Source organism: Saccopteryx leptura, chromosome 5 (genome assembly GCF_036850995.1).
Source record: "Saccopteryx leptura isolate mSacLep1 chromosome 5, mSacLep1_pri_phased_curated, whole genome shotgun sequence".
Classification (NCBI taxonomy): domain Eukaryota; kingdom Metazoa; phylum Chordata; class Mammalia; order Chiroptera; family Emballonuridae; genus Saccopteryx; species Saccopteryx leptura.
In genome coordinates this window covers 105,760,610-105,832,698 of record NC_089507.1, presented here as the reverse complement: position 1 = coordinate 105,832,698, position 72,089 = coordinate 105,760,610, and positions in this window count along the sequence as shown.

Here is a 72,089-nt window from a genome sequence, read left to right as displayed (position 1 = left end):
GTATGTCCTCTTTGGAGAAGTGTCTATTTAGTTCCTTTGCCCATTTTTAATTGGATTGTTTACCTTCCTGGTGTTGAGTTTTAGAAGTTCTCTATAAATTTTGTTTATTAACTTTTATCAGATGTATTGACAAATATATGTTCTCCCATTGTGTGTTGTCTTTTTATTTTGTTCATGGTGTCCTTTGCTGTGCAAAAGCTTTTCAGATTGATATCGCCTGATTGGTTTACTTTGTCTTTTATTTCACTTCCCCATGGAGATAAATCATCAAAAATACTGCTTAAAGAAATATCAGAGTTTATTGCCTATGTTTTCTTCCAAGATGTTTATAGTTTTGCAACTTTCATTTAAATCTTTTATCAATTTGAGTTTATTTTTGTGACTAGTGTAAGTTAGTGGTCTAGTTTCATTTTTTTGCATGTACCTGTCCAATTTCCCAACACCATTTATTAAAGAGACTATCTTTACTCCAATGTATGCTCTTACCTCCTTTGTCAAATATCATTTGACTATAAAGGCATGGGTTTATTTCTGGATTCCCTGTTCTGTTTTTTTTATCTGTATGCCTGTTCTTATGCCAGTACAAAGCTCTTTTGATTACTATGGCTTTGTAGTACAACTTGATATCAGGAAATGTGATACCTCTCAATTTATTATTTGTTTTCAAGATTGCTAAGGCTATTCTTTTTGGTTCCATATACATTTTTGGAATATTTGTTCTATATCTTTGAAGTATGCCATTGGTATTTTAATAGGAATTGCATTGACTTTATAGATTATGTTGGGTAGTATAGACATTTTAATGATGTTTATTCTTCCTATTCATGAACATGGTATATGTTTCCACTTGTTTGTATCTTTCTTGGTTTCTTTTTTTCAATGTTGTATAATTTTCCAAGTACAAGTCTCTTACCTCATTGGTTAAATTTATTCTTAGGGACTTTATTATTATTATTTGCAATAGTGAAGAAGATTGTTTCCTTAATTTCTTTTTCAAACAGTGTATTGTTGGTGTATAAAATGCCATTGATTTCTAAGTATTATTTTTATATCCTGCCACCATGCCAAATTTATTTATCAGGTTTTGTAGTTTTTTGACAGAGACTTTAGAGTTTTCTATATATAGTATCATGTCATCAGCAAATAATGACAGTTTTACTTCTTTTCCAATTTGGATGCCTTTTATTTCTTCTTCTTGTCTGATTGCTGTGGCTGGGATTTCCAGAACTATGTTGAATAAGAGTGGTGAAAGAGGGCACCCCTGCCTTGTTCCTGATCTTATGGGGATTTCTTTTAATTTTTTCCCATTGAGTATGATGTTGGCTATAGGTTTGTCATAGATGGGCTTTATTATGTTGAGGTATGTTCCCTGTATTCCCACTTTGCTGACAGCTTTGATCATAAGTGGGTGCTGGATTTTATCAAATGCTTTTTCTGCATCTTTTGAAATTATCAAGTGGTTTTTCTCCTTCCTATTGTTTATGTGCTGAATCACATTGATTGATTTGTGAATATTGTACCAGCCTTGCCTCCCCAGAATAAATCCCACTTGATCATGATGTTCGATTTTTTTCATGTATTGCTGGATCCGGTTTGCTAATATTTTGTTGAGGATTTTAGCATTTAAATTCATCAGGGATATTGGCCTATAATTTTCTTTTTTTGTATTGTCTTTGCCTGGTTTTGGAATCAGAATTATGCTCACCTCATAAAAGGAGCTTGGAAGTCTTCCTTCCTCTTGAATTTTTTGAAATAGCTTGAGAAGGATAAGAGTTAGTTCTTCTTTGAATATTTGGTAGAATTCACCTGTGAAGCCAGGGCTTTTGTTTGTTGGGAGTTTTTTGATAACTGTTTCAATCTCATTTGTTGTAATCAGTCTGTTTAGGTTTTCTGATTCTTCCAGATTCATTTTTGAAAGATTATATGTTTCTAGGGTTAGGGTTAGGGTTAAAAAAAAGAAAAGAAAAAAAAAGAAAGATTATATGTTTCAAGGAATTTGTCCGTTTCACCTAGGTTGTCTAATTTTTTAGCACACAGTTCTTCATAGTATTTTCTTACAATATTTTGTATTTCTGTTGTGTCAGTCGTTATTTCTCCACTTTTATTTCTAATTTTATTTGAGTCCTCTTCCCCTTTTTCTGGGTGAGTCTGGTTAAAGGTTCATTGATCTTGTTTACCTTTTCAAAGAAGCCACTCTTGGTTTCATTGATCCTCTGCATTGTTTTTTTTAGCCTCTGTGTCATTTATTTCTAGTCTGATCTTTATTATTTTCTTCCTTCTATTACCTCTGGGCTTTACTTGCTGGTTTTGTTTTTTTTAGTTTTTTTAGATGCTGGGTTAAGTTGTTTATTTGAGCTTTTTCTAGCTTCTTAAGGTATGCCTGTAATGCTAGGACCTTCTCTCTTAGTACTACTTTTGCTAAGTTTCATAAATTTTGAGTTGTTGTATGCTCATTATCATTCATTTCTAGGAATTTTAAAATTTCTTCTTTGATCTCACTGTTAACCCATTTGTTATTTAATAACGTGCTATTTAGTTTCCAAGTGTTTGAGTACTTTTCAGTTTTTCTGTTGTGGTTGATTTCTAGTTTCATGCCATTGTGAACAGAGAAAATGTTTGATATGATTTCAATCTTTTTAAATTTGTTGAGATCCCTTTTGTGCTCTAACATGTGGTCTATCCTAGAGAATGTACCATGAGCACTTGAAAAGAATGTATATTCTGCTGCTTTATGGTGAAAGATTCTGAAGATATCTATTAAATCCAGTTGATCTAGTTTGTTTTTTAAGTCTGCTGTTTCTTTGTTAATGTTCTTTCTTGAAGATCTATCTAGTCATATTAATTGGGTATTGAAATCCCCTAGTATTATAGTATTGCTGTGGATCTCGCCCTTTATATTTATCAAAGTCTGCTTTATCTATTTAGGTGCTCCTATATTAGGTGCATAGATATTTATAATGGTTATATCTTCCTGTTGGATTGCTCCCTTTATCATTATGTAGTGGCCTTCTTTATCTCTTACTTTGTTTTAAAGTCTATTTTGTCAGATATAAGTATTGCTACCCCAGATTATTTTTTTCATTTCCACTTGCATGAAATATTTTTTCTTCCAATCTTTTACTTTCAGTCTATGTGTATCTTGTGTTTTGAGATGTGTCTCTTGTAGACAGCATATGTATAGATCCTGTTTTCTTATCCATGCAGCTACCTTATGTCTTTTGATTGGAGCATTTTATCCATTACATTTAAGGTTATTATTGATATGTAGTTGTTTATTGCCCCTTAACATTTCTTGCAGCATTGGTTGGTTGTAATGAATTCCTTGAAGGTTTTTTGTTTGTTTGTTTTTTGGTCTGAGAAGCTTTTTATTTCTCCTTCAATTTTAAACAATAGCCTTGCTGGATAAAGAGATCTTGGTTGTAGGCTCTTGTTCTGCATTACTTTGAATATTTCTTGCCATTCCCTCTGGCCTTGAGTGTTTCTTTTGAGAAGTTGGATGTCATCCTTATGGGGGCCCCTTTGTAGGTGATTGACTTTCTTTCTCTAGCAGCTTTTATATTTTTTCTTTATCTCTTAGCTTTGGTATTTTAATTATGATGTGCCTTGGTGTAGATTTCTTTGGGCTTCTTTTTAATGGAATTCTCTGTGCTTCTTGAACTTGTGTGATTTTTTTCTTGCGTCAATTTAGGAAAGTTTTCAGCTATGATTTCTTTGAACAAGGTCTCTATCCCTTGTTCTTTCTCTTTTTCTTCAGTAATCCTTATGCTGCAGATGTTGTTTCTCTTTAGGTTGTCACAGTGTTCTCTTAGAGTTTCCTCAGACTTTTTGAGCCTGTTTTTTTTTTTCTGCTTTGCTTCCATGTTTTTGTTTATCGCTGATTTGATCCTCCACTTCATCCATCCTGCTTTTAATTGCTTCTGGTGTAGTCTTCATTTCTGATATTGTATTTGTAATTTCTGACTGGTTCTTCTTTATTATTTCAATGTCCTTTTTGATGCTTGTTATCTCTTTATTTATGTGCTCATTGTGTCTATCCATTGTTGCTCTAAGATCTTTAAGCATTCTTATAATCATTATTTTAAACTCTGCATCTGCTAGTTTATTTCCATCTCACTCAGTTCATTTTCTGGGGGTTTCCCTTGTTGATTCATTTGGAGTGCACGTCTCTGTCTTCCCATTTTTTCTGTGTATACACTCCTCATTTGGGTGTGTTGTTTGTAGAGCTAGCTAAGTCTAGGGTTGGTATTGTCTGCCTCCAATTTTCAGTTGTGTTATTTCTAGATCTTTTTGGGTTGGCATAAGCTGTTGTTTGTAATCCACTGTGGGCCACTTATTTGCTATCACTGTTTTCTTTGCTGTTTGTGTCAAAGTTTTCTATGTCTTAGCTGGGTCAGGTGTGAAGAGTCCTTTATTAAGCTTCCACTCTAACAAGGGTTTTTAGGTCCTGAACTGGTGCTTTCTGTATCTGGCCACTGAATGTGCCTACCCTGGATCTTCCTGACTGGGACTTGGTGCAGATCAGTGGGGGTCACTGCCTATGACTGGCTCTTATCAACCTTTTGGGAGCTACAGGATGTCTAGATCTTGTGGCTGCCTCTGCTGGGTCCAAGTGCCATTGTAAATATCAGCTGCACTCCTAGGCTTGCTTTTATCTACTCTTGGCCTGAGGGAAGTTCCTTTAAAAGTTCAAGTTCCCCTAAGATCCTCTTTCTCTTGCCTCTGATGCCTGGCTATTTGTTGGGCTCAGTACTGTAATTCAGTGATTAGGTACAGCGTTGGATGTTGCCTACTCCTTAGCCTCAGGTGTCATTCTATCCAGACTTTTTATTTATTTTATTTTATTTTATTTTATTTTTTTCTTCTTTTTCAGCACTTAATAGAGTGCAGTCACAGGGGTCCAGTGGGTGTGGCCCCTGTGCTCCCATTGTGTGGCCTGTCCACCAGGCTACCACCAGTGTTTCTGCTTGAGGCATTTGGGCTCAGGTGCTGCTGGTGTCAGCTCGCCTCCACAGCTGCCGCTTCCCTGGGCTGGCTTGCATGTGCCTGTGTGTGCCTGTTTGGACTGTTTCTGTGGCCGCCTCAGCCTCTGCTGCCATTGAGGGCCGGCCTGCACCACGAGCACTTTTGCTCACAGGCTTGGGCCTCTGCAGCATCTGCCCTGGCTTTCAGCCCCATGGGTGGGCAAGTACATGCCCGTTCGGACCACTTCCAGGGCTGCCTCGGCCTCCGCTCCTGTGGAGGGCTGGTCTGTCTGCATTGCCAGGGTCTATGCGTCAGCTCAGACCTCAGCAGCCGCTGTGTGGGGACCTGTGTGCACCCGCTTGGATAACCCCCGAGGTCGCCCAGCTTCCAGTGCTGCTGAGGGCACACCTGCACCACGGGCAGGTTTGTGTGCCAGCCTGGATCTCCACAGCAGCCGCCTCGCGACTTCTGCCCTTGCTGGTAGACTCGCATGTGCCCCCCACGTACCCCCTCTGCTGTCACTTGGGCCTCCACCCCTGCCAAGGGTGGGCCCCGGAAGCAAGCAGGACTGTTTGTGAGCCTGGACCTCTGCAGTGGCAGCAGTGGTTCCTGCCTCCATGAGCCGGCCTGTGTGCACTTGCTCAAACTGCCCACTTCCACAGCCACACCCTGCCACCTCCGGCCCACCAGCCTCTGGCGAGCACTTAGCAGTGCAGGGTGGGGGGTGCTGTAGCTTAGAGCTCTGCACTCCCTATTTGTGTCTCTAACGTGCTGCCTAGCTCTAAGTGCCTTTGTTCTAACTGGGGCAGGTGAGCCTCTGGTTGATGGAGTAATTTCTTCCCTTTGCTGGTGATGCTGTTCCCAGGAAAAATGTTCACTTTAGATTTGGGGAGTGACTCAGCCCAGGGATTAGGGTGTCCATCCCTCAGAGTGTCTCCTCCTATTCAAACTGGGATAACGGGTCTTAGGGATCCTGTAATCTGAAAGCCAGTCATTTTCCTGGCAGATGCCTGGGCCACCAGCTTCCCCTGCTTTTTCAGCAGCTGGAACCTCTGTTCTGACTCAAGCTTCCCCCAAAGCTCTAACATGACTCTATTAGAGGCCCTGACCAGTTGGCTCAGTGGTAGAGTATCAGCCCAGTGTGTGGAAGTCCCAGGTTCAATTCCCAGCCAGGGCACACAGGAGAAGCGCCCATCTGCTTCTCTACCCTTTCCCCTGTCCTTTCTCTCTCTCTTTCTTCCCCTCCTGCAGCCAAGACTCCATTGGAGCAAAGTTGGCCCGGGCGCTGAGGATGGCCCATGGTCTCTGCCTCAGGTGCTAAAATAGCTCCAATTGCAGTGGAGCAACACTCCAGAGGGGCCAAGCATCACCCCCTAGTGGGTATGCTGGGTGGATCCCACTCAGGTGCATGTTGAAGTCTATCTGCTTCTCACTTCGGAAAAATACAAAAAAAAAAAAAAAGACTTTATTAGGCTTGCCATCTAATTTCTCTCTACTTGCTCTGGCCACAATCAAATCTACCCACATCTGTGTTTGGATAACTTTCGCAGTCCCATTTCTCTTGTTAGTCAAGGGGGCAGCATGGGCAGCAGCCCTCACAGCCTTACAGTCCATCTCTGTTGTGAAGACCATGATGCCATCCAGCCTATGTCCTGCAGCTGCACAGAGCAGGCTGACAGGGGCTCAGTATATCACTGCCTGAATATCACTCCAATTCCATCAGCTCTGCCCGGGTGCAGGGCCAGACCACAGAGTGCTCCACTACCTGGGGAGGAGGCTGTGGCTGCCCCTGAGAGACTCTTGGCTGCTGGGTTTTTACCGTCTTGGCGACTACCAGCCAGGTTCTGAGTCTGTGGATGGCAGTTGCAGCCCAAGCCTCCCACTTAGAAGCGGAGGAGTCAGAAACGCCTGCTCCTGCTGACTCAGAGCACTCTGCTGGCATGAATGCAGCTCCATCTTCTGTGCCCACTTTGGCTCCTGTGGCTGCCGGCTCTCAAATGGAAGCTGACTCTTGAGCTCCTGAACCCGCAGTTGTTTCTCTAACAGTCTGCACTGTCAACGTTCAGCTTCCAGGGCAAACTGCAGCTCGTGAACATGTAACTCTTTGTCCAGAGACTGCTCCAGTTCCAGGCGCCGTTGGCACTCAGCCTGTACCTCAAGCTGCAGCTTTCAGACCAAATCAGCCTCCTCTCCAGTGCTGGCTTCAGTTCACGTTGTCATTGCCACTCAGTATGCAGCTCATCCTGGAATTTTTCAATCTTGCTCAGCTTCTCGCACAGAGCTCTTGGTTTCTTCTTGAAGGATTGCAGAAAACACCCAGCCCATGGTCCCCACCAGGAGAGCCCCTAGGAACAGCCACTCATCTATGCCACCTTTCAAGGGTGTCAGTGGCTCCATGCCAATCTGCTCCAAACCCACTATGCCAGATGCAATGCCGGTGGCCGAGGTCCAGGAGGTTCACCTTGGATTCAGGCAGATGGTAGAAAAACTGTGGAGCTGGAAAGCACTGGGTCATTCTGTTTAATAAAGTCTCACAATGGAGGACAAGTACACAGATAGGGGAAAATGCCTCTCAGGCAAAGAAACTGTAAAATGGCCCCTCACAGTGGTTGGCAGACAGTCCACGCATCTGCAATCCACTTGAGCTCAAGCGCCCATAGCCTTATACAGGCCATACATACGTGGTGCTGCCACCTGCTCACGTACCAATCAGGCGAAGTCTTTGCAGCTGGTACCAGCAAGTAGGCCAAACACAGCTGCCTCACATCCTTTAGGACAAAGCCTACAGCTCTGAGAGCTCTGTCTCTTTCTTGCAGACAGAAACCCCGGCTCTTTTCACTGGTAAATGCTGTTTGGGTGCCTCTTCTAGGCTTTGGGACTCTAGGCTGGGGCTGGGACTTAGGACCCACACCTTTCAGGGAAACCTACCACACAGTGAGATTCCCTTTGGACCCTCTGCCACCACTCGCTCCTGGGAGCGGGGCAGCCCTTTCTGCATCTCCACCCTTTCTACCAGTCTAAGTGTGGCTTCTTTTGTGATCCTTGGTTATAGACTTCATTTAGTCCAAAGTTGTTTTTCAAGATGATTATTCTTGAATTATTTGTAATCCAATTTTGTCCTGCAAGGTGTTAGTGGAACATCTGCCTACTTTGTCACCATCTTGGACCCTTCAACATCTTTTTTATTTTTCCCTTTTCTCAAGTTTTGTTCATATATAGTTGCTCAAATTATTCCCCCACCCTTTTTATTGTTAAGGAAATAACAAAAAGACTGTACTTGATATTCCAGTTTTAAACATTTAGTTTTTCTTCCCTTTGATGGAATGGTATATTCAGAAGTAAGTCCTGGGTTTGTACAGTTTATACATGGCAAGAAATTATGTGTCATGCTTACATACTGACATAAAAAAAATAGTCCTCTACTTAAGGCAGTTTGATTAAGCATTAAGTTTCCATAGACTCAGTAGACAAAAAGGACTTGATTGAATGAAAGTTTCTAAATGAACTGTTGGTTTAAAACTTATTATGTTTTATACTACTTTCCACTTTGCCTCACAATAGTAAACACAAATATCTCATTAAAAAAAGCAAACATTACCCCTTGGATTAGTAGTTCTTTCTTATCTATTTCAAAGCTGTTGATGGTGGGCAGGGGAGATATTGTTTGGCTACGGCCCCCTAATTTATAAGAAGTGAGGTTCCTTTTTTAATTTTATATATAAAATTAAATTTAATGGGGTGATATTGATCGATAAGAGTACATAGGTTTCAGGTAAACATTTCTATAGCATTTGAATTATGTTGTATGCCCAACACCCAAATCAAATCATTTTCCATCTTCGTATATTTGTCCCTCATTATTCTCCTCTTAACTTCCCCACACAACCCCCCGTAATCACTTTACTTTTATGTACATCCATGAGTCTCAATTTTATATCCCACCTATGTGTGTAATCATATAGTTCTTAGCTTTTTCTGATTTACTTACTTTACTCAGTATAATGAATGTTCTCAAGGTCCATCCATGTTATAGTAGTAAATGGTACTATGTCATCATTTCTTATATCTGAGTAGTATTCCATTGTATATATGTACCACATCTTCTTTATCCAATCCTCTATCAAAGGGCACTTTGGTTGTTTCCATGTCTTGGTCACTGTGAATAATGCTTCAATGAACATGGAAGTGCATGTGTCTTATGTACCAATGTTTTTGAGTTTTGGGGGTAGAAACCCAAGAGAAGGATTGCTGGGTGATATGATAGTTCTAGTCTTAATTTTTTGAGGAACTGCCATACTTTCTTCCTTGATGGCTGTACCAGTTTACATTCCCACCACCAGTGAATGAGGGTTCCTTTTTCTCCACAGCCTCTCCAATACTTATTACCTGTCTTGTTGATCACAGCTAACCTAACAGGTGTGAGGTGGTATCTCATTGTAGTTTTAATTTGCATTTCTCTAATAGCTAGTGAAGATGAGTATCTTTTCATATGTCTGTTGGCCATTTTTATGTTTTCATGGGAGAAGTGTCTGTTCAGGACCTCTATTTTTTTTTTTTTTTTTTTTTTTGTATTTTTCCCAAGTTAGAAGCGGGAAGCAGTCAGACAGACTCCGCATGTGCCCGACCAGGATCCACCCAGCATGCCCACCAGGGGGTGATGCTCTGCCCATCTGGGGTGGTTCTCTGTTGTGGCCGGAGCCATTCTAGTGCCTGGGCCAACTTTTGCTCCAATGGAGCCTTGATTGTGGGAGGAGAAGAGAGAGACAGAGAGGAAGGAGAGGGGGAGGGGTGGAGAAGCAGATGGGCACTTCTCCTGTGTGCCTTGGCCGGAAATCGAACCCAGGACTTCCACATGCCAGGCCAATGCTCTACCACTGAGCCAACTGGCTAGGGCCCCTCTTTCTATTTTTAATAGATTATTTGCTTCTTTGTGTGGAGCTTTGTGAGTTCTTTATATATTTTAGATATTAACCCCTATCGAAGCTGTTGTTTGCAAATATTATCTTCTATTTGGTGGACCACCTTTTTGTTTTATTGTCAGTTGCTTTTGCTATACATAGGCATTTTAGATTGAAAAAGTATTTAGTTTTGCCTTTACTTTCCTTTTATTTGGGGTCAAATTCGTAAATTGCTCTCTATGGCCAAGGTGCATGCATTTAGTACCTGTGTTTTCTTCTATGTAATTTATTGTTTCATATCTTATATTTAGGTTTTTGATTAGTTTTGAGTTAATTTTTGTGCAGGGGGACAAACTGTTGTCAAGTTTCATTCTTTTGCATATGGCTTTCCAATTTTCCCAGCACCATTTATTGAAGAGGCTTTCTTTTCTCCTTTGTGTGTTTTTGGCTTCTGTTTTAAAAATTATTTGTCCATATATATGTGGTTTTATTTCTGGGCTCTCAGTCCTGTTTCATTGGTCTGTATGTCTGTCTTTCTGCCAATACCATACTGTTTTGATTACCATGGCTCTGTAGTATAATTTGAAGTCAGGTAGTCTAATAACTCTGGCCCCATTCTTTTTTCTCAGGGCTTCCTTGGCTATTTAGGGTCTTTTATAATTTCCTACAAACCTGGTGATTTTTTTTGTTCTATTTCTTTAAAAAATGAGAATGGGATTTTGATGGAGATTACATTAAATTTATATATAGCTTTGGGTAATATGGCCATTTTAACTATATTGATTCTTCCAATCCATGAATATGGAATATTTCTCTATTTTATTGTGTATTTTTCAATTTCTTTCAATATGCTTTGTAGTTTTCAGTATATAGGTCCTTCACATCCTTTGTTAAGTTTGTTCCTAGGTATTTTATTTTCTAGCAATTGTAAAAGGAATTATTTCTTGAGTCATTTTCTGTAGTTTCATTATTGACATATAGAAGCACTGTAGACTTTTATATATTGATTTTGTATCTTGAGACTTTATTGTACTGGTTTATTGCTTCCAGTAGTATTTTTGGTAAAGTCTTTGGGGTTTTCTATATACAGGATTGTGTCATATGCAAAAGCTGATACCTTTACTTTTTTCTTCCTGATATGGATGCTTTTTATCCCCTCCCCCCCCCGATTTCTCTGGCTAAGACTTCCACAACTATATTGAATAAGAGGTAAGAGAGTGGGCAACCTTGTCTTATCTTTTATTTTAGAGGAAAAGCCTTCAGTTTTTCACCATTTAGTATAATATTGGCTGGTGGTCTATCATATATAGCCTTTATTATGTTGAGGTACTTCCTTCTATACCCATTTTATTGAGTGTTTTAAACGTAAATGAATATTGTGTCTTATTGAAAGCCTTTTCTACATCTATTGATAGGATCATATGATTTTTGTCCTCTGTTTTGTTGATGTTGTGTATTACATTGATTAATTTGAATATACTGAACCATCCTTGTACTTGTGGAATGAATCCCACTTGATTGTGGTGTATTATTTTTTAAATTTATTGTTGTATTGGATTTGCTAATATTTTGTTTAGGATTTTTGCATTTTGGTTTTCTCTCTCTGTGCCAAGTGCAAGCTGCTGGCAGACCTCCAGAACACTGGCTGTGATCCCTTGTCCTGCCACCGATTTGTTTTAGTATCTTTCCCACAGCCCCTCAATCTCACCACTCCTCCCAGCAGAAGAAGACCCAGTTACTCCTGGTTCCTCCTCCTTTTGGAGCCTTGGTGGACAAAACCCAGCCAGTCTGGGTTTCTCTTCTCTCCAGAACAGACTGCAAGTGTGTCTTATCTTTCACCCCTTTTCTAAATTCTTCTCACATTTAGTTCATTCAGGTACACAGATCTTTAGGCAATCTGACAAGGCTAGCTGGGGTTACTTTGCCATGTTATAGCTGTTCAATAACTTGAAATTTCAAAGGGAGAATTCAAGGGTATCTCTGATGTCATCAGCACACTATATCGAGAAGTAAGGTTCTTAATGTAGTCTTCTGGAATTCTAGTTTCTGGTTTTACTACTGAGATATAATGATTACTTGAACATACTGTCAAATAAATTTTGGCCCTCACTTTCATCTGCTTTAAAATGTTGGGATTGACTAGATTAAAGCGTACACAGCAATCTATAAATTGAGGATGATCTTGGTTTACATATATTTGTTATTTAATATGCAAAAATTTTTTTAATTAAAAATTTCTTTAAAGTATTCACTTCACAGATTTTGGTTGCTTCCATGATCACTGTATACATTTGAGATCTGGCTCCAGGATTGACTGATTCTTAATGTCTGTTTGGTTTTTAATTCAACAGTTCTCTATGCATGTGACGTGCTTATCTTTTCAGTAAACTAACTTTTGTATTACCTAGACATGGCCTAGCATATAATAACTGGTAATCTCTTTGGGAGTTCCTATTATAAATTATAGAAGTGGACACAAAATCCATCCTTAATGCCTTTCTGAGGAAGCATGAGAGATGCCATGTGCCACTTTCTGCCATGCATTCTTAAGAACAGACCACACAAAAGTTGTGCAATATATTTCTTTTCTAAATGAGAGGAGCAGAAATAGACTGCTGTATGCACCCCAACCAGTATCTACCCAGCAAACCTGGTCTAGGGCTGATGCTCTAATCAACCAAGCTATTTTCAGCACCTGAGGATGACACTCAGACCAATTGAGCCATCCTCAGTGCCTGCAGCCAACTCTCGAACCATTTGAGCCACTGGCTGTGGGAGCAGAAGAGGGAGAAAAGGGCAAGAAAAGCAGATGGTTGCTTCTCTTGTGTGCCCTGACTGGGAATCAAATCCAGGACGTCCATACACTGGTGATGCTCTATCCACTGAGACAACTGGCCAGGGTTGGCTAAGTTATACAGTATCTTAACAGAGTCAATAAATCAAAGCGACAACATTTTAGAAGACAGAGCTATGCCATGTCATGTTTTATAAGAATATTTTTATTTTCACATAGGTTGTGAGTGAATGGCATGCATAATCTAAAAAATGAAAGTGGTTATTAATTTTCTAATTGATGCTTCTCTTATTGGCTATAAAAGGCTATTAATAAAGATGTTTGTGGAAAAATGTGATGGGAATTGTCTCTATAAAATATTTCATAATTCTGAAAATATCCCTTGTAGTATTAATTTGACTGTGATGGCCATTATTGTAAGGTGGCAAACTACCATCTATAGCCATGCATTCATGTGTGTGTGTGTGTGTGTGTGTGTGTGTGTGTGTGTGTATTTTCACTAATAAGAGATAAGCAAAATTAAATAAAAAAAACCCACACCATGCCAAAGCATGTGACCATTGATACTATGGTCTTGTTTCCATCATAGAGAGAAAGAAAAAGCTTGTTTTAATAATAAAATACATTTCCTAAGGGTCTTGTTAAATTGCTAAATGTAAATTGCAATTGGAATTGACTATTAAAGATCTTGGTAGAGTAGGTTAAACATCTGTTCAGTTTATTACGATTTTATTTGTACTTCAGCTGTAACTGGGGCAATTAAGCCAATCAGAGCAAGCAAATCAAATCTAATTTACACTCTAATGGGATAAAAGTGAATGAATAAACACTGCATTACTAGATCTGAATGATTAAACATGCCTCTCAGGATACTTTTTGTCTATTCCAGTATACAAAATTATGGTGTTTGTACTATAATTAGCCACTTAAGAATAATGTAAACACATTTGCACATCTCTTTGTTTTTTCACATTTTTTATAAAATAGCTGAATATTATTCAATAATAAACAAATGAATCTTTTTAAAGTTAGATTTACTTATAAATTCATTCACTAAACTCATGTTTATGGTTTACCTGAAAGCTAGAATTTAAATGGGACATATTGCACTCATTTTTTAAACCTGTGGTTTTCTAGATTCACTTTTTTTTTTGCCTTAGCTGTAGATTGCAATGAGAAAGATAAATAATGGATTTAGTATTGTGTGTTTAGACACTATTGATCTTCATAGGGTTCCTACACTTTAGAAACAACACTTGACAATAAAGAAATGTAATGTTCAGCATAGCCTGTAGGTATTGCAAGCTAACATTCATCTTATTAGGAGCTCAGGGTCAAGGAAGCTGCCTGTGTGTGAAGGAACTATGCACAGGAGCATGCATCCAAAATACCCGGTGAGTGATGCGAAGTGGACAGTGTGTTTGAGTGGAGATCCAGGCTGACCTTACATTAATGTTCTGGGAGCTAGTATCATTTACATTCAGCAAATACCGAACAAAATACCATTATGTCAACATAAGAAATGTCCAATCCTGTAGAAAAATTTTATGAGTTTATTTGAGGCAAATTGATGACATGGAAAGAAGCAAGGTCTTAAATCAAAACTGTCAAAGAATGACAGTTTTATAGGCTTTTTTTTTTACACATTTTAAAATTAAGGTGCAGGTATAAGAAAGATTATAATTATAATCATAATTATGAAGGTGAGAGAAATCAGAGTACAGTATAGTTAACAATATTATGTCCTCCCTTGAGGGAAATTATACCTCCCAGGGGTCTATAAAAAGGGATTGTTCTGGCATTTTTAAGGTGTGTTAGCCTAGATGCGTAAAAACAACGAACACGGCTTGCTTAAGAAAAAGATACACCTGTTTATAGGCCTGGAGAGTGACTACCCATCATGACCTTCCTAGTGAAGAATTTATGATTTTATCACTTCACAGGGTTAAACGTTCAGTCAGATTTATTACAGAGCCCCTTTATTATCCACAATTATAAAACATGAACCAGACTGAATACTGATTAAATAATTATCACGTAATAATATACTAGGCAATGAATTAGGCTCTTTAAAATATAATTTATCTTATTTAGTGAGCTAAAATTTTCTCTATATGGGCCCTGGCCCAGTAGCTCCACTGGTTAAAACATTGCCCTGAGACACCAAGGGTGTGGGTTCAATCCCCGGTCAAAGCATACAAAAGAAACAACCAAAGAATGCATAATAAATGGAACAACATATCAATGTCTTTCTCTCTCTCCTCCTAAAGTAAAAAAAATAAAAATTTTCTTACTTGGGAAAATAACTATAGTGTAAATATCATATTTTGTCTAATTTTTAGAAGGTATATCTTTTAACACTCTTGAACTGTCTCCTCAAGTGTGCTCACTCATAGCATTTGAATGATTTAATTGGGGATCTGAGGACTTGGCAGAGTCCATGTAGTCCCTCCTTTTGTTTCCAATGTCTGATGAAAGCAAGATCAGCAAAATCTATCTCTTCAAAGGAAAGGTCTTCCAACTTTGAAGACCTCTTCCAATTGTCTTAGAACACATTCACTCTGGCTCATCTATACTAAACTCCACCAAATCAAGAAAAGCCACATTCAGCCCAGACCTCCACTGATGCACTGCAGAGGTGCAGTTCTCTTCTTTTAGATATGCCCTTTTCTGTACACAAGAAGCCATTTCCTACTATACTCACCACTTTCCTCTGTAAATAAATCTTTGCTAACTCCTTTTAAGCAATAATTACTTATGAAGAAGAACTACAAACAGAGGCATGGTCTCTCTTCCTGCCTGCCTGTCCCTATCTGTCTCTCTCTCTGTCACAGATCAAACAAAAAACAACAAACAAACAAACAGAGGCATAGGCTGGATCCCATCCATTCAGAGAATATATTGTATATTACACAATATAGAATATTATGTCTGGTGAATTTCTTCTCCCACGCACCTTCTGTTTCTACCCTCCCTCCCTCCATCACATGTCCCTCTTGACCCTCTCTCCTTCCTTCCTTCCTTCCTTCCTTCCTTCCTTCCTTCCTTCCTTCCTTCCTTCCTTCCTTCCTTCCTCCCTCCCTCCCTCCCTCCCTCCCTTCTTTCCTTCCTTCCTTCTTCTTTCTTCTCTACTTTCTCAAATATTTTGAGGTACTACTAAGTGCCATGTGCTAGGAAGACCCTAAGAATATAATTCTAAACACAAAAGACATGTTCTCTGACCTTATGAAGCTAGTGAGGATGAAAGAAGGAAGCATTGATCAAATATGTATACAATGGATGCGATAATAAAACCTTGATAACAATTAGACAGGTGAGGTCAGTATACAAAGAAAACAGAATGTAATAAAAGATTTTGCCTTGTTAGGTTAGGGAGGGCTCTGATGAAGTATCTATTGAGCTGAGATTTTAAGATTGAATCAGAGTTAAATAAGTGAAGAGAGGAAAAAAGAGGATTTCAGATAGAAGAGATAGGCATGTACAAAAATTTTGAAACTGGGTGGAGTATGATACTTGAGAGCCTGAGAAAAGACAGGGCTGAGAAAGACTGTGACAGAGGTAGTTGCTGAAGCTTCTCAGAGAGGCAGGGAAAGGCTGAAATTTATAGAGCTAGTAAGCTGTGTTAAGAAAGGTTGCCGTAGTATATATGTACCAAAGCTCTTTAATCCACTCAAGTGAAATAAGGAAATCAGAAAAACCTAAGAACTATATGAATCCATACATAGATGGACATAAAAATAAGACTCAGAGACATGGACAAGAATGTGATGGTAATGGAGGGGGGGGAGAAGAAGAAGAGAAAAAGGGTTGGGGAGGGGAGGGGCACGGCACAAAGAAAACCAGATAGAAGGTGACAGAAGACAATTTGACTTTGGGTGATGGGTATGCAACATAATCAAATGTCAAAATAATCTGGAGATGTTTTCTCTGAACATATGTACCCTGATTTATCAATGTTACCGCATTAAAATTAATAAATTTAAAAAAAAGAAAGGTTGCGTTTATTTTAAAAAATCACTGAAGACTATTCAAGAGATTTATGCAGAAGGTAAAGTATCACTTGGCCTGAAGAGAGAAGAATGAATTAATTGAAGCAGAACAAGAGCAGTTGAACCAGTGGCTGAGCTGGTTGGGAGAAGACTGGAATCCAGTTCTGAGATGTTAGCTTATGTTAGGATAATGGCAGTTTTTAAGATAAGTGGACAGCCTGAACAGGCAGTGGCACGGTGATTAGAACATCAACCTGGGCTGCTGAGGTCCCAAGTTCAAAACCCCAAGGTCACCGGCTTGAGTGTGGGCTCACCAACTTGATCTCAGGGTTGCTGCCTTGAGTGTGTGATCATTGATATAACCCTATAGTTGCTGGCTTGAGGCCAAAGGTTGCTGAATTGAAGCCCAAGGTCACTGGCTTGAGCAAGGAAGGGGTCATTGTCTCAGCTAGAGCCCCCCCATCAAGGGACATATAAGAAGAAGAAGAAATCAAAGAACAATGAAAGTGCTGCAACTACAAATTGATGCTTCTCATCTCCCTTCCTTTCTCTATGTCTGTCTGTCTCTCTCAATCTTGCTAAAAAAAAAAAAAAAAAAAAAAAAAAGACAAGTAGAGAGATTTGAGAGGACTAAAGATATATGTTAGTTTTGTGTTAGTCTTTGTTCCAGGTATTATATTTCCTGTTTACTCTTTATTTTTAACCTATTCTCAATAAATGATGAACTTCTTAAACCCAGCTTTTCCTTTCTTCCTTTTTCACTCTCTCTAGCTTACCTTCACTTACTTTCTACACAGTGGAACTCAATTTAACTTGGAGAAAACAACAACAACAAAAAGAAAAAGAAAAAAACCCGAGCCAAACCTTTCAAGTATGTTGTGGAATGGTCCTTTTTACTTCCTCCTGGGGTTGATGAAACAACTATGGGACAGTGAGAGGAAGAAGGGTGAGGACTTGAACGTTTTTGGAACATGACCAAGACAACTTTACCTTTATGGAGTCCTGATGAAATTCTGGCTATTATAAATCCTAATTGAGTCTCATGATGCTTTCCAAGCAAATGGGACCACTTTGTAAAAAGCAAAAGCATCTTCTCACCAGGAAAGGGGCCATGTGTAAGAGGAGGAGGTGTAAATGGACAGGAGCCACCAGCCCTTCAGAAAGCTACATGATGTAACAGCCTTGCTACACTGCCTCATTTGTGCTGGAAAATTTTAAATAGAAATAATCCTGTCCTATTAACATAGCAACAAGTATGTTCTCAGCATAATAAACCTGGTTCCTGGGTGGCATTGGGCTCCATTTTGCATGCCCTTCTGTCTCACCTTTCATTGCCAATGCCGTTGAAGTCCTAGCGAAAAGACAGCCTTTGAAAGAACCCTGCTGGCTTCTTGGCTGCCTGTTGGCAACAGAGGAGACAAGGAGGATGGAAATATATACTTGTAAAGTTCCACTTGCTTATCTTACTTAAGGACAGCATTTTATCCTTTATGCTCCTCTCCTAGCCTCTTAATTAGGTTTTCCAGAAACAGTCTTGCAGTTATCTTGACTCACAATAGCATTTTGATAAGCTTGGACACTTACCAGTTCATTCATCTGGCAAGACATTGCAGCAGACTCAAAGATTTCACTGTATCTTGGTAGATACCATTAGTTCCAAGAAGGGAAATAGAAATATTTTTTATAACAATAAGCAAAGACATTATTCAAGAGTAGGATTATGGTGTCAAAACTTCTGTCTTCAATCCTACAACAAATCTTGTGTTGAGTCATTTACTTACGGAGGCATGCATGAGAAGAGTTCTTTCATTGGTGAGCAGGCAAGGGAAAAGATAATCAGAAAGAGGGAGTATGATGAAGATAGGTGAATAGACAAAGGGAATGGAGAAGAAAGGCCAGAGCACAACCAATGTCTTGAGTTGTAAGTGTCCAAGGTTCAGGTTTTTAGTATGCAGCTCTTTTACAATGTGATGGGGTATATGGTCTAGCTGATATTGTGACTATTATGAGCTCATCCCAATTGAGATCAGTGGTTTTGCTGTCAGATCAAAAGTTTCTGTACCAAGGTCTTCTATAATGAGGGAACCCTGAATTTAACAGCACCAGAATGGTCTGCAGCCAGGTCATCAGGGGCCTTTTCCATTAGGTGGAGTAAAGATGTTTAACAGGGCTTCGAGTAATAATGGATGTTCCATTCTCTGTTCTCAAAGCACTTGAAATGTAGTTAGTATAACTGAGGAATAGATTTCTTTTTTAATTTTTAAATTTTAATTAAATGACATGAGGCTGGTGTCTACTATGTTGGACAATGCAGTGGGGGGTTGTGGTTATTTACTATAGATGTTTGTATAACATCATATCCTAAGAGAGAAAAAATATTACCACGTCTCCCCAACCCAAGATGAGAGGAAGATGATTTTGAAGTCATGTACTCAACCCTCTAAAAGGAGCCTCAGACACTCAAGTGGGAGAGAAATGTATCTGAGGGACAGACCAGTGGCTAAAGCCATGCCCTTACTCTTTAGATCTTTACTGCATTTCTTTTTCTAAATCTGGTCATTGAAAATATTTCTAACATCACTGCAGAAGGGAATAATTTCTGCTCTGTGATTTGGAGGACTGAGCCTCTAGTTCAAGATGCTTACTAAATAGATTCAATGTATATTCTAAAAGAGAGTCTTCAAATTTTCTTAAATTATTACTATATCTATCGATCTATATCTATCTATCATTTATCTATCTTTCATTTATTTATTAGTGAGAGAGAGAGAGAGAGAGAGAGAGAGAGAAGAAGAAGAAGAAGAAGACAGGGACAGACTAGAAGGGAGAGAGATGAGAAGCATCAATTCTTTAGTTGTGGCACCTTAGTTGTTCATTGATTGCTTTCTCATATGTGCCTTGGCCAGGGGACTCCAGCAGACTGAGTGACCCCTTGCTCAGGCCAGTGACATTGGGCTCAAGCCAGTGACGATGGGATCATGTCTATGAGCCTGCTCTCAAGCCAGCGACCTTACTGTTTCTAGCCTGGGTCCTGTCCCTCCCAGGCCAATGCTCTATTCACTGAGCCCCTGCCTAGTCAGGCAAATTAGGATTACTTTTATTATGAGATATGATTCCTATGCTGAGAGCAGAGAAAAAAACATCTTCCCCCTTTAGTTGTAATTGTGTGATTGCTTTTAATAACCCTTTTGCTTGTAAGTAAGATCATTCATTTAAGCCATAAGCAGGGTTATATATGGTTGGTCTTCAGAAAACTTTTGATTGACTTTTACTGTTGTCATTGACTCATTGAAGCATTAATGAATAGATATTCTGAACAGCTTTTGCCCCCCTCCCCAGTACTCATGCTCTGCCTGTGTATATCAGTAAAAGTGGCATGTAGGCAAAAAAGGGAGGCAGCATTTGGCCCAGTAATCCCACTACAGCTGCTAAAACAGAGATGCCAAGGCAAAGCGAACACTAATTGGAAATGGAATAAGTGAAAGAAATCTTGGTTCAAGTGGCAGCTATATTTTTTAAAGAGAAGATTTCAGTTGAAATGCCAGAGGAGAGAGTTAGCCAAAACATTTGTCTATGGAAATTTCTCTTCTCAATTTTCTTCAGATTTACAGCTGGGTGCTAAGTGAAGCATTCCTTGAGAACACATGTCATGGATAAACCAAGATGTTTATTTTCCTAAGGAGCAGATCAGATTGAACTCACAACAAATAGTCCAATTAGCATAATGGCTAATAGGCTGATTAATGCAGGCTACAATAAATGAAACAGGGTTTGTTGGAACTGAGCTCCTAGGAAGGCCGTATCAACAGCAAGGTCATTAGCTGAGTGAGTCAGCTGCGGTAGGTTGTCAGTTTTTATGGAACATTAGGGTGAGAAAGTGTCAGATCAAGAACGTGCCTGCATGTTCTATAAAACTGCTACTTAATACACTGCATGATATTGTTTCATGGCTCTTATACAAAGACTTGTGAGCTAAGTTCTACACTCTGAATTTCGTTTCCAGAGAACGCTTGGTCCTCCTGGTAAGCTTATACAATTTCTTATATGGGGCAAGAAAACTACAATTCTCATTTTTGTGTCCCTTTTACCTTGGATTTCTGACAACTCAGAGTTGAATTCAGTTACATTATTGACCTAGATTCCCATACCCCCCCCACCAACCTGGTGAAGAGGAAGCGCTGAAGGTATTGGTAGTCAGCAGGAACTCTAGCTATCTCCTTTCTGAGTGATCCTGAACAAATCTTTTCTTTCTGAATAATGGGGTAATAATTGTTATTTTTACAGGTGTTTTGCTATAGTAATGGTTCATAAGCAAACACTCAAAAATGCTAATTACTGAATTTTAAATCATTTTTTTGGTCTATACCTTATCTTAATTATTAATCATGTTTGAAAGCAAGTATGACATTAATAAGACAATAAACATATGGTTTTAATGTAATTATTTCAAAAGCTGAACCTAAATGGGTACATTGACATGGATTTCTCTTTTTCTTCTTTTATTTTTTTATGGTTTCTTCTAAAGGTAATATCTATATACAGTAAAATGTACAAATCATAAGTGTATAATTCAATGAATTTTGATAAATGTATATACTTATGTAACCCTTATTAAGACAGAGAATATTTCTATCACCCAAGAAATTTTCCATGAGCCAATCAACCCATCCTCACTCACAAAACTTTTCTGAATCATTTCACTATAGAGTCCTTTTGTCTGTTTTAAAACACTATATAAATGAAATTCTATAGGGCACACTGTTTTGTGTCTGGCTTCTTTCATTCAACACATATGTTGAGATTCATTCATGTTGTTGAGGATATAAATTGTTTACTTCCTTTTAATGCTAAATATCTTCTGTTTTATGAAGATGCCACATGTTTATTTTCCTATCTATGGACATTTGACTGTTTTAAACTTTTTTTTTGTGTGGGAGAGACAGAGAGAGTCAGAGAGAGGGACAGATAGGGACAGACAGACAGGAAGGGAGAGAGATGCAACATCAATTCTTCATTGCAGTTCCTTAGTTGTTCATTGATTGGTTTCTCGTATGTGCCTTGACCGGGGGGCTACAGCATACCGAATGACCCCTTGCTTGAGCCAGCAACCTTGGGCTCAAGCTGGTGAGCCTTGCTCAAACCAGATGAGCTTGCGCTCAAGCTGGTGACAGGGACTCGAACTTAGGTCCTTCACATCCCAGCCCAACTCTCTATCCACTGCGCCACCACCTGATCAGGCTCTTTTCAACTTTTGACTTTTATAAATAATAGTTCTATGAATATTCTTGTACAGGCATTTTTGGAGTTGTATGTTTTCATCACTTCTAGAAAAAATACATGAGTGGAATCACTGGATCAAGTACCATATTTCATTTTTACCAGCGAGATAAATGCTGGTCTAAGAGAATATATTAAGAAGTGTTCCCCCTGCTTCTATTTTCTGAAAAATATTGTGCAGAATTAGTATACTTTCTATTATAAATACTTGGTAGAATTCACCAGTGTATCCATTTGGGCCCAGTCCTTCTTTTTTTAAAGGTTAAAATGTATTGATTTAATTTCCTTAGATATTCATGTTATTTCTTTCTCCTTACGTGCTTTGGTAGTTTGCATGGGTCACAGAATTGGTCCATTTCATCTAAATTATCAAGTTTGTGGTCATAATTTTCTGTGGTAAAAATTTAGTTTATTGATTTTATTTATTTATTTTTACTTTTTTTAGCTTATTGATTTTAGATAGTTCTTTTCTAATAAATGTTTTTAATGTTATACATTTCTTCTAAGCACTGGTTTTTTGTAGAAAATAGCATCCCACAAATTTAGTAATTTGCATTTATTTCAAAATATTTTAAAATTACATTTGAGCCTTAAGTCCATGTCTTATTTTAAAGTATATTCTTTAATTTCCAAATATTTGGAAAATTTTCAGCTATCTTTCTGTTATTGGTTGACAGTTTAATTACATTGTGATCTAAGAACATATTGTACCATTCTAGCTTTTAAATTTGTGAAGATGTTTTCTATGGCCCAGAATGTGGTCTGTCTAGGTGATTGGTCCATGAGAACTTAAGAAGAAATGTTAATTCTGCCCCCCGCCTCCATATTTTTGGAGTTTGCTTACTCTTTATTATTTATTTATTTCATTGAGATATATTTGACACACAACATTATTAGTTTCAGGTATACAAAAAAATGATTTTATATATATATATATATATATATATATATATATATATATATATATATATATATAGTTAAATTATTACCACAATAAGTCTAGTTGCTTTTACTGAAAAGAGAATTTTAACTTGTCAGTTTAAATTGATTGATAGTTTTATTCAGGTCAACTATAACTTCATATGGTTTTCTCCCTTTTTAGTCTATCAGTTACTGAGAGGAGGTGTTGAAGTCTCCCACTATAGTGAATATGTCTTTTTCTTCTTTCAGTTCTATTAGTTTTTGTTCATTTATTTTGATGTTCTATTGTTATGTGTATGTACATTAGGATTGTCACATTTACTTTGTGTGAAATTAATATAGTTACTCCAGCTTTCTTTTCATTACTGATAACATGATATATCTTTCTCTTTCTGTGTTTTTAACCTGTCTATATTTAAAGTTGATTTATTTAAAAAATACCATAGAGTTATGCCTTGTCCTTATTTTTTTAATTAAACAACCCTGACAATCTTTTTTATTCAGTCTATTTATACTATTCATATTTAAAATGATTATTGATATATTGAATTAAAAGCAATCATGTTTGTAATTATTTTGTATTCATTGCCAGAGGATTCTTTTGCTGTCTTTTCTGGTTTTATATGAGCTTTTTATATGGTATTAATTATGGCATCATTTTATCTACTCTTTGAGCATACCAATCACATTAACAATGTTTCAATCATTTCCCTAGTGTTTAAGATATTTAATTTGATCTAATGTAAGATCTCCCTCAAATGATACTGTTCTGCTGCTTCAAGTAGGTACCTTATAAGAAAGCATTCCTAATTCCTCTCTTCTGTTTCTTGTGACATTTCTGTCATTTATTTTACTTAGCAATATAATATAATAACATAACACATCATTACTTTTATTGCTTTATACAGCTACAGTAGTCAGCCCTTATTATCACTTTCACTTTCTACAGTTTGTTACGTATAGCCATCGACAGTCCAAAAAATATTAAATTGAAAATTTGAGAAATAAGTGATTCCTAAGTTTTCAATTGCACTCTGTTCTGCATAGTGAATGTCTTTACTATCTGTGGGAATTCCGGAAGTAAAAGCTCAGGAAATGTGGTTGTTTCTCTTAGACTGCCCCTCCCAGGAGTTTCTCACACTTAAGCTAGTCAAACTTCACCTTCAGCAATTCATCCCAATGGCATTTAAGTGTTCCTACCAGTTTAAAGCTTCATTGGTTTCATTTCCAATTAAGACTTAGTATCTCAGTTATGCATATGTTACATCTTTTGAAACATCTTCTGATTCTGGATTCACCCGTCTTTTCAGATTTGTATGTATCAGTTTGCCCTGCAAACTCAGTTCTCTGATGAATCAAAGAAAAGTCACTAAATTTTAGTTTCTCCAACTTTTTCTTGTAAGGATGGGAATAATGAACTTCTAAAATCTTTATATATTGGAGTTGAAACCAGGAGTCCTAGTTGTATTTTAACTCACTCCATCTACTGAGAATTAAAAATTAAATTCAAAACTACAACCATTTTTATGTTGATGGGCATTTAGGGAGTTTTCCATTGCTCACAAATATGAATAATATTGTAATTAATATTATTCACAAGTCTTCTGGTACACAGTTGTTAGAGCTTTTTAGGTTTTGTACCAAGAAGAAGCGTTCCTTATAATAGACATGGTAACCTTCAACAGCAATATTGTTAAGGAGCTAGTCCTTACACAGTTCTTAATATGTGCTAGACACTATTCTATACACTTAACTTATACAAACTCATCTAACCTCTCAGAATAACTCTATAAAGTATATACTGTTTATTATTCACATTTTAGAATGAGGAAAACAAGAAAACCACGTCTAGGTTTTGCTTTTAATTCTAGGGATATTTGAGAACAAAACAATACAACTTTAAATAATTGTTGTCAAACTTTATTCAACATACTGGTATTTTTCAGTTGTATATCTTATCAGAAGATTTAAACAATTAAATGGCAGGAATGACTGTCTTGTCTTACCAATTTTTATGTATTTAAACTATTTTTTAATAAATAAATTTTTATTAATTTTAATGGAGTAATATCAATAAATCAGGATACATATATTCAAAGAAAACATCTCTAGGTTATCTTGTCATTCAATTCTGTTGTATACCCATCACCCAAAGTCAGATTGTCCTCCGTCACCTTCTTCTATCTAGTTTTCTTTGTGCCCCTCTCCCTCCTTCCTCCCCTCCTCCCCCGTAACCACCGCACTCTTGTCCGTGTCTCTTAGTCTCGTTTTTATGTCCCACCAATGTATAGAAACATGCAGTTCTTGTTTTTTTCTGATTTACTTAGTTCACTCCGTGTAATGTTATCAAGATCTCACCATTTTGTTGTAAGTGATCCGATGTCATTATTTCTTATGGCTGAATAGTATACCATGATCTATATGTGCCACATCTTCTTTACCCAGTCTTCTATTTTTTTTTACAGTGATTAAAGCCTTTAAGCAAACTCTTGGCCAATACAGCAAGAATCCATAAAAGAGTAGTGTCCTTAACATGTTCACCAAGTCCAAGTTGGCCCCAACACCATGCCAAATCCCTGAAAAATGCAACCCAACCCCAGTTCAGTCTGTTAGGAGCTGTCATAAGGAGCAGGAGTCCAGGAAAAGTCCACATCCAAGAAAAGTCCGCATGGCACTGGAATTGTTGTCACCATTCTATACTTTGCAGCTCACATCCAAGTCCCAATGACCGCTGCTTCTAGCTGGTAATGATTCAGGTAGACTGGAAAAGCCATCTGCAGCATGTGTGGAGATGGAGCTTCTGTTCTCCTCTGCCTGGAGAGATGAGACCAGGGTGCTTTTCCCTGGAGCTCTGCAACTGTGTCATGGTAAAGAGAACTTTGGTATACACTAAGCTGGGTGGCAAAGGTAAATTCATAATAGAAGTTGGCAAAAGGGGGAAAGAGAGCTCTAAATTAGGAGTAGGTCCCAGCCTGAAATGAGTGGGGCATTGAGGTAGGAGGAATAAAGGAACACTATATATTAAACAAAGCAGCAGAAAATAGGACTATCAACACCCACAACAGAGAGCTTCGAGGGAAGAATTAAAAAACCTGACTTTTCAGGCAAGACATAGTTAAGTGGCCCTTGTGCAAATGAGATCAGTTTACCTGCTTCTTGGAATAAATACCCTAGGCTCGTCCACAGTGTGGTAGATGGGGCCCATGGCCCTTGTATTTAAACTTTTAGCCGTGGTTCTTTTTTTTTTTTTCTCCAAAGGTATGTTTTTTAAAAATTTATTTTAGAGAAGAATGAGAGAGAGAGAAAAATCAACTTGTTGTTTCACTTATCTATACATTCATTGGTTAACTCTTGTATGTACCTTGATCAGGGATTGAACCCACAACCTTGGTGTTTCAGGGCGATGCTCTAACAACTGTGTTACCCAACCAAGCCTTAACTGTGATATTCTTTTAGGTGTATCTATTTAGGACAGAAGATCACTTTTGCTTTTAAATCTCTCCTGAGAATCTCTGTCTTTAGGCAGATTTATTTAATCTATTTATATTATTGTTGTTACCGATGTGTGTATGTTGGCACAATAAAATGGGTCAAAAGAATGGATGTTCTTCATCTTGAGTGGAATATATTTGTCTGCCTTTATACTTCAGGAGTTGAACTCTCACCTTCCATTTCCTGCTTCTAACCTGGAACCTACTTACCACTTATTACTTCAATTCCATTTGGTGTTAATTTAAATATTTTTAGGGTTTTTTTTAATAAATAAATTTTTATTAATTTTAATGGGGTGACATTAATAAATCAGGGTACATATATTCAAAGAAAACATATCCAGGTTATCTTGTCATTCAATTATGTTGCATACCCATCACCCAAAGTCAGATTGTCCTCCATCACCTTCTATCTAGTTTTCTTTGTGCCCCTCCCCCTCCCCCTCTCCCTCCTTCCCTCTCCCTGGCCCCATAACCACCACACTCTTGTCCATGTTTCTTAGTTTTGTTTTTATGTCCCACCAATGTATGGAATCATGCAGTTCTTGTTTTCTTCTAATTTACTTATTTCACTCCGTATAATGTTATCAAGATCTCACCATTTTGTTGTAAGTGATCTGATGTCATTATTTCTTATGGCTGAATAGTATACCATGATGTATATGTGCCACATCTTCTTTATCCAGTCTTCTATTTTTTTTTACAGTGATTAAAGCCTTTAAGCAAACTCTTGGCCAATACAGCAAGAATCCATAAAAGAGTAGTGTCCTTAACATGTTCACCAAGTCCAAGTTGGCCCCAACACCATGCCAAATCACTGAAAAATGCAACCCAACCCCAGTTCAGTCTGTTAGGAGCTGTCATAAGGAGCAGGAGTCCAGGAAAAGTCCACATCCAAGAAAAGTCCGCATGGCACTGGAATTGTTGTCACCATTCTATACTTTGCAGCTCACGTCCAAGTCCCAATGACCGCTGCTTCTAGCTGGTAATGATTCAGGTAGACTGGAAAAGCCATCTGCAGCATGTGTGGAGATGGAGCTTCTGTTCTCCTCTGCCTGGAGAGATGAGATCAGGTTGCTTTTCCCTGGAGCTCTGCGACTGTGGCTTGGTAAAAAGAACTTTGGTATACACTAAGCTGGGTGGCAAAGATAAATTCATAATAGAAGTTGGCAAAAGGGGGAAGAGAGCTCTAAATTAGGAGTAGGTCCCAGCCTGAAATGAGTGGGGCATTGAGGTAGGCGGAATAAAGGAACACTATATATTAAACAAAGCAGCAGAAAATAGGACTATCAACACCCACAACAGAGATCTTCGAGGGAAGAATTAAAAAACCTGACTTTTCAGGCAAGACATAGTTAAGTGACTCTTGTGCAAATGAGATTAGTTTACCTACTTCTTGGAATAAATACCCTAGGCTCGTCCACAGTGTTGTAGATGGGGCCGATGGCCCTGGGCACCTTCAGCCTTAACTGGCAAACCCCAGCATTCTGGGCAAGGTTAGATAATAGGTGGCTGGAGCAGGGTTGGAAGAGACTGAACCCTCCCTTAGAGGAGCGAGGGGGAAGCCTACCTTCCAGTGTCCCTGTTTCCTCACAGCAGAGGCATGTAAGTCTAGCAGGCTTTAGCTCAATGACCTTTCTTTCCACTATTGAAGGAGGGCCCAGATGGCATCCTATGTGACCCCTTTGGGGCATTGGAGCCTTTAAGGGTGTATCCTAAAAGCTGGTAGTTCCCTTGATCTCTATTGGGATTTTTCTGCCTCTTGGTATCTTAAAAGCCATGCTCAGAAGATCTCGCTGAGGGGTTTGATGATCCCCATTTGCCTATATTAATCTTTTCCATTTATCTGGAGCTTTTTGGAAAAAGACAAGACAGTGTTATTAGCTGGATCAAAGAAAGAAGGTAGAAGTTTGCAGGAGAAAAGGATTTGGCATCTCCTGTTCATCAGCATTCAAAAGAAATTTAAAATTTTTTAAGTAAAAAGCATGAATGGTAGACCCATAGGAGTTCCAGGATATGACTCTCCCCTTTTAAATTTTTTTAAATTGACCTTAAAATATTTGCTGGGTACACTTTAATAATATCTTGACTTTAAAGATTGTAAGAAATGCACATAATTTGAAAGGTCTGACAAAATACCATAAATGCTTTTGCTCCATATGCAGGAGCATTGTCAGTAACCAGTTTAGGAAATCCAATAATAGAACAATGCTTAAGACCGTGAGCTAAAACATGCTTAGCAGCCTCTCCTGTTCTGACAGAGGTTACTATAAATCCAGAATAGGTATATACTGTAACGTGGACATAGGACTATTTGCCAAATGAAGGTATATGAGTAACATCCATTTGCCAAAGATGTCCTGGTAGGGGTCCTTGAGGGTTAACTCCAAATGAAGGGACAGATTGTAGTATATAGGACCCCTTGGACAGGATTTCCCAATCTGCCATGCTGCTTTCTGAGAAAGTTGAAACTGTTTACACAGGGCTGCAGTGTTCTGGTGATGAATAATATGAGACTGAATTGCTCGATCTGTCATGGTTGCTCCACATAATTTTCTTTTGGTTAGCTTGATCAACAAGGGCATTCCCTTGTGCTAAAGCTCCAGGGAGCATGGAGTGATCTCGAGTATGTCCTATAAAACATGAAGCTCTATGTTGACATACAAGTCTTTGAAGAAGGAGGAACTGCTGAAATAGTTTATCAGCATTTGTCCCTAAAACAGCAGTCTTTATAGTGGAAACACCATAAGTAAATATTTGCTGTCTGTATATAGATTAAAGGGGGAATATGGCAAATGCTGAGAAGCCATGCTAATGGCATATAATTCTAGTCTTTGAGCTGATTTTGAGTTGATAGTTTCAGTATAAAGTTGTCCATTGATTTGCAAAAGCGATTTGCTATTTAGTGAAAGTTTCCCAGAGCCATTGTTGTTGATCCTTTGAAAAAAGGAACAACAATAATTTTGATGCTCAAAACCTATAAGCTCTAAGGGTCGCCTATGCCCCTTGATAATCCAGGAGGCAACAAGATCAAAATATGGAAGTGTATTCCATGGTTCAATGTGCCCAAGCTGTAGCTGCTCTTGTACCAGTTGAGCAGCTGCCCTAAGTTTCTCCTGAGAAAGGGGCCATTGATCTACCCATACAGGATTATCTGATTTCCAAGTAATTGGGTCTGCATAATGCATTATTGAGGTAGCAGGAGCTACCAAGGCCCCTATGCTAAATTTTGATATCCTAATCCACACCTTCTGGTATTGGGTGCCACTTCTATGGGGGTGAGAATTCCTCGCTGTTTTTTCCCTAGTCCTTTGGTGGGCAAAAATCCCCGATCAAGCATCTGAGTACTGACTAAACCATTAGGACTGACAAGCAACACTCTCATATTTTTCAAAACATCTCTACCCCACAAATTAACTGGCCATCCAGGGAGCACATAAGGTTTAAAAATCCAGAATGACCTTCTTAATCTTCCCAATGTAGAAAACTAGAACTTTGTTGAGGGGATTTACTCTGTCCTATACCTTGTAATTCTGTGGCTGCTGCATGAGTGGGCCAGGAAGGAGGCCAATGTAGCTTAGCAATAACAGATACATCAGCTCCAGTATCTAAAAGTCCTTTAAATTCATGCTCATGTATTGTTAGTTCCATTTCAGGGCATTCTTGACCTATTTTTTTTTTAAATCCAATTGGCAAAATCAGAGGAGCCAAATCACCAATTTGCTTGGGGCCCCTTTTGCAGGATGTGGCCTGAGAAGCAGAATTAGCATCCTTATACTATTCTTCTAACTGCCTGAATTAGCTGTGAGACAAATTATTATTATTATTTGATTGATTTTAATGGGGTGACATTGATAAAATTGTGTTGGCACAATAAAATGGGTCAAAAGAATGGATGTTCTCCATCTTGAGTGGAATATATTTGTCTGCCTTTATACTTTAGGAGTTGAACTCTCACCTTCCACTTCCTGCTTCTAACCTGGAACCTACTTACCACTTAGTATTTCAATTCCATTTGGTGTTATTTTAGATATTTTTAGGTTTTTGTTTCTATTTATTTTGTTTTCTCTTTTTTTATTATTTCTTAATTTTCTCTTTATTTACTATTGGTGTTTGGGAATAGAGTGCACTTAACATAAAGTTACTGTGCAATATTGATCAGAAATTAAATTTTTATTTTATAAACTCTTTGATAAGTTTTTCCCCCTATTTGTTATTTCTCTTCATTGGAATGGTTAGTTTATGGTAGATTTGGATTTATATCATATTTTATCATAATTATTTAAATTCACTCATCATTTACCTATGTTTATCCTTTTTCTCTGGCTTCTAAAAGTATTTTATCACTTTTTATCTAATTCACAACTCTGCTTTACTAGTATTCAGTCTATTGTTTTCTGCTTTTTCTTTATTTTTATTTATTTTTTGTGACAGAGACAGAGACAGAGACAGAGAGAGGGACAGACAGACAGGAAGGAGAGAAATGAGAAGCATCAATTCTTCACTGTGGTTCCTTAGTCTTCTTAGTTGTTCATTGACTGCTTTCTCATATGTGTCTTGACCAGGGGGCTGCAGCAGAGTGAGCAATCCCTTGCTCAAGCCAACTTCCTTGGGCTCAAGCCAGAGACCATAGGGTCATGTCTATAATCTCATGCTCAACCCAGTGACTCCCCACTCAAGCTGGTGAGCCTGCTCTCAAGCTGGCGACCTTGGAGCCTCAAACCTGGGTCCTCCGTATCTCAGTCCAATGCTCTATCCATTGCACCACCACCTGGTCAGGCTTCTTTATTTTTTAAATATAGCTATAATGTATTTTTTGTCTCCTGTTGTCTTTACTGATTTAAGATTGCGCATTACTTATGATTGTCTGCTCTAGTTTCCTAATGATTATTTTATTGCATAATTAATATGTACTACATATATTTTCCAGTGCAAATGTGATTCATTTCATTTAAAATGCACAATAACCCTATCAAACAAATACTATATCATTCCATTTTACAAATGGAAAAAGCAAGATAGTTTTAGTAGTTGACCAATGATCATGAGTAGTTCATAAGTAGCAAAACTATGGTTTGAACTTGTCAAAGCCCAGAGTCATAACCACTCCTCTGCATTGCCTGGAAATAGGTGAAAAGTTCTCCTGGCCTGTCTTGAGAAAGTTAATTAGAAAATATGTAAATTGTTCTCCTGGTCTCTCCATTAATGATTTCATAGAAGATATTTCTATGAATTCCTCAGCATGTTCCTTGCCTTCAAACATAAGTCCCTTTTCACATACCCTACGATCTCCTTCTCTCTTTAATCCTCATTGGAGAAACACATATCTGTGATCAGATTGCCAACCAACATGGTTTCTCTGAGATCTGTTTCCGAGTACTCTATACTCAGTAGACTACAACAGAGAGGAGCTATGGGTTCACTGGTATGTTGTTTTAGGGTTAAGATATCCAGCAACTTGTAGAGAAAAGTGTGGAGTGAGAACAAATTTGAAACCAAGATCTCCTTTCTCATCCCGAAGTTTTCTTTTCTATATTTGATGTGGTAGCTGACAGTCTTTATCTACTTTCCTCTTTCAGAAACCATATAATTTTCTCGTAGGAACCTCCACTGCTGACAAAATTGAGTAGCTATCACTTGGGTTTCCTCTTATGTATGCCTGCTGGTACCTGTTGCATTCCAGGCCTGGTGAGACTGAGAGGAACTTCCAAGCTCACCTGTAGCTCCCACATGCAGTCTTTGCTTGTTTAACTTAAGGAGTATGAGTGGAATGCTACCACAGGGCCTCTCAGGCAAGTTGCTGCTTCTCATGCAGGTAGTAAATGGTCAGGATAGTCCCATCTTTGATTCAATTCCATTTGCAGAAATTTCTCAAAGCTCCTGAAGTGGATCTGGAGTATCTAGTATTTAGCAAAGAATAGTTTTGTTCTCTTCTTAAAAATTTCATTTAAAAAGGAATTCAGAAAAGGGACTTAAAGAAGATTTAGACACATTCAAATTTGCTTTTATACCCAGAATCCTAAGTAGTTTCCATTAGGTCACAGTATAAACTAGACTAGAACCATTATAATTTTCCAATGTCCTCAACTTTTCATTTACTAGTTACCTGCATGCGATAAGAACAGATTTTGAATTTTGGCAAGGCCCTTGCAAAAGCTCTTCATATAAACACTGTGAATTCAGCAATAGACATTGTTAGGAGGATTTATCCCTGGCAGAGATGGAGGCTGGAGACTTAGCAGAAGTACAGGATGGAGAAGCTAGCTTAAATTGTCTGTAAACTTGCTTCCTTGGAAAGGTTGTGCTGAGATGTGCAATTCTATTTAGGATGGCTGCTGTTCATCTTTCTACCACCTGACGGCGACATAAAAATGTAGAGGTGGCATTTGAAGGGACATTCTGCTTTACCAACTCTTAGTGCTTCTGACCTCCAATATTATTCTCCGTGAACCCAAAAGTCAAAGAAATAATCATCCTGAAATTGTATAACGTGATGACCTGGAGAAAGTTGAGCAACTGACATTCACAAAAGAGGAACCCCAAAATCAAAGCATAATATAAATTGGAATTTCTACTTCCTCTGTTGACTTTCATATAGTTTCTTTCCTCATCGCTAAATAGCAAAGACATTTATGCTTAAACAAATTTTGTCTCCCTCTCAGTGTGTCCTCTCCTTCTGGCGGGGAAGACATCATGTGGAATTGGTGACACTTTCCATGGCAACAGACTGTGATGTCAGAAATGCGGTGCCAAGCCATTAGATTTGGAGGTGTCACACTTGGGAATCTGAAGCTCTGAGGATGATGAGACAGAGCATTTGTTGTAAAAAAATAAAATAAGAAAAGAATCTCAGGAAAGACCATGTGTCTCATGTGTGCTCTCAGAGGTCTGTTGTTGAAAAAGGGTGACAGGAAATGAAGCCAGGTGAGGAGAAAGGCATGCAGTGTTTAAGACAAGATTTCAAAGGAGAAGTGTGTGATGAAGACAACTTGCAAAAGGCATCTCCAGATGGCTGGCACACTGCCACATTCCGTGGCTTTGATGCTTCACAGGTGTTCTCTAAGCTATAGAAGGAAGCTCCAGAGACCCACTGTATCTCAAAAAAAGAGACAAAGGAGTCACAGCAGAGAGAAAGAGCAAACTGTGCTTCCTTGTCTCATAATGCAGAGGTGTGGCAACTTCACTGTTTTGTTGCTTTCAAGAGAAGAGCATCTTGACATCAAGACCTTTTGAGACTTGAACACTGAAGATGCTGCGGGGAGAAAGACACCCTAAGAGGGTGTTAAGTTTCAGTGAAACCTCCCAAAAGGAGACGATGGATGGTGGCTGTTAATGCTACTGAAAAGAACAGGCTGGGAATATTCTGAAATAGACTCTTAAAATCTTTGCTTGTTTTTGCAGGCCCTATATTGAATATGCAAAGGATGAAACTAATACCTGTAAAAAAATCATAGATGAAGTTTTAAAATACACACTTCAGTAATACAGTATGGATAAATTTGGACTGCATATGGCTTCTTATGTAAAGAAAAATGTCTTCTCCTTTTAGTAACACATTGTCTGCTGCCTGTGCTTAGCACCTTCTGCCATATGCTCCTTCAAACAAGCTGCTGCAATTCAAGAACTAGTCTTGGTAATTAAGATCAAATGAGCCAGATGAAGAAAATGAGCTGGGTGAACCACATGCCCATGGAGCTTAGCCTTTTTATATTTAAAAACAAAAAAGGGAAAAAAACTACTTACCAATGGACAACTCAGAGGATTTATAGGCAATCTACTCAGGTTTCGTGTTAACATTTATGCATATATTTGGGGTAATTCTTGGCTTGATTGATTAGCTTCATGGAAATGTTTGCTGTTGGGTCCTGGGGCATCCCTATGGAATGCAAATAATGGTACTCAAGGCTCAACCAAATGCAATTTATTTTATAAAAATATACAATATAACCTGGGTACTATACAATAGTTTGAGATTAAGCCTTTAAAAGCCTTGGAGATAGAACCTCTCATCCTTATATCATAAATAGAGAAGCTGAAGCCCGGAGAGAGCGAAAAAACTCCCGTCTGGCCACTGAGCTGGCTAGCGACAGATCTTAGATTAGAATGTGGGGTTTCTGACTCATCTACCAGTTCGGCAGCTCTCAAACTGGAGGATGCATCAGAAATTCCTGGAGGGCTTGTTAAGATACAGAGTGCTGGGCACCACCTCCAGAGTTTCTTTCTCACTTAGTAAGTCTCATTGGGGCTCCAAATTTTTCTTCCCAAACAAGTTACCATGTGAGGCTGACCTAGGGCTCTACTCACCACACTTAGACAAACTGGTTCAGTTCTTTCTCACTCACTCCTTTTCTTTCTTTCTTTCTTTTTAACGATGAGATTTCTCCTTGTATGGTGGGACCTATATCAGAATCACCTGGAAGAGGAGTTGCATATTAGAAATGTAGATTATCGGGCACATCTTAGAGTTACTGAATCTGAATATCTGGAGGTATGATATTGGTGTCTCCGTTGTACACAGTTACCCCAGTAATTTATATACACATCAAAGTTTGATAACTATGGTATCTGACCACATTGCTTTCCTTCAAAAAAAAAATCAAAGACCAATATTCTCAGTGAGGTGATAAAATTCACAGTTGTCTGGATTCTACTCCATTCTCTCAAATCTCCAAGTAAATGACCAAAGGAGTGAAGAATTAAAAACCTGCATCCAAGATGGGAAAACAAGGAAAGTGTAATTTCTGTGCCAAAAATTCCCAGCATCTAGAGGGAAAGCAGTACAGAGGTAAAGAGGAAAAATAATACCCACTGACATTTGGGACAAGCTGATATTAGAGAGTATAAGGTATGAAACCCCATTTATCACTTTGGATAAGTTGCATTCTATTGTACCCATGTGGAGAATCCTGGTTTCCATGGTGATGGCCCACGGAAAGTCAGTTGTACACGAGGACATCATGACATAGGTAGACAAAGCACCATGTTAATGAAGGTAGGGGAGTAACAGCATGGAGATCCAGGAAAAAACCTAAGCATCAGCCCAACACCTTTCCTTGGTAACAATCATGGAGGGAAAACTGCTCAGAGATGATTTCTCTGATTGGGCTTCCCATACTATAGGCTTTATCCATAGCTACACAGGCTGAATGATGATGAAAATGAAAATTACATTAATCATCTAGGCAGTTTAAGCCTTGAAGGAAGATTATAACTGCAAATAGATGTATTGTGAGGGAATTCAGGGACCAAACTTTTGCCTGACAAGTGGGAAGGCCCAAGTATAGATGAATTGTTCTAGCTTCACTATGGAACCTAAAATTATATGCCAAGTCAACTGTCAATCATGTATGAGAAAAATAGAAAGATGGCTCTGGTCCAGTAGCTCAGTGGGTTAGTGTGTTGTCCCAATTCACCAAGGTTGCAGATTTGATCCCCAGTCAGGACACATGCATAATTCAACCAATGAATATATAAATAAGTGGAACAATAGGTCGAAGTTTCTCTCTCCCTCTCTCCCTTCCTCTTGCATTAAAATCAATAAATAAAAACAAAAAATTATAAAGATGCTATAAGGCATATAAATGTTCATAATGAAATACCTATGCAACCTTCTAGAAAATATGACATTTATAGACAACAAAATAATGAGCTTGGCAAAGAATATTCCAGTTTAAAAAATGGGCAAAGGATAAATGGGCAATTTACAGAAGAAATAAAAGTAAGCCTATAAAAGTTTCTTTGCATTACTAAAAACAATGTAAATTAAAACAACAAAATGTTAAAACATTGAAAAGGATATGACAAAGCATGCATTTATATTCTTTTAGAGGGATTTTAGGCAATTTGTAATATAATTTTAGAAGACAATTTCACAATATGTATCAGAAATAAAAAATATGTGCCTTTGAATTGTGTTATTTATAATAATTCTAAATTAATTATAAAAGATATAAAATATTTACATATAAGAATGTGTATCATGACATTATTTTATGAGTGAGTAGTTTAGAACAACTTAAATATACAAATATGATATGGTTAAATACATTTTTCTTTTTAGTGAAAGAGACAGAGAGGCAGAGAGAGGGACAGATAGGGACAGATATGAACAGACAGAAAGGGAGATGAAAAGCATCAATTTTTTGTTGCAGCACCTTTGTTGTTCATTGATTGCTTTCTCATATGTGCCTTGACTGGGTCTCCAGCTGAGCCAGAGACCCCTTGCTCAAGCCAGTGACCTTGGGTTCAAGCCAGCAACCCAGCGCTCAAGCTGGTGAGTTCTTGCTAAAACCAGTGACCTCGGGGCTTTGAATCTGGTTCCTCTGTGTCCCAGACCAATGCTCTATTCACTGTACCACCACCTGGTCAGGCTAAAAACATTTTTATATATACCTAAAATGCACTACTATATAGTCATAGTAGTTACTGAAAAATATTTAGACACAAATGATGTTTACTATTTTAAAAAGTAGTTTATTTTACTAAATCATACAAATTTACATAGAAATTCAACATATATGAAAAAAATAAGAGCTACAAACATATGCACCATGTTTTATTTTTTCCACATTTAATTCAAAATAAACATTGTTTTGTTTAAAAATGTTGTTGGCAATAGACCATGTCGGGTTATATAAATTATTTTGAATTATTACATTGGCATATTATGCAGCCATTAAAAAGACAAAAACTATTCATAGTTATTGTAATGAAATTTACAAGATTAATTGTTGCACGAAAAAGGTAAGGCACAAGACAGTGTGTGACTATGTTAAGAAATAAGAATTTAAGAACAAGTCATATTTTGCTTACAATTGACTCTTCTCACTCCAAACACATAGAAATGGTAAATAAAATATATTAACCATAATTGCTTTCTACACATGCTAAGCTCAAAAAAGGAAAGAAAAGGGAAAAAGCCCACATAATAGAAATAAAGAGGATGTGAAAATCAAGTTACTAGGCTCACAAACTAAGAAAGGTACCATGACCCTAGAGAGTACTAGACATGAAAATAGTCTTTAAAGACCCAGGTCTGAGATTTTATTATTTATTTATTTATTTATTTTGTATTTTTCTGAAGTTGGAAACAGGGAGGCAGTCAGACAGACTCCTGCATGCGCCCAACCGGGATCCACCCGGCACGCCTATCGGGGCGATGCTCTGACCATCTAGGGCGTCACTCTGTTGCAACCAGAGCCATTCTAGCACCCGAGGCAGAGGCCACAGAGCCATCCTCAGCGCCCGGGCCAACTTTGCTCCAGTGGAGCCTTGGCTGTGGGAGGGGAAGAAAGAGACAGAGAAGAAGAAGTGGAGGGGTGGAGAAGCAGATAGGTACCTCTCCTGTATGCCCTGGCTGGGAATTGAACCCAGGGCTCCTGCACGTCAGGCCGATGCTCTACCACTGAGCCAACCAGCCAGGGCCCAGGTCTGAGATTTTAATGACAATGGTTTAAGTTCACCAAGGCAATGAGCTGGACTGGATATTTTTTTAATAATCTTAAAATTGGTGCCACTTTCCAGATAGAATATAGATGTAATATAAAATAATATAAAATATTGCCCTGGCTGGCTTGCTCAGTGGATAGAGCCTCGGCCAGACATATGAATATATCAGGTTTGATTTTCAGTCAGGGCACACAAGAGAAGTGACGATCTGCTTCTCTCCCCCTCTCTAGGATTCCCCCTCTCTCAGTCAGTGGTTTGATTGGTTCCAGCATTGACCCCTGGTGCTGAGGATAGCTGGGTTGGTCCCAGCATCAGCCTCAGGCACTAAAAATAGTTCAACTTGAGCATCAGCCCCAGACTGGGGTTGCTGGATGGATTCCAGTTGGGGCACATGCAGGAGTCTGTCTCACTATTTCCCAGCCTCTGAAAAAAATATACATAATATCAATATAAAACTTTATAATATATAAAATATAAAAACTATATATGAGGAAATCAAAATTTGTGCCTTTACTTAAAGTTATGAATTAAAAATATAACATTGCCCTCGGAGTTAAAACCACATGTGCAGGTGTAAAGTTTGAATTTAAGGTGACTCACAGATCAGGATTTCAAGCTGAGAAATCCAGCTGTAAGGGGTCTTAGGTCAGTGAACTTCCCTGGGGCAGCTGACAGAAGCATTGGTAAAATCATGTGTTGGAACATCTCTGTAACCCTGAGAACCAGGTATTCCCTTAGACATAGCCACCTTAAAGACAAACAAAAGTATTACCATTTTGAGAAAGGACTGGAGAAGAGAATGATCTGAAAGAAATGACAGGATTTTCAACTGCCCAGGACATTAAGAAAATAAAGTCACAATGATAGACAAGGATGCTATGACAAACAAGAATTGCTCACAAGAACATATAGAGTGCTAGATGTTAACAGGGCCATAGAAGAAGAAAAGCTTATTAAAAGTAGATGAGATACAGTTCTAAAACTGGTGAATTATAATAAATATATTGGAGGGTATTACACAGAATACCCTCCAATGATTAAGAGTCATGGAGGACAGTGTGAGAAGTTCCAACATGAGTCTGAGAGTTGTTTTCCAAAGACAGAACAGAGCAATGGAGCAAACAGAAAATGGTTGTTTTTGCGAATTGGGGGATGACATAAACTTCACATTGATGAGTATGATAAATAAAAATAAATTTACATCTAGATTCATCATTGTGAAGTTGCAGTTCACCCAAGGCAGACAGAAAACATGATCATTACCATGTCAAATGAACAGAATAAAGAGACATGATAAATAGGAAACAAAAAAATTGAGTTCATTATATCAGTAATTACAATTAGAACAAAAGTCCTGAGTAATACTCTGCTACCCAAAGGGGTTTTGTGGTTTTCAATCTTATTAAAACCTATGGCATTAATAGCCTCCTAGGTGGTTCTTTAGCTATTCATAAGAAGTAAAGCCTTTCCAGTTATTTTCAGGTACATTGGTTTTTTTCTTTTCAATTACTGAGATCACAAAGGGCCTTGATAATGAAAAGTGCGTTCTGATGACTCCATCACCCCCAACCAAAGTTGTAAACATGGGAGGAAATAATGCATATTGTTGGGCTGTACCTCACACATAATATGTATGTAATTAGTGTTTGTTTTTAAAAAGCTGCTGAGAGATAGCTTGGCCTCTGGTGATATGGTGGATAAAGTGTCAACCTGGAATGCTGAAGTCACCAGTTCAAAACCCTGGGCTTGCCCAGTCAAGGCACATGTGAGAAGCAACTACTATGAGTTGATGCTTCCTGTTCCCCCTCCCCCCTTTTCTCTCTCATTCCTCTCTCTCTAAAAACAATAAATAAAATCTTGTTGTTGTATTTTTTTTTTATAAAGCTGCTGAGAGATAACATGAAGTGTCAACTTTTTTGTTCATTCAACTTTAAGGGAAAGAGACTTGCAGCTTAATTTAAAATGAGGAACAACTTACCCCTGAATAGGCCTTGCTGTATCTTCAAATCCTGGTGGCTGTCCAGAGCAAGGTAAGACCATACTTACTCTATGTTACCTTCACTTGTGCTGTAGATTTCACTCTGTCAGTAACACAGGCTCAGGAAAGAATGTGCAGAAACTCACGATCTTAACTGAGTACAATGACATTGTTTTTGCGTAACCTCTGGGAGAAGAGGGAAGATAGCCTTTTGTCTTTCATGGACGTATTTGAAAGCTGCCTGGTTTGTTAGAGGGAAAGGTAAGTAGAGGAGATTGAAAGGCACCAACAGGCTGAAGAGTGTAGTTGCTCTAATGCTGTTTTAGCTATGAAACTGTATACATATTTATATTCATATTTGTGTTTACATTTCACATCAGACTGTAGCCTAGAACTAGAGAGCAGAATAATTTAAGGCAATTATTGAATTTCAAATACAAGGCCTCACTTATACATTTGTGAGGAGGCCACCTATATTTAAAGAACAGGACAGATATCAATAAAATAGAAAACAGAAGCACAATAGAAAAATAATCAATGAAACCAAAAGATCATTCTTTAATGAGGTCAATAATATTATTAAGCTATTTTATTAGGAGTATTTGAGTAAATTGTAAAGGTGTTCAAGGCTTTTGCACCTAAATATCTTTTGCAATCATCCAAACAACAAACTACTCATCTCATTAAGACATGAGATCTTCTATTGAAATTGGGAAATAAGGTTTGCAAAGAATAAATATAAAATAATTTTCAGTTATTACTATCTTAGGGTTATTTATTATATTACTAGATTTGTTGGAGTCAGAGAGATGGAACAAGGAATAGGTAAGTTTTGACAGGGATAAGTTTTGGGAGGTTCAAAGGATGCATAATATTCATTCTTGCTGAAGGCAGGCCTAAAGCTATAGGAAGAATTGTACCTTATGTTGAAAAATGACATTGGTTACATTTCCAGAATGTTTTTCCCTCTTCAGACATTTGGGTAAATACGTGTAGATTGAAGTTCAACTTCTGGTAAGCCATATTAATTCTTTCATTTTTATCCTTAGTGTACAATAAGATGCAAAGGGCTCTATCTCTCCATAGTTAGAAAGCAGACTATAAAAACAATAGAGAAGTAAGGCTATTACTAGAAGCAGATGGAAATTAGTATGACAGGTATGGGATCACACATGCATCTATATCTACAGGCATGTGCACATGATAACTATCCAAATAACTCTCTGTGACATTTCTTTGATGTTGGGCAAATGAGATAGTGACCAAAAAAGTGAAGCTCTTTAGGTCATTGAAAACCTTCAAAGTTTTGCTCCCCCCAAAGGGGATCCAAGAGGTAAATATGTCTGGGTCTAGGGTTATGTGTATGAGTCTCAGTCTACCCTGGAGATTGTGTGCTAGGTGGAAGACCAGCCTCAGGGGACTCAGGTGTAAAACACAGGTTTCTGCTTGTAAGTTTCCTGGATGGTGGCATGGTTCATACTGCATAAGACTCTTAACCCTGGCTCTTACTTTCTTCTCATCTACTCGAAATTTCTTTCATGGTCATGTATCGGATTTGTAACAGTTTTCTTTGTCTAGAATTTGGGCTGAAATGGTCTGATGGCCTACATAAGAACTAGTCTGATTGAACTAGGAAAGTATGAAATGGTTTAAATTTTACTTTTGACACAACGAACTTTAAGCTAGTACCTAAAGCTGAGTGACAGCTCTGCATCTAGAAGTGATAGAGTTCTGTGTGTGTGTGCGTGCGCATTTGTACACCTTCCTTAACAAAAGCATTGCTTTACAACAACAAAAAGGTCATGATTGAAATTCTTAGTCTGTACCCAAAATGAAGACAAACGGAACACGAGGAATAATGAATGAATTAGTGGGTAGAAAGGATGAGGAGTGTGAACATCATAAAAATAAAAATATTGACTGACTTTTCTTGGAACATTAATAATAAGAATAAATGAACAAGTTATCTCTTTTCTGTACCTCCTTGGTTTATTCCAAAAGAAACAAGATAGGAATACTGTCATGTGTAAGAGAATCTTTTTCAGACTTATCGTGATTTTGATAATTTAGTAATATCTGTGATTCCTCTTTCTGAACCTGATTTATGCTTGAAATATGTAGTCCCTACTTGCCCTGAAGAGGCTGCTTACCCTTGAAGGCATGAAGGACTATTATAGCTCATATGTGGCTCTGTAATGTCTTCTATCAGGAAAAGCCAGGAAAATTGTTCAAAGAAGATATCCTATGTTTAAAAATCCTAACATATCTTAAGTTTTTTGTCTGACATATTTTTACATATAATTAACACACTATATTTTAAATGGAAATCACAAACTTTCTCTATCCCTGCACAGTTCTATTTTTCTACTTTCTTATAAATTTAATTTCCCACAATCCTACAAATCAAACCCTTGAAACTAGCAATTATTCTTAGTTTTTTACCTTTTCTTCCCCCCCACACCAATCAATCAGTCCCCAACACTTGATGATTCTCCTTCCAGCCTTCCTTAAGTTGATCATCCCACATTGTCATTTGAATTTCTTATCCATCATTTCATTTGACAACTATTGCAAAAACCCCAAAGTGGTATTCCTGTCTGCAGGTTCAACTCCACAAACCTGTCCACCTTAATATAACAAGAACAAATTAATTTTCTTTATTACCTTTATACATAGCTTCCCAATTAAAAATCCTTAAAAATCTTCCAATATTTTTTATCTTGTCATTCAAGGTCCTTCATACTTAGGTCTCTTCTGAACAGGCAATAAAGAAGCCATGCATTCTTTTTGAAAGACCTAGTTCTGGGGTAAAGTATTATTTTATGAAAATTAAAATTGTCTCAGTTTGCAAGTACATTTCAATAGAGAGAGAAGTGGGAGACAGGGGTGCTTGCGTGGTTGTCTATAGCAATAACCCAGGCATGGGCAACCAATTTGTGAACTCTAGTGGAAGCCATGTGACTGGATTGATATGGGCAGAGAGATAAATGGAGACGCACAGATATCTGAGGTGTTGGATAACCTGTGCACCTAGCAACTGATAAAAAATACTGATAGAAATATAGACATAGGAAGATGAGCCAGTTAAGGAGTAAGGGAAGAAAATGAATTCTAATTGAGACATTCTGAGTTTGAGGTCAAGGGGTGCAACTAAGTGAAAATGACCAGTAGATCATCTGGGACTGGAACTCAGGAGATAGCTTGACTACAGATACAGACCTTAAATCATCCTCATGGTTTAATTGATATGAGTGAATTTTAATGTAGGGACAAAGTATAGACAAAAGAGAACAGAATTAATGAAAGCTAATTTTGTGAATAACCATAGTTATGGAAATTAAAAAAAAGAAATTTTCAAAGGGGAAACAATGAATGAAACACTGAATTATTGTGTCATGGAAACCAACCAAGAGATGAGTTTCAAAGGAGGCTCGCACTGACAATGTCAAGACAAAGATAATAAGCAGTCGAGATGTCATGAAATTGATGATGAGGCCATCAGTAACTTCTGCAGAAGCATTGCCAATCTAGTTATGGAGAGAGAAGCCAGATTTCAGGATGCTAATAATGGGTGGTGAGGAATAGAAACTGTCAATGAACACACAGAGAATAAGATGGTAGCCTGAAAGTTCACAATCGTCATGCTATTGGGTTTCTGTTTTTATTTTTGTTTTCCCAAGCCAGGGGAGACTTGAGCTTATTTCAAAGCAGAAAAGAAAGGAGAGAGGAATGCTATATATGCCCCCAAAGGAATGGGAGCTCATAACAGAAAGAGTGAATCAAAAGGGATTCACTTAGAATGTAAGGTACCTCTGTCCTGGAAAGAAGCATAAGAGCATAGATCCAAAGGGGAAAAATGAGTGTAAGGTAAATAGCAGGTAATGCCAGTTGTTAGAATGAGAGTGATATGGAGTATGTGAAGAATGGTTTGAAAAACTACTTGCTCTGTGTACACAGTTTAAAAATAATCCAATAAAAAAAGTAAGAGCGATAAAAAAAAGCCTCGTTGAACTCAATGACATGGCTTTTGGATGATAAACATTCAAAGAAACCACATAATTGTTCACAAACATTTACTGATATAGCATAGCTTACTACTTGCTAATTCACAAGATTGATAAAGATTAAATAGGGATAGTTATATACCAGAAAATTTTATTTCCTGATCCTACGCACTCAATCCACATGAGCCAAAGCCCTGGTTGTCAATGGTTACACAATGTGATTCAGAATAAAGCTGTTTCACATTAGTAAATTAGATAAAAAACACATTGTTGCTTTCAACATTAGCAAAAACCACATGGTATGTTGCAACAAAGCAGAAGATTAGGGAGCATAAAATCTTTCCAAACTAAGTAAATCAGTAGGAATGCTAAGTACTTAGTCACTTGCACCTTAAGGCTGTAAGAGTTGTTTTTACTTAGAAAGTAGAATTAATTCTGATGAAAGAGAAGAAAGGTACTGTTCATTAGAAAGACCAGAAAATGATACAGGTGAAATAGGGATAGAGCTATATGAGAGAAGCATGAGGGAAATGTGGTAAAAGTAATAATATGCTGAGAAATAAAAGAAAAACAATTAGGAAGTAGGAAGATCGTGGCTGCTGTGATTTATGGGCTGAGAGGCAAATAATAAAGAAAAAAAATGCAAGAACTAAAAATCGACCTAATAATGTAAATTGAAAGTAGAACCACTTTCCAACATGCATTTTTCTCTTTATTAAGTAGAAATTGAATTTAAAAATTTGAATGTAGATTCCCAGAATAAATCTGGAATGTATTCAACCTTGTTATCCCATTTACAAGGTCAACGAACTAATATTTCAACAGTACACATTTGCCTTTTACTTTGGATTATTTTAAGCTTAGTCATTATAGAAGAGATTCTTTCTGCATTCTTAATCCCTTAACATAGCCCATCCCAGAGGGAACATGTGACTGGACATTTGTAGACAAAGAATATAACCTGAATCCATTGTGCTTTAAGCCTGATGCCATATATGATATATGTAGCCTTTGGTTATGATAAAAAATGATCACTGGTGTCTAACCTTTCAACCACAGGTTGAACAACAGGTAAGACACAAAGAAACAATTTTTCCTAAAAAATTAAAGTAATGTCACAGAAGTCAACACAGTACATCCTAAGAAAACATTATCAATATTCTTTGGGGTCTGGAGACAATACTTGAGAAGCTGAAAACACACCACATGGAATCCACTTAACACTAATAACCAGTGTGTTGTGAAAGCAGCTGTACCAACAGCTCAGCATTTGAGCAGTGACTACACCAAGTCATGAATCAAGAAAGTCACTGTGATTTCACTTTGACATATGGTAGGTAACAGCATTAGGAAAGAGACCAGATGTTACTCCATCATAAACCTGGAGTAGATGACACATTATAAAGATACCTCAAGAGTGAGAATTTACAGATAACCAAGGAGGGAAGGCTGGAATGATCCATGTGCTAATTGATTGGAGTTAGACACATGAGTATGAACTTATGGTTATCTTAATATTAATACATTGGAATGTTCATAGATATATGTATACACATGTGTTAGAATATACACATGTATTTCCTTTCTCTGTCATCTGAGGCACATGTATGGTATTTCCTTGCTCTGTAATCTCAGGCACTAGGAGCAATGAGCACACCTTCATCTCCAGATCTTTGTTTCTTTAATAAAAGGAACCAGGGATCCTTGGAGAAATGGTGGGTGCTTGGACTGGGGCATGGAATATGCAAAATGAGCCTGGAGTGTCTTATAGCATCAGGAAATACAAAAATACTAAAAGAAAATAAAACATGAAATGATGAGACATAGGAGCCAACTGAAAGCATTCCCAATGGCCAAAGCTGAAATATTTTGAGATAGAAAAAGAAACAGAAAGGAAAGAGAGAAGAAAGGAAGGAAGGAAGGCAGGGAGGGAGGGAGGGAGGGAGGGAGGGAGGAAAGAAAGAAAGAAAGAAAGAAAGAAAGAAAGAAAGAAAGAAAGAAAGAAAGAAAGAAAGAAAGAAAGAAAGAAAGAAAAAGAAAGAAAGAAAGAAAGAAAGAAGGAGGGAATAAGGAAGAATGGAAGGAAGGAAGGAAGGAAGGAAGGAAGGAAGGAAGGAAGGAAGGAAGGAAGGAAGGAAGGAAGGAAGGAAAGAAGGAGAACTGGAATTTAACCAAAGGTGTAAAATAAATATCCATGAGTTCATATTGATATAAATAAATGATTGGGTAAATAAATGAGATGAAGACAACCCTTCCATGCAGAAGAATTCCAAATAATTTATGTAGATGCATGATCCTCAAGTAGAGGACTTGAGGACTCTCCACTTCTTAAATGTAGGCTAGGCATGGTGACTTTCTTCCAAGAACTACAGCATAGAGTAGAGGGAGTAACTTTACACTGGGAAATCCTGACAAATACTACCTCAGCCAGATAATCACTTGAGAAACTAGGTGAGTCTGGTAGAAATAGGCTGTGCTTCAATGCTATAGTCAACAAAATAATGTGATACTGGCAAAAAGACAGACATATACACCAGTGTAATAGAACTGAAAGCTCAGAAATACCCTACAGAAAATACAGTCTTTTCAACTAATGGTGCTGGGAAAACTACATATCCACAGCAAAAGAATAAATCCAACCCCTTACCTAAGACTATATATAAAAATTAACTAAAAATGGATCAACACTTAAACCTAAGAGCTAAAGCTATAAAACTCTTAGAAGAAAACATAAGAGAAGACTTCATGACATTGGATTTCATTATGATTTCATAGATATGACACCCAATTGACAGGCAATGAAAGAAAAAACAAACTAAACTTCATAAGAATTTAAAACTTTAGTTCACAAAATCAACCATATCAACAGTTAAAAGAAAGGGGACAATAGAATGGGAATTTTTTTTTGTAACCCATATATCTAATAAGAAATTAATATTCAGTATATGTAGAGAACTCAAGCTCAAAACAAAAAACAACCCAATTTTAAAATGGACAAAGCAGTTGAAATAAACATTTCTCCAAAAAAAGAAAAGTACACAATGGCTAATAAGAATTATGATAAGATGCTCAACAAAATTTGTCATTATGGAAATACAAATCAATACTATAATGAGATATCACTTCCTACCCATTAGAATGGCTGTTTGGAAAAATAAAATTATATATATATATATATATATATATATATATATATATATATATATATATATATATATATTTTAAGACCTTCCTCTAAAATGCAATATGGTTATCACTAGCCACATATGTCTATTTAAAATTAAATTAAAGTTCAATCTACCCAAATTTGAAGTATTCAATAGTTACATGTAGCTGTGGCTAACATTTTGAACAGATATAGAACATCTACATCATTGCAGAAAATTCTTTGGAAAAGACTGTCCTAAGTCCAATCACCACTTTATAGGAAGCACAGGGTTTAGAATAACAAGTTATACAGAACTATAAAGAAGCAATTATAAAAATTTAGCATGTGAAAAAGTCTGCAGAACAAATGACTCATTACTTATTCTTTACAATAAATAAATGTCATAGAGAAAAATAAAGAAGAGTGCATTATTATATATTAAAGAGTCCTGGGAGACAAATCAACAAGAGGCAATTTGGGAGATATAAAAAAACCCATTTAACATGGACTGTATTTTAGTTGATATTAATGGATTATAATGTGTTAATTATGTATTTATTTTGGTAGGGTGACAGTGAGATTGTGCTTAAATTTTTAAAAAATCTCAATTCTTAGAGCTATGCTCTTAAATATTTACAGGTAAATTAACAAGGTATCTGAAATTTGTTTTCAAACATGCTGATGCTTACTACTGCCCACCCAATGTTAGTGGAGGAATAGATGAAATAATATTGACAAAATGTTGATGATAAAGCTCAGATGAGAATCAAAAACTCTTGTGATATATTGTTAAGTGAAAATAACAAGTTATATACAATAATTATACGCAACATGATCTCAATTTGTATATGTGAGTAGAAACAAAGGCTTGAGGGTGGTACATCAAAGCATTAACATGACCATTTTAGAGTGATATAGAATTATTAAGTTTTTTAAGTTAAAAAATATTTCATATTTCCAAAATGAGCATTATCACTTTTTAAATTAAAAAAATTTTAAAGCAATTAAATTACCAGATGTTGTTTACAAAGTATGGCATTACATTGGATATAAGAAGCATTTATGATTAGCACCAGAGTTCCTTGACTGATAGCACCTTTGTACAGTATATAGGAATATATGAATATTAATCTAAAAGTTATAACTTAAAAGAAACAAAGCTATAAGTTTAATTGTATACTTTTACTAGGTATTGTGTTTTACATTTTTTCTTTTTTTGATTAGTTGTATGATTTGAGAGGAGAGAAAATATGAGGCATCAAAATAGAAGCAATGTGAGAGACAACTAAGAACTATAGTTTGTATTTGCTCTATGTTCTTGTAAGCAACATATTTTGTTTTTCCAGCAAAGACTAGTTTTTACCTCAGATGTTTCAAGGTAGAGGAAAGTGATAAATAGCAAATCTATTGGGCCTGACCTGTGGTGGCGCAGTGGATAAAGCGTCGACCTAGAACACTGAGGTCACAGGTTTGAAATCCTGCACTTGTCGGGTCAAGGCACATATGGGAGATGATGCTTCCTGCTCCTCCCCCTTTCTCTCTCTCTCTCTCTCTCTGTCTCTCTCTCTCCCCTCTCTAAAATGAATGAATGAATGAATGAATAAATAAATAAATAGCAAAACTATGTTTTAAAGTAGTATTTTCCTCATAAAAAAGGAAGCCTGGACAGACATTATAATCTACATTTCTACATGGGGACATGTGGAATCTGTCATAAATTGGTAACAATACTAAGATCATAGATATGATCCCTGACTACATGTCTATTCTTTTGACTCTCACTCTACTATATCACTCAATAGTGGTGTAACTCCTTTGCCAATACTAAGGAAACCACTAAAATATATATGCTAATAATAGTAAGCTGAAATGTATAAAAATGTAAAAAAAATTGTGTTCTGTGAGAAGTAGGGTTAGTGTGAAAAAGAAAATATTTGTAGAGTCTTTGCTGTTTGATTGTGTACTATTAAGGACAATGAAGGGGAAATACATGGGAAATTTTTATTTTATTTTATTTTATTTTTTCATTTTTCTGAAGCTGGAATCAGGCAGAGACAATCAGACAGACTCCCGCATGCGCCCGACCGGGATCCACTCGGCACGCCCACCAGGGGGCGACACTCTGCCCACCAGGGGGCGATGCTCTGCCCATCTTGGGCGTCGCCATGTTGCGACCAGAGCCACTCTAGCGCCTGAGGCAGAGGCCACAGAGCCATCCCCAGCACCCGGGCCATCTTTGCTCCAATGGAGCCTTGGCTGCGGGAGGGGAAGAGAGAGACAGAGAGGAAGGCGCGGCGGAGGGGTGGAGAAGCAAATGGGCGCTTCTCCTGTGTGCCCTGGCCGGGAATCGAACCCGGGTCCTCCGCACGCTAGGCCGACGCTCTACCGCTGAGCCAACCGGCCAGGGCATGGGAAATTTTTAGAACACCGAAATATTTGTCACTATGTCATTTGTTTTCTAACTGTGGCTTTCATTTCTTTAAAATTGGTTTGTAACTAATGAAACACCACCAAGGACAGAAGCAACTTATTTATCAAGAACATCTGTGTTTATAGAAGTTTTCAGCATGCAGACTCCATTAAAGTCCAACTTTATAGCCCAGCCCAAGCAAAGCAAAGAGTTATTTGCCTAGACAAGTCAATAATTTAATTCTAAAGAAAAGTAAACTGGAGCTGATGTGTTCACATTTGTTCCTATACATGTAGATGCATTACATTCTCTGCATGTACTCTACTTGTACAAATTAAACTGCATAGATTATCTTGCTATTTTATAATTATTTTAATTCTGATATTTTTCAAATATTTTTCTTACTTTATTTGAATCAAAATTCTTTTAGCTCTTTAAGATATAGTTGAAAGCTTTATGATATCACAAGGCATGTTATTTGAGAGCCTAAAAACCTAGTTCAATTATTCAAAATATTTTAATAGATAAAATCTTACTTGTTGGTAATATGATATTCTGAAATGGAAATTATTTTAACATTTCTCCTGAGTCTCAAGTGTTATGATGTCAGGTGCACCATTCAGGTGTTTTTATGATTAAATCAGTGGGTCAGAAATGTTTTTAAAATTCACTCTTTTGGCCCTGGCCGGTTGGCTCAGTGGTAGAGCGTCAGCCTGGCGTGTGGAAGTCCCGATTTCGATTCCCGGCCAGGGCACACAGGAGAGGCGCCCATGTGCTTCTCCATTCCTCCCCCTCTCCTTCCTCTCTGTCTCTCTCTTCCCCTCCCGCAGCCGAGGCTCCATTGGAGCAAAAGATGGCCTGGGTGCTGGGATGGCTCCTTGGCCTCTGCCCCAGGCACTAGAGTGGCTCTGGTCATGACAGAGCGCCGCCCCGGATGGGCAGAGCGTCGCCCCCTGGTGGGTGTGCTGGGTGGATCCCGGTCGAGCGCATGCGGGAGTCTGTCTGACTGCCTCACCGTTTCCAGCTTCAGAAAAATACAAAAAAAAAAAATCACTCTTTTTAAGAATAATCTGTCATGCCAATTTATTCAGTGGTAGAGCGTCAGCCTGGCACGTGGATGTCCCAGGTTCGATTCTCGGTCAGGGGCACAGGAGAAACAACCATCTTCTTCTCCACCTCACCCCAACCCCTCCCCTCTTTTTCTCTCTCTTTCCCTCCTGCACCCGTGGCTCAATTGGTTCAAGCTCATTGATCCAGGTGCAGAGGATGGCTCAGTAGAGCCTCTGCCTCAGGCCCTAAAAATAGTTTGGTTTAAGTGCTGGTGAGAGTGTGGAGAAAAGGGAACCCTCCTGCACTTCTGGTGGGAATGCAGACTGGTGCAGCCACTGTGGAAAATAGTATGAAGATTACTCAAAAAATTAAAAATAGAACTGCCTTGTGACCCAGCTATCCCACTTTTAGGAATATATCCTAAGAATATCAAATCACTGATTCAAAAGAATACATGCATTCCCATGTTTATTGCAGCATTGTTTATAATAGCCAAGATCTGGAAACAGCCCAGTGTCCATCAGTGGATGAGTGGATTAAAAAGCTTTGGTACATATATACTATGGAATACTAGGCCCTGGCCGGTTGGCTCAGCGGTAGAGCGTCGGCCTGGTGTGGGGGGGACCCGGGTTCAATTCCCGGCCAGGGCACATAGGAGAAGCGCCCATTTGCTTCTCCACCCCCCCTTCCTCTCTGTCTCTCTCTTCCCCTCCCGCAGCCAAGGCTCCATTGGAGCAAAGATGGCCCGGGCGCTGGGGATGGCTCCTTGGCCTCTGCCCCAGGCTCTAGTCTCAGCAAAGCGATGCCTCGGAGGGGCAGAGCATCGCCCCCTGGTGGGCAGAGCGTCGCCCCTGGTGGGCATGCCGGGTGGATCCCGGTCAGGTGCATGCTGGAGTCTGTCTGATTGTCTCTCCCCGTTTCCAGCTTCAGAAAAATACAAAAAAAAAAAAAAAAAAAAAAAAAAAGGAAAAAAAAAGGAATACTATGCAGTGGTGAAAAAGAAGAAAATCTTACCTTTTGCGATGGCATGGATGGACCTGGAGATCATTATGCTAAGTGAGATAAGCCAGGCAGAGAAAGACAAATTTCATATGATCTCACTTATATGTAGAATCTAATGAACAAAGTGAACCGATGAACAGAATAGAGGCAGAGGTGGGGTCACAGGGACCAGAGGGACAGCTGTCAGAGGGAAGGGGGATAAGGGGATGGGATCAGAGAAGGTGAAGGGATTCATGAAATTATATATACATAACACATAGATAAAGAAAACTGGACAGCAAATCCCAAAGGAAAGGGGGGAGGGAGTTAAGGGGAGGTGGGCAAAGGGAGAATAATATGGGACATGGGGTGGGGAGGGTGAGAGAGAGAGGGAGAGTCCAGTGTCCATGTCCATAGCACAGAGAGAGCAGAGGGAGACTGCAGGGGGCTTGGGAGCCCTGCTGAGGCTAGTGGGGACCTGTATGTCTGGCACAGCCAGAGGGGGTCAGGGCTTTGGGGGCCCTGAGTGAGAGGAAAGTGGTCTTCCCTGCCTATTTGTTCATCTGCCATTATGAGACTTTAATAAACAGAATGGCCCACCATCTTCTGGCTCCACAATTTCTCTACTGTCTGCCCAAATCCAATGAGAACCTACATGGCTATGGCAGCAGCCACTGGCTTTACAGCATTCTAGACAAAAAGTAAGATTCCCAAAAGTATCAAGATAATATCTTGAAGATTTCCTTTTTCAAACATAACTGCATAAAGTATTGAAAACCCTTCTTGTACTGTGGTACCATTGCATATAGGAGCAACTAGATGTCAACATTAGACTGGAGTTGAATCTCCCTTTGAGTGATGTGTAGACACCAATGAGGACAAAAGCTGTCTACATTTTGCCCAGAGTTGAACCTGGAGTTTCCTGGGGAAAGACATAACTAAAATTATACTTCCAGAGTGAATGTGCTTTATTATAACATGTTTTTATTTATTTTTTTAACAACTTCTTGAAGGTTAAATTAAGCCACTAGTACAGCTTACCTCACAGATCAATTGCTTTTCTTAGTTTAAATTTTGAATGGGATTTCAAAAATAAGTTTACAGTTGAGGTTGTATTACTTTTTTTTATTGAAAGGTTTAATTTCATAAAAATTCTGTAATCTAATTGCATGGTAAAAAGAAATTGCATAATAATTATCCTTTGCTCAGTCATGCTAACTGAGGCCCACCTTTATCAGTCCTTTGATTTATGATGCTTTCTATGAAATCAAACAGTTCCTTCTCTTTTTAGTCAGGACCTTAAAAAGTTAAGTGATACTTACATATCTAGCCACTTTTAACATTCAAAATATATATTTATGACTAATAAGATAAAGACTTATAAAAGAAGGAAATTCACTAAGCATGCATTTATTATGATTAAAATACAATTTTTTATTGTTATTGATAACCCAGCCTTAAAAATTATGTAATAACATTCCTTTCAATTGCTTATTGATTGTAGTCACTAGACAAACCTACTGGCCATGCAATACTAAGTTTGCTAGACTTCCTGTAGTAAGAAAGAATACCACCTGGACAGGTGGATGGGTGGATGTTTGGGTGAATGGATGAATGGATGAATGTGTCTCAGTAGTATATCAGATATAAGAAGTCAGGAGAAGATACACAGTTGGGAAGTTTGGGCTCAAGCAGATTAAGTCAGGTTTTCTAAGGCAGGGAAAAAATGGGATTGGACAAATGTATGACATAGGATCTGCAGATACAGCAAAATAAGGGTTTTGTTGCAAGACTTGGTAAGTAAACAGTTTACTACACGGTGAACTGTTTGCTCAATTGAGAAACCTGTTGTCCCAGTAGGAAAGCTATTTGCCCACAGAAGCAAACTTTAGCCTAAAAAAATTGGTTTGTAAAAATTTCTTGAAGCAAACAGTAAAGTAAGATGTTGTTTTAAGGTTTTATCTTCATGGAAAAAAAACCTGTCAAGTCATGTTGACACAGGTGGCCCCAATTATTAATCTCAAAAGAGAACCTATGTTAATACAGGTTATATCAATAGTTGCCTGAATGTGTAATTCCTTTTATCAGGCTGTTCTCCATAATGCTATCTTTAATAGTCCCTAGATTTAAAAAGTGGTGAATATGTAATAATGTTGAGGTATAAGTCTTAATTAATATTACTCCATTCAGTAAATTTTCTCCACAAAAGAACAGAAAAACTAATGATACATTGGAACTGGGAGGCTGCTGATTGTCTGTTTAGGCCAGCTGTCAAGCTACTATTTACTGAAAAAGAAGTTATCATATAACATCACAGCCTGCAAAGAGCATGGAAATACCTGGGCAGATGTTAAGCCTCATAAGGAACAACTTCACAGGATACCAGCTGAAGTGAAATGAGTTCAATTACTCTGTTCTAATGATTCTAGAGAAAACAGGAAAACGAATGGGGAAGGCAGAGGGAATGGTGGGGGCTGGACACCCATGGCTTGAAGAATAGAAAGTTGAAAAACAGAAAATGAAAGTTTTCTCCATTCATGAAATAATAAGGCTGAAAGGAATCCTTACAAGTAAAGGTGAAATTATAATGGAAAGTATGAACTGTTAGGATGAATCCTGCTGGTTCTGCTACTAAAATGAATATTCCCAAACAGAAAAACCATTCTTCTTGAATACCATACCGAACTGTAGAAAGATGACATGGAGTACACTTGGAAGCAAAGACTGGGAGAAGGAAAATTGGGTGGGAATAGATCATAGGAAATCATTAAAGGATTACAAGAGAGATGAGAGAATGGATTATTCCATTTCTATTGTCAGGCTTTTTAATGGCATGGCACTTTACCCTGGTCCCCAATTCCCCAAAGCTCTTATATCCAAAAGTTACATTTTTTCTCCACCAGAAGTAGAGTTGCTCACCTGCTATTTCTAAAACTACTATTAATAGAGCCTCAAAGTACTCCTGTCTGCAGAACAAGTCACAGAAGTAGTAGCATGCTGCAATCTGCTATGGAAACTTGTCAATTAAAATAATGGATCTTTAGTCACAAGTCGTTATCACAGTGTGGCTTTAAAGTGAAAGGATGAAGTATGGTAAGGGTAACGGAAGGGCATTGACAAAGGAAAACATACTCAATGATTCTGGAATTGACTGGTTTTTGTAGAGGCCTGGGGAGGGATGTAGGGGAAAAAATGCAGGTTACTCTGGTTGAGTGGGTATTGGCTCTTAGACTGGGAGACCTAGATATACTAAAACTTCTTAATATTGTTTCTTTTAATAAAATTAGTTCGTTGAAGTACAAGAAACACGTATATATGTTATGTATGAGTATACTAATAAATGTAAGTTCACAGAACAAACATCAATATAACCAGTGCCTAGATAATATAACAGAATAGCAACCAGAAACCCCCAATTTTCTCCCCTTTAGTCCCAGCAACCCCAAATGTAACTATTTTTTTTTTTTTTTTTGTCTCTAGTTCCATTGATCATATTCCCTGCTTTTCTACTTTCTGTAAGTGGGATCATATCTTATTTACTCTTTGGTGCCTTGTTTCTTATGCTCAGTATTACACCTGTGACTTGTCCATATTGTTGCCTGTACTTGTAGTTCATTCATTCTCATTGCTGTGTTGTACTGCATTTTGTGAATATGCCACAATCTATCCATTCAGCCATTGATGAACATTCGGGTGGTTTATAGTTTTTGGCTGTTACATATTATGCTGCTACAAAAATTCTAATGTGTGTCTTTTGTTGAGTATATTAAGCATTACGTTCTTTAGGTTGAGAATTTTTCTAGAAGTAGAAATGGTAGCTCATCGGGCATATATGCACATTTAGGTCTGGTAGATTCTGCCAGTCAGTCTTCCCAACTGGTCATACCAGTTTGCATTCCTACTAATAGAACATGAAGCTTCATGTCTTTGCAAACAATTGGTATTTTTCTATCCTTTTTTCATATCCTCTTGATGTTACCTACCATCTATCCAGTCATGTCCAAAATTTTAGCCTTCCCTTCATCATGCATAGTTAGGATTCACACTCCCTGAAGACAACAGTATGATCAAGGGGCTCTAAGTCAAAATGCGGGAACCCAGTATAGTGGTGGGACAGTGTCAAAATTCTATAGGGTAAAAGTATGCTAATTTCAGGAGATTAAGCCTATTTTTTTTGTCATGAAGCTGATTATACTTCTCACAGAACTCTGGTCATGAAGCATGTGCAAAAATTACTATCTTAAATTATACACAGAGGCCAAATGTCAATGACTTTTTCCTTTAAACTCAAATGCATGTACATCTACGATGTTTTACATAAGGATATATAGCTTATTTATTGTAGGATTTGTGTATACACCTTTAAATGGTAATATATCTTAGATTAGCTGTTTAGTATTTCTTTTATTCCACAAATTTGTTCATCTTTATATCTTCTTTTTATTTATTCATTAATTTATTTAATTCTTTATTATCTGAGTTTCTCACTAGCATACTTTTTTTTTTTTCATTTTTCCAAAGCTGGAAATGGGGAGGCAGTCAGACAGATTCGCGCATGCGCCGGACCGGGATCCACCCGGCATGCCCACCAGGGGGCAATGCTCTGCCCCTCTGGGGCATTGCTCTGTTGCATCCAGAGCCATTCTAGCATCTGAGGCAGAGGCCACAGAGCCATCCTCAGTGCCCAGGTCATCTTTGCTCCAATGGAGCCTCGGCTGCGGGAGGGGAAGAGAGAGACAGAGAGGAAGGAGAGGGGAAGGGGTGGAGAAGGAGATGGGTGCCTCTCCTGTGTGCCCTGGCCGGGAATCGAACCCGGGACTCCTGCATGCCAGGCCGATGTTCTACTGCTGAGCCAACCGGCCAGGGCCACTAGCATACATTTTATAAGGGGATATACTGTGTCTGACTTGTTCACTTTTCTGTATCTAGTACTTGGGTATATCTCTTGCACAGAGTATGTACTCAATAAACATGTTGGTGGGCATAAACAAAAGAATGAATGAATGTCCCTGAAAGGAGTTTTCTGAGCACATAGAAGGATAAAGAGTGATATAATTTTACAATTATTAAAATAAAACTATTTTTTAATTTAAAGCAATTTAATCTAATGGTAACTAGTTTACATTTAACAATTAAAGACTATTCCCATCAGTGAGAGATTTTTGTGAGCTCACATTTAAAACAAATTTGTAGACAGCCTCAACAGAGCTAGGAAAGCTGGCATCTTAGGGCAGAGCAGATGCAAATTCTCAGGGTCCTTTCTTATCCTATACATAGTGATAATGTTTGCTATTAGTTTCTTGTTTCCATAAGTATTTTTTAAAGGATCTCACACTGTCTTCTAGTGATAGGGAAAGCTAGTATTTTGATCCACAAAACGGCTGCTACTTTTTGTCATTATTTTTAGTTCTGATGAGTACTAAGCTTAGATACAAAGTGCTGAAGCATTATTGCTTGCATTCATCATTTACAATTATATGACTACAAATCTTTAAAAAAGTCATTTAATTTATTCCTCTCTCTCCAGATATTTAACTGTTTCAGACATATTGCTCCCTACCAAATTTCAGGTCCCATGAAATGAAACCAAATGGCTTTACCTCTTTTGGTATGACACCGAAGCCTTATCTCTCTCAGCTTTAGCACCTCCTTTAAGTTTTATTCTTACTTGTGATATGATTTCAGTTTATTCTTAGCTCATAGAAGTACTTTCCCTGAGTTTTAAAATCCAAATAGCCATTCCTTTCCTTGCTGCCCTCTGACCTACAGGCACACGGTTCTGTCTCATGTACAATTATACTGTTTGCATCTCCCTGTGCTCCCTAATTTGCATGGTAACTAATGTAAAGGTGGATGCTGTTATTTGCAGCCACAGAAATAGCAAATGCAGAGGTGTTGGAAATACTGTCATAGTTGTCAGAGGAAGTCTCTGTCAGCATTTTTCAGAAGAAGGAAACAGCAGGAGCTTTTTATAATGTAACTTTAATTACAATGGCCAAGCACCCTGGCATAGGCTGAGGATCTGTTTATGATACATCTGCCAAGAATAATTTGAGATGCCTGAAGACATGTGTTTCATAAGTGTTATCACCCCCTACAGGTTAGCTAGCACTTCTTTCTTTTCTTCCCCTGTTCCTGGTCTCTCTTTCATTGTTGATCTGGCTTTGCAAATACATAGCAACTAAAAAGAAAATTAAGAGCCATAATCATTGATATGAGATTAACAAGCCACTTAGTAACCATAACTTTGTCACCATAACTGTGACATGGCTAATTACTTCCAATATTCAAGCTTTGATCTGGAACTCTAAATTAATGAAATACAAATGAAGTGGGTCATTTCTCATGTACTAATAGTAAGTTTGTTTGTGGAAATTTACATTTTGAACATGCCCTTCAAAGAGACAAATCATGAAATCTCAGAAAACCAACCAGCAGATGGCAATATATGGACTTCCCTGAGGCTCCGTGTCCATTCAATATATATACAAAAGACTGTTAAATTTGGTTGTAATTTATTTTGACCAGAGAAGTTCAGGGGTAAAACAATATTTAAACCAAATAAAGGAGAGCCAGAAAATTCCATCTATTCCTGTTTCCAATATATATATTTTTTGCAGGTAGTTTTACATTTTCTGTAATCCATGGGGATTATATATTAAATAATAATCACCGGGATTTTCAGTTCCCTATTGTTAGCATAACTCCTTGAAATGCCATTGACTAGACAGTTAAACTGGGGAATCTTCTAACACTTTGTACAGATGAACATGTTTAGGATTTTATTAACAATAACAAACATGCAGGACAATAATGTTAAGCTTTCTGATAAATTATATCATACATACTCTGATGTTTATATAATGTACTTGTTTACAAAATACTTCCAAAAACCTTTCCAGATTTACATTTTTTAAATTTTAGAATATTTCAGAATTTTATAGCAAGATTTTGGTAGAGGCATATATGGTAGTCTGTTGCAAGAGCTGGGTTATTTCAACAAAGGCATTAATAAAAGCAAATGCCTAGGCTTCCTGGTCACCGAGAAGCTAAAACTGCTCTCTCTTCAAGCTCACTCTGTAATTGCAAAAGCTAGAAGAGTTATAGTGTCTCCTCTTCTTCTCCTCACTGGCCACTGAAAGGCTACCCTTAATTGGGTGGAGGGTGAGGAAATTGACAGACTAAATGATCATAAATTCATAAGTCTGATACTAGTCTACATCAGATGATAAAATGGAAGGCATTGAGCCCAATAATGGATATTGTTCCACTCTTCCTCTAATGGAAGTATACGTATATAACCTGCTAATATTAATTACCAGGAACTCTAATATAAAGCATTATTATAGTGTTGTTTTTCTCCTGATATGTTCTGCTAACTCATGTACACCAGGGACGTAAGGGGATAATGGAATCTGTAGCTGATGAATGATGGATGAATCATAAATTGGATTGTGTGTTGGTTTATTTAATTAGTTTATTAGTGGTTTCTCGAAACATCTAGGCACTGTGCAGAATTAATATATTCAAGAATATTTAACTGTCCAATTAGGAAAACATAAATTAATCATACCATCTATACTGTAAAAACCACAACTGCCGAAAGAAATTAAACAAATGAAAGGCTAATAAAAATAAATGTTGTGCATGTAGGCAGTGAAGTACCCTGAGTTTTTAACAAGGCAAATTATTCCAAATGAGCTTGGTCATTTGGATAGTCAACCTCACCTATCTTGGTCTGTTTATTTACTTATGTATTTATTGATTGTTCAATGTATGAGGTGGTCTTTCCAATAGCAGAATTTATGACATTCTTGATTTTCTTTGATACCTAAGATTATATCATAAAATTAGGACAACTATTAGAACATACCCCTTTTTTATACTTAAATTTTTGAAAAGCTAAAAATTCTACATGGTTTAATTATCTGTTTTATTCCTATCTACCTTTAAGACAACAAACCATTGGTTCTTCATGGCTCATCCTTGTATTGTGCAGTAACTGCCGTTTAAAAATAATTAATCCACACCAGTATTTACCTTATGAGCTGTATAAATCCTGAAAATGCTTTTCCCATCCAACAAACTTCTTTTAGGCCTTTCGCTTAAACTAGAAATTATTGACTATTTAAAATGCATAATGTGTTTCTTAAAATTTATTTTTAATTATAGTTGACAGGGTTTAACTTTAAAATGTAAAAGTGTGTGATAATTATCAGAATATTAAAAATGAGATGATTATTCCTTTGAAGATAAAAGCTTGGATTTGGAAACAATCTTTGTTTCCAATGCTCTCTGAAGCTCAAATAACTAATTGTGAATTCTCATTCACAGTTCTAGGATCATATGATTTTCAGTCTTGGAAACATGTCACTGGCCATACCACCTGGTAGATAGAACTTGAGCATAAAGCAGAACAGGTGCTGCCCATTCAAAACTAGATTAACTCACTGCAAGTTTCTGGCAAAGGAACAAAGAGAAACCAGCGAGTTAAGTGAAAATATTGTCAGGCATTTTGAGCCTTTGGAAAATGTTTGCACACACACATACACACATCTTGGAGTGACTGAAACACATGAGCTATTCTGGTAATCAATGACAATATTGAGGACAAAATTTAACCCTGTGGACAGCTCAAGTTAATCTTACCTAGATTCCTATCAACCCACGTAATGCATGTAACAAAACCAGTAGTAGATGTCTTTATTTTAATTTACCTAAGTGTTTACCAATGTTTTTGCTTACTTTCCTGTGCATAACTTTTTGCACCTCAGAGCTTGCCTCTGGGATTTTTTAGGTAAATACTGTGGAAATTATATTAATTAAGGTCTATTGATTGTGAAACTGTTTTTGTCTGCCTACAATACCTTTATTCAACATTGTTCTGGATTGACAGGTTAGCTGGAACAGAATTCTTTTTTTACTTGATACATTTATATTACAATATGTTAGCCATGATAGCATCAACTGATATCTCTATTGCACCATCATTTATTGTAGTATAATACAGTTTTGTTGCCTGCAGTACCTGTTCTATGCATTAAATCTCCAGGATTTATTTATCTACTAGTTGCAAATTTGTATCCGCTCCTATTCTCCCAACCCCAAATAACAACCATTCCACCATTTTCTGTTTTTGTTTTTTTAAGATTCTACATATAAGGAATAACATACAATATTTTTCTTTTTTTCTGACTTTTTTCAACATAATGTTCTCAAGGTCTTTCCATGTTGTTGCATATGTCAGGATTTATTTTATTTTCATGAATAAGTAGTATTCCATTGTATATATATCACATCTTCTTTATTCATTCATCCATTGATCGACAGGTTGTCAATCTTGGCTATTGTGAATAGTGCTACAATAACCATGGAGTGCATATCTCTTCAATAATCTGTTTTCATTTCCTTTATGCACATACCCAGAAATGGGATCACTGTATCTTATGGTAGTACAATTTTTGTTTTTTTGTGTTTTTTTTTGTTTTTTCATTTTTCTGAAGCTGGAAACAGGGAGAGACAGTCAGACAGACTCCCGCATGCGCCCGACCGGGATCCACCCGGCACGCCCACCAGGGGCGACGCTCTGCCCACCAGGGGGCGATGCTCTGCCCATCCTGGGCGTCGCCATGTTGCGACCAGAGCCACTCTAGCGCCTGAGGCAGAGGCCACAGAGCCATCCCAGCGCCCGGGCCATCTTTGCTCCAATGGAGCCTTGGCTGCGGGAGGGGAAGAGAGAGACAGAGAGGAAAGTGTGGCGGAGGGGTGGAGAAGCAAATGGGCGCCTCTCTTGTGTGCCCTGGCCGGGAATCAAACCCAGGTCCTCCGCACGCTAGGCCGACGCTCTACCGCTGAGCCAACCGGCCAGGGCCATGGTAGTACAATTTTTTATTTCTGAAGGAAATGCCATACTGCCTTTCAGATAATCGGACCAGTTTATAATCCCATCAACAGTGCACAAAGCCTTTTTTTTTTTTTTCTGAAGCTGGAAACAGGGAGAGACAGTCAGACAGACTCCCACATGCGCCCGACCAGGATCCACCCGGCACGCCCACCAGGGGCGATGCTCTGCCCACCAGGGGGCGATGCTCTGCCCCTCCGTGGCGTCGCTCTGTTGCAACCAGAGCCACTCTAGCGCCTGGGGCAGAGGCCTAGGAGCCATCCCCAGTGCCCGGGCCATCTTTGCTCCAATGGAGCCTCGCTGCGGGAGGGAAAGAGAGAGACAGAGAGGAAGGAGAGGGGGAGGGGTGGAGAAGCAGATGGGCGCTTCTCCTGTGTGCCCTGGCCGGGAATCGAACCCGGGACCCCTGCACGCCAGGCCGACGCTCTACCACTGAGCCAACCGGCCAGGGCCTGCAAAGCCTTTTTTCTGCAAACCTCATCAACACTTATCTGTTGTTACCTCTTGTCTTCTTGATGATAGGTGTGAGGTGCTCTCATTTTGGTTTTAATTTTCATTTTCTTGATAATTAGTGATGTTGCCTACCTTTCTCTGTAACTCTTGGCTATTTGGATTTCTTCTTTGAATACTGTATGCTTGGTTTCTCTGCTCATTCTTTTATTTAATTATTTTTATTTATTTATTCATTTTAGAGAAGAGAGCGAGAGAAGGGGGGAGCAGGAAGCATCAACTCCCATATGTGCCTTGACTGGGCAAGCCCAGGATTTTGAACCAGCGACCTCAGCGTTCCAGGCCAACACTTGATCCAGTGAGCCACCACAGGTCAGGCTCTGCTCATTCTTAAATCAGATTATTTTTTGTTATTAAATTGTATGAATTTTTAAAAATAAATTTTGAATATTAACTCTTTATCCAATATAGTGTTTACAAATATTTTCTCCCATATCACAAGTTGCCTTTTAATGATTACTTTAAATAGTACATATATTGTTCTTCACAGATGATATGATTTTATATATTGAAAATCCCCAAACCCAACTAAAAACTCTTGGATACAATCAATGAATTTACTTTGCTGTATAGAAGTTGTGTTTGATGTAATTCTACTTGTTAACTTTTTCTTTTGTTTTTGCTTTTGGATTTATATCCAAAAACAAACAAACAAACAAAAATTGCCAAGATTAATGTCAAGGAGCTTCTTATCTAAGTTTTCTCCTCAGAGTTTTATGGTACTGTGTGTTATGTTTATATCTTTGATTCATTTACAGTTAATTTTTATGCATGGTATAAGATAGGAGTCCAGTTTTATTCTTCCACACGTGATTATCTCATATGCCCAGCACCATTTTTTTTAAAAGGATTGTCTTTTATCATTGGATATTCTTGGCTCTCTATTATTGGTCAATATATGTGGGGATTTATTTCTGATACTCTCTTCTATTCCACTGGTCTATGTATCTATTTTTATGCCAGTACTACACTGTTTTAATTATTATAGCTTTGTAGGATAGTTTGAAATCAGGGCATATGATTCCTCCAATTTTTTTCTTCTCAGGATCGGTTTGGCTATTCAGAATATTTTGTGGTTCTATACAAATTATAGAATAGTTTTTTTCTATTTATGTGAAAAATGCCATTGGGATTTTCATAGGGATTGCATTGAATCTATAGACAACTTTGCAGAGTGTAGACATTTTAGCAATATTAATTATTTTAGTCCACCAACACAAGATATCCTCCCTTTTGTTTGTCTTCTTTGATATTGTTCAACAATGTCTTGTTGTTTCCATCATCTAGATCTTTTATTTCTTTGGGTAAATTTATTCTCAGGCATGTTATTATTTTTGAGGTTATTGTGAATGAGATAGTTATTTTTATTTGTGTTTGAGTGTATAGAAATGCAACTAATTTCTGTGTATTGATTTTATATTCTACAACTTTACTGAATTATTTGATTAGATCCAACAGTTTGTATTTGAGTCCTTGGAGTTTATAGTAAATAAATCATATCATCTTCAAAGAACAATAAATGTATTTTTTAGAAATTTTTGGGTGCGTTTTATTTCTTTTATTTATTTTTTCCTTATTTGATCTAGCTAGGACTTCCAGTACTATGTTGAATAAGAGTGGTTAGAGTGGGCACCCTTGTCTTGTTACTAACCTTGAAATCTTTCAATTTTTCTACATTGAATATAATTTTAGCTATATATTTGTCATGTATTTCTTTTATAATATAAAGGTATATTTTATACTTAATCTGGAGAAGGTTTGTTTTTTTTTTATCATGAAAAGATGTTATATTTAATCCAATGATTTTCTGCATCTATTGAGATGATCATATAATTTTATCTTTTATTCTATTAATGTTATCTATCCCACATATTGATTTGTTATATTGAACTATCCCTGCATCCCAGGGATAAATCCTATTTGGCCATGATGTATAATTCTTTTAATTAGTTCTTGAATCTTGTTTGCTAATATTTTGTTGAGAATTTTTGTATTTCAGAAAGATTGGTCTATAGTTTCCTTTTCTTGTGGCATCCTTACCTGACTTTGATATCCAGGTAGTACGGCCTTATAGAATGAGTTTGGAAGCATGTTCTCTTCATTTTTATAAAGAGTTTGAAAAGAATTGGCATTAAATCTTTTTTAAATGTTTAGTAGAACTCACCAGTGAAGCCACCTAGTCCTGGGGTTTTCTGTGTTGGAATGTTTTTGATTATGATTCCGTCTCCCTACTGGTTATTAATCTCTTTATACTTGCTATTCCTTCCTGGCTCAGTCTTGGTAGGTTCTATGATTCTAGAAACTTTATCTAATTTATTGTTGTGTAGTAGTTCATAATAGTCTCTTGTGATACTATGTATTTCTGTAGTATCAGTTATAATTTTTCCTTTTTATTTCTGATTTATTTGAGTATTCTCTCTTTTTTTCCTTAGTCTCACTGAAAGTTTGTCAATTTTGTTTATCTTTTTGAAAAAGCAGCTCTTAGTTTTATTGATCTTTTCTCTTGTTTTTCTGGTTTCTACTTCATTTATTTTCACTCTGGTTTTTCTTATTTCCTTCCTTCTGTTAACTCTGGCTTAATTTGTTCTTCCTCTAGTTCCTTGAGATGTAAAGTTAGATAATTTGTGATATTTCTAGTTCCATTACATATGTATTCGTGGCTATAAACTTCCTTCTCAGGGCTACTTTTGGATCATCCCATAGGCTTTGGTATATTGGGTTTCGATTTTTATTTGTTTTGAGATATTCTTTGGATACTTTCTTGATTTCTTCTTTGACCCACTGATTATTCAAGAGTGTGTTTACTTTCTACATATCTGTAGATTTTTTAGCTTTTCTCATGCTGTTGATTTGTAGTTTCATACCACCATAGTCTGAAAAGATACTTGGTATGATTTCAATTTTAAATTTGCTGACTTATTTTATACTCTGTTATATGACTTATCCTTGAATTATGAAACAGAATTCTCAATTAGAAGTTGTTTTCATGCAGTATTTTAATAATATTAGTCCACTACTTTGGTCCCTAATGGTTGATGTTAAGACAACTGCTCTTAACATAAAAGGCAATGTCTTGTCTCTGTTCTATTTTAAGTCCTTTTTTGAAATAATTGTGCTTTCTAAATCTCATCAATTTTTGAAAAATATTAGCCACTAAATAGTATTTTCTATTCCTCATTCCTTTTCTTCCATTTGAACTCCAATTTACATGTATAATACATCTATTTCTTTTCATCTTTTGTGTCCCTTAACTTTCCTCTCTTTCTGTGTCTTTCTCTTTCATGCTATATTTATTAGCTTTTCCCCCATAAATATCTTTCAGTTAATAAATCTTTTCTTCAGGTATATTGATTCAGCTACTAAAATGATCAGTTAAGTATTTTTTAAAATTTATGATATATATATATCTCATTTATAAAAGCTCAGTTTATTTTTCTTTAAGATTTTTTAAATTTATAAATTTTAGAGAGCAAGGAAGAGAGAGAGAGAGAGAGAGAGAGAGAGAGAGAGAGAAACATCATTCTGTTTTTGAATGTGCCGTGACTGGGCATCAAACCTGCAACCTGTGTGTATGGAGACACTGCTCCAACCAACCAAGCTATCTGGCCAGGACTGTTTCTTTCTTAAATCTACTGGTCACTTTTTGTAGTCTTTGATTCTTATGCTTCTTTTGGATTGGCTCTTGTTTCTTTAAAGTTGTAATCATTAATTTTATTTCTGTGCCTGGAAATTTCAATACCTGACATATTTGAGTCTCTAGTTTAGCCTTGGAATTTTTTCTGGGGAATTTTGGTCAATGTTTTTTAACTTTTTTTAGTATTTGGCCATTTTATATTAGGGGGTTAAATTTGGCTTATCTCAAACTGTGGACATACTGAAAGACCTGCCTTCTGGATGCTTTCTCCTTGAGAGGTTATGTTTGTTTTTTTGCCTCTGGGCACCATAATAAAAAATGAACTATTTTGGCTTTACCTATTCCAGGCCCCACCATAATGCCAGTAAACAGGTATTTTATAGTCCCTTCTTTCACTGGAAATGTTGCTTTTGATGTCTCAAGCTTTCTGTAAAGATCTTATTTCCAACTTCCCAAGGTTTTGTCTCTTGCTCCTTCTCAATCACTAAAATCTTAGTAAGATGATATCTTTAGGGTGCCATTGACTTTTTTTCTTTTACAGGGATATAATTCACATATCATGGAATCTATCCTTTTTTTATTTTTTGTATTTTTCTGAATTGAGAAGCAAGCAGGCGGCAGACAGACAGACTCCTGCATGCACCCTACCAGGATCCACCCAGCATGCCCACCAGGGGGCAATGCTCGGCCCATCTGGGGCATTGCTCCACTGTGGCCAGAACCATTCTAGCAACTGAGGAGGAGGCCATGGAGCCATCCTCAGTGCCCAGGCCAACTTTGCTTCAGTGGAACCTTGGCTATGGGAGGGGAAGAGAGAGACAGAGAGAAAGGAGAAGGGAAGGGTGAAGAAGCAGATGGGTGCTTCTCCTTTGTGCCCTGGCTGGGAATCGAACCTGGGACTTCCACATGCTGAGCTGATACTCTACCATTGAGCCAACCAGCCAGGGCTGAATTTATCCTTTTAAAGTACAAAATTCAGTAGGTTTTACTATATTCACAAGGTTATGTAACCATCACTGTTACAGGATTTCAGGATATATTCCTTACCCTACCAGGGACCCCCAAACTTTTTACACAGGGGCCAGTTCACTGTCCCTCAGATTGTTGGAGGGCTGCCACATCCTGTGCTTCTCTCACTGAACACCAATGAAAGAGATGCCCCTTCCGGAAGTGTGGCAGGGGGTCGGATAAATGGCCTCAGGGCGCTGCATGCAGCCTGCAGGGCCATAGTTTGGGGATGCCTGCCAGAAACCCATGCTCATGAGCAGTCTCATTCCTTTCTCCCCTAGCTCTGGCAACAACTAATATACTTTCTGTCTCTGGATTTGTCATTTCTGGACATATCATATAAAATGTATTATATAGTCAGAGCTTTTTATGTCTGGCTTCTTTCAGTTATCATAATGTTTTCAAGGTTTATTCCTGTTGTAGCATGTATCAGTACCTCATTCCTTTTCTATGGATGAATAATATTCCATTTGTGGATATACCACATATTGTTTTCATTCATTAATTCATGGATCTATGGGTTTTTTATCTTTTGCGCTATTATGAGTAATGTTGCTACATATAAGTTTTTATGTGGACATTATTTTTCCATTTTTCTTGAGATGATATCTAGAATTATAACTGCTGTGTCATAATATAATTCTATCTTTAACATTTTGAGAAATCACCAAACATTTTTACAAAGCAGCTACACCATTTTACATTTCTACTAGCAAGGTATGAAATCCTTGCCTATACTTGTTATTTGTCTTTTTTATTATAGCCATCATAGAGAATATGAAAAGAATCTCATTGTGGTTTTTATTTGTATTTTCCAATAGCTAATGATAGCAAACATCTTTTTATATGCTAATTAGCCATTTGTACACCATCTTTGGAAAAGTGTCTATTCAATTTTTTGCCTATTTTTTTTATTACATTGTCTTTTTTTGGTGACAGATACTGAGAGAGGGACAGACATGGACAGACAGACAAGAAGAGAGAGAGATGAGAAGCATCAATTTTTTTGTGAAAGAGATGAGAAGCATCAATTCTTCATTGCAGTTTCTTAGTTGTTCCTTGATTGCTTTCTCATATGTGCCTTGACCAGGGGGCTACAGCAGAGCGAGTGACCTCTTGCTCAAGCCAGTGACTTTGAGCTCAAGCTTGCAACCATGGTATTATGTCTATACTCCTATGCTCAAGCCAGCAACCCCGTGCTCATGCTGGTGAGCCCACGGTCAAGCCGGTGACCTTGGGGTCTCAAACCTGGGTCTTCTGCATCCCAGTCCAACAGTCCAACACTCTATCCACTGTGCCACCACCTGGTCAGGCTAAACTGTCTTTTAATATTGAGTTTTAAGATAAGCCCTCATTAGGTATATAATTTGCAATTATATTCTCCAATTCTATAAATTGTCTTTTCACTGTCTTGATAGTGTCCTTTGAAACAAGAAAGTTTTAATTTTGATAGAGTACAATTTCTTTGGTTACTTGCTCTTTTTTTTTATTAAACTTAATGCAGTGACATTGATAAATCAGGGTACATATGTTGAGAGAAAACATCTCCAGATTATTTTGACATTTAATTGTGCTGTATACCCCTCCCCCAAAGTCAAATTGTCTTCTGTCACCGCCTATCTGGTTTTCTTTGTGCCCCTCCCCTCCCCCGCCCCCTTTCTCCTTCCTCGCCCCCTCCCCCCTCCCCACACCCCCCACCCCCATTGCCATCGCATTCTTGTCCATGTCTCTGAGTCTCATCTTTATGTCCCACCTATGTATGGAATCATATAGTTCTTAGTTTTTTCCAATTTACTTCTTTTGCTCAGTATAATGTTATCAAGGCCCATCCATGTTGTTGTAAAAGATCCTATGTCATCATTTCTTATGGCTGAGTAGTATTCCATAGTATATATATATACCAAAGCTTTTTGATCCACTCATCCTCTGCTGGACACTTGGGCTGTTTCCAGATCTTTGCTATTGTGAACAATGCTGCCATAAACATGGGGGTGAATTTCTTCTTTTCAAACAGTGCTATGGTGTTCTTGGGGTATAGTCCTAACAGTGGTATAGCTGGGTCAAAAGGCAGTTCAATTTTTAATTTCTTGAGGAATCTCCATACTGTTTTCCACAGTGGTTGAACCAGTCTGCATTCCTACCAGCAGTGCAGGAGGATTCCCTTTTCTCCACATCCTCGCCAGCACTTAGTCTGTGTTGTTTTGTTGATGAGCGCCATTCTGGCTGGTGTGTGGTGATATCTCATTGTGGTTTTAATTTGCATTTCTCTAATGATTAGTGACATTGAGCATTTTTCATATGCCTGTTGGCCATCTGTATATCCTCTTTGGAAAAGTGTCTATTCATTTCTTTTTCCCATTTTTTGATTGGATTGTTTGTCTTCCTGGTGTTGAGATTTACAAGTTCTTTATAAATTTTGGTTATTAACCCCTTATCAGACATATTGTCAAATATGTTCTCCAATTGTGTAGTTTGTCTTTTTATTCTCTTCTTATTGTCTTTAACTGTGAAAAAGCTTTTTAGTTTGATATAATCCCATTTGTTTATCCTGTCTTTTATTTCACTTCCCCGTGGAGATAAATCAGCAAATATATTGCTCTGAGAGATGTTGGAGAGCTTACTGCCTATGTTTTCTTCTAAGATGCTTATGGTTTCACGACTTATATTTAAGTCTTTTATCCATTTTGAGTTTATTTTTGTGAGTGGTATAAGCTGGTAATCTAGTTTCATTTTTTTGCAGGTAGCTGTCCAATTTTCCCAACACCATTTTGTAAAGAGGCTGTCTTTACTCCATTGTATTTCCTTACCTCCTTTGTCAAATATGAGTTGTCCATAGAGCTGTGGGTTTATTTCTGGGTTCTCTGTTCTGTTCCATTGATCTATATGCCTGTTCTTATGCTAGTACCAGGCTGTTTTGAGTACAATAGCCTTGTAATATAACTTGATATCAGGAAGTGTGATACCTCCCACTTTCTTCTTCTTTTTTAAGATTGCTGAGGCTATTCGTGTTCTTTTTTGGTTCCAAATAAATTTTTGTAATATGTGATCTATATCTTTGAAGTATGTCATTGGTATTGCATTGAATTTATAGATTGCTTTGGGTAATATAGACATTTTAATGATGTTTATTCTTCCTAACCATGAGCACGGTATATGCTTCCACTTGTTTGTATCTTCCTTGATTTCTTTTATCAATGCTTTGTAATTTTCTGAGTACAAGTCTTTAGTCTCCTTGGTTAAGTTTACTCCTAGGTACTTTATTTTTTTGGTTGGAATAGTGAAGGGGATTGTTTCCTTAATTTCTCTTTCTGACTGTTCATTGTTGGTGTATAAAAATGCTTCTGATTTCTGAGAATTGATTTTATATCCTGCCACTTTGCTGAATTCATTTATCAGGTCCAGCAGTTTTTTGACTGAGACTTTAAGGTTTTCTATATACAATATCATATTATCTGCAAATAATGATAGTTTTACTTCTTCTTTTCCAACTTGAATGCCTTTTATTTCTTCTTATTGTCTGATTGCTGTGGCTAGGACTTCCAGGACTATGTTAAGTAAGAGTGGTGAAAGGGGGCACCCTTGCCTTGTTCCTGATCTTAAGGGGATTGCTTTTCATTTTTGCCCATTGAGTATGATGCTGGCTGTGGGTTTCTCATAGATGGCTTTTATCATGTTGAGGTCTGTTCCCTGTATTCCCACTTTGCTGAGAGTTTTGATCATGAATGGGTGCTAGATTTTATCAAATGCTTTTTCTGCATCTATTAAAATTATCATGTGGTTTTTCTCCTTCTTTTTGTTTATGTGATGAATCACATTGATTGATTTACAAATATTGTACTAGCCTTGCCTCCCCAGAATAAATCCCACTTGATCATGGTGTATGATTTTTTCCATATATTGTTGGATCTGGTTTGCTAATATTTTGTTGAGGATTTTAGAATCTATATTCATCAGAGATATTGCCCTATAATTTTCTTTCTTTGTGTTGTCTTTGCCTAGTTTTGGAATCAGAATTATGCTCTCCACATAAAAGGAGCTTGGAAGTCTTCCTTCGTCTTGAATTTTTTGAAATAGTTTGTGAAGGATAGGAGTTAGTTTTTCTTTGAATATTTGGTAGAATTCAGTTGTAAAGCCATCAGGCCCCGGACTTTTCTTTGTTGAGAGTTTTTTGATAACTGTTTTGATCTCATTTGGTATAATTGGTCTGTTTAGGTTTTCTGATTCTTCCAGATTGATTTTTGGAAGATTGTATGTTTCAAGGAATTTTTCCATTTCATCTAGGTTGTCTAGTTTTTTGGCATACAGTTCTTCATAGTATTTTCTTACAATATTTTGTATTTCTATTTGTGTCCGTTGTTATTTCTCCACTCTCATTTCTAATTTTATTTATTTGAGTCCTCTCTCTCTTTTTTCTGGTAAGTCTAGTTAAAGGTTTATCAATCTTGTTTACCTTTTCAAAGAACCAACTCCTAGTTTCATTGATCCTCTGTATTGTTTCTTTAGCCTCTATGTCATTTATTTCTGCTCTGATCTTTATTATTTCCTTCCTTCTACTACATTTGGGCTTTACTTGCTGTTCTTTTTCTAGTTCTTTTAGATGCAGGGTTAGGTTGTTTATTTGAGCTTTTTCTAGCTTCTGAAAGTGTTCCTGTAGTGCTATGAACTTCCCTCTCAGTACTGCTGTTGCTGTGTCCCATAAATTTTGAGTTGTTGTATGCTCATTGTCATTCGTTTCTAGGAATTTTTTATTTCTTCTTTGATTTCATTCTTAATCCATTCATTATTTCACAACCTGCTATTTAGTTTCCATGTGTTTGAGAATTTTTGAGCTTTTCTGTTGTGGTTCATTTCTAGTTTTATGCCGTTGTGATCGGAGAAAGTGCTTGATATGATTTCAATCTTCTTAAATTTGTTGAGACCACTTTTGTGCCCTATCATGTGGTCTATTCTAGAGAATGTACCATGAGCACTTGAAAAGAATGTATAGCCTGCTGCTTTAGGGTGAAAGGTTCTAAAGATATCTATTAAATCGAGTTGATCTAGTGTGTCCAATAAGTCTGCTGTTTCTTTGTTAATTTTCTTTTTTGAGGATCTATGTAGTGATGTTAGTGAGGTATTGAAATCCTCTACTATTATAGTATTGCTGTTGATCTTGCCCTTTAAATCCATCAAAGTCTGCTTTATATATTTAGGTGCTCCTATATTAGGTGCATAGATATTTATAATAGTTATATCTTCCTGTTGAATTACTCCCTTTATTGTTATGTAGTGGCCTTCTTTATCTCTTACTATATCCTTTGTTTTAAAGTCCAATTTGTCTGATATAAGTATTGCTACCCCAGCTTTTTTTTTCATTTTCATTTGCATGAAATGTATTTTTCCATCCTTTTACCTTCAATCTATGTGTATCTTTTGTTCTAAGGTGTGTCTCTTGTAGACAGCATATGTATGGGTCCTGTTTTCTTATCCACGCAGCTACCCTATGTCTTTTGATTGAGTCATTTAATTTATTTACATTTAAGGTTATTATTGATATGTAGTTGTTTATTGCCATTTTCTTCTTTAAAGGTGTATTCCTTTTTTTGCTGTATTCTTTTCCCACTTTGATCTGTTTACAACAGGTCCCTTAACATTTCCTGCAGCATTGGTTTGGTTGTCATGAATTCCTTGAGTTGTTTTTTGTCT